Source organism: Ochotona princeps, chromosome 9, assembly GCF_030435755.1.
Source record: "Ochotona princeps isolate mOchPri1 chromosome 9, mOchPri1.hap1, whole genome shotgun sequence".
Lineage (NCBI taxonomy): Eukaryota > Metazoa > Chordata > Mammalia > Lagomorpha > Ochotonidae > Ochotona > Ochotona princeps.
The window spans coordinates 75,898,020-75,970,108 of record NC_080840.1 but is presented as its reverse complement, the minus strand read 5'-3'; the positions used below and the strand labels follow the sequence as shown (position 1 = coordinate 75,970,108).

Below are 72,089 nucleotides of genomic sequence, written 5' to 3'. Positions count from 1 at the left end.
TCAGGGCTGGGGCGGCCCTGGGGGAGCGGCCCAGCCAAGCCGGACCCGAGAACGAGGAGCCAGCATGCTAAGACCACCGCCACAAGGCAGTGGGGGGGTCCCTGGCTATCTCCCAGGCCCAAGTGCTACCGCTTCCCCCAGGGTAAGCCTGCTACAAGGGAACCTCCAGACCAGGCTGGAGGGCTAGCTCCGCCCCTCAGCCATAAGCTGCAGGTGGGGCGAGTGGGGGAGGGACTGGAACCTTGCTGGCCTAGAGGAGGCTGGCTGCCCCTCAGGGCTGGGGCGGCCCTGGGGGAGCGGCCCAGCCAAGCCGGACCCGAGAACGAGGAGCCAGCATGCTAAGACCACCGCCACAAGGCAGTGGGGGGGTCCCTGGCTATCTCCCAGGCCCAAGTGCTACCGCTTCCCCCAGGGTAAGCCTGCTACAAGGGAACCTCCAGACCAGGCTGGAGGGCTAGCTCCGCCCCTCAGCCATAAGCTGCAGGTGGGGCGAGTGGGGGAGGGACTGGAACCTTGCTGGCCTAGAGGAGGCTGGCTGCCCCTCAGGGCTGGGGCGGCCCTGGGGGAGCGGCCCAGCCAAGCCGGACCCGAGAACGAGGAGCCAGCATGCTAAGACCACCGCCACAAGGCAGTGGGGGGGTCCCTGGCTATCTCCCAGGCCCAAGTGCTACCGCTTCCCCCAGGGTAAGCCTGCTACAAGGGAACCTCCAGACCAGGCTGGAGGGCTAGCTCCGCCCCTCAGCCATAAGCTGCAGGTGGGGCGAGTGGGGGAGGGACTGGAACCTTGCTGGCCTAGAGGAGGCTGGCTGCCCCTCAGGGCTGGGGCGGCCCTGGGGGAGCGGCCCAGCCAAGCCGGACCCGAGAACGAGGAGCCAGCATGCTAAGACCACCGCCACAAGGCAGTGGGGGGGTCCCTGGCTATCTCCCAGGCCCAAGTGCTACCGCTTCCCCCAGGGTAAGCCTGCTACAAGGGAACCTCCAGACCAGGCTGGAGGGCTAGCTCCGCCCCTCAGCCATAAGCTGCAGGTGGGGCGAGTGGGGGAGGGACTGGAACCTTGCTGGCCTAGAGGAGGCTGGCTGCCCCTCAGGGCTGGGGCGGCCCTGGGGGAGCGGCCCAGCCAAGCCGGACCCGAGAACGAGGAGCCAGCATGCTAAGACCACCGCCACAAGGCAGTGGGGGGGTCCCTGGCTATCTCCCAGGCCCAAGTGCTACCGCTTCCCCCAGGGTAAGCCTGCTACAAGGGAACCTCCAGACCAGGCTGGAGGGCTAGCTCCGCCCCTCAGCCATAAGCTGCAGGTGGGGCGAGTGGGGGAGGGACTGGAACCTTGCTGGCCTAGAGGAGGCTGGCTGCCCCTCAGGGCTGGGGCGGCCCTGGGGGAGCGGCCCAGCCAAGCCGGACCCGAGAACGAGGAGCCAGCATGCTAAGACCACCGCCACAAGGCAGTGGGGGGGTCCCTGGCTATCTCCCAGGCCCAAGTGCTACCGCTTCCCCCAGGGTAAGCCTGCTACAAGGGAACCTCCAGACCAGGCTGGAGGGCTAGCTCCGCCCCTCAGCCATAAGCTGCAGGTGGGGCGAGTGGGGGAGGGACTGGAACCTTGCTGGCCTAGAGGAGGCTGGCTGCCCCTCAGGGCTGGGGCGGCCCTGGGGGAGCGGCCCAGCCAAGCCGGACCCGAGAACGAGGAGCCAGCATGCTAAGACCACCGCCACAAGGCAGTGGGGGGGTCCCTGGCTATCTCCCAGGCCCAAGTGCTACCGCTTCCCCCAGGGTAAGCCTGCTACAAGGGAACCTCCAGACCAGGCTGGAGGGCTAGCTCCGCCCCTCAGCCATAAGCTGCAGGTGGGGCGAGTGGGGGAGGGACTGGAACCTTGCTGGCCTAGAGGAGGCTGGCTGCCCCTCAGGGCTGGGGCGGCCCTGGGGGAGCGGCCCAGCCAAGCCGGACCCGAGAACGAGGAGCCAGCATGCTAAGACCACCGCCACAAGGCAGTGGGGGGGTCCCTGGCTATCTCCCAGGCCCAAGTGCTACCGCTTCCCCCAGGGTAAGCCTGCTACAAGGGAACCTCCAGACCAGGCTGGAGGGCTAGCTCCGCCCCTCAGCCATAAGCTGCAGGTGGGGCGAGTGGGGGAGGGACTGGAACCTTGCTGGCCTAGAGGAGGCTGGCTGCCCCTCAGGGCTGGGGCGGCCCTGGGGGAGCGGCCCAGCCAAGCCGGACCCGAGAACGAGGAGCCAGCATGCTAAGACCACCGCCACAAGGCAGTGGGGGGGTCCCTGGCTATCTCCCAGGCCCAAGTGCTACCGCTTCCCCCAGGGTAAGCCTGCTACAAGGGAACCTCCAGACCAGGCTGGAGGGCTAGCTCCGCCCCTCAGCCATAAGCTGCAGGTGGGGCGAGTGGGGGAGGGACTGGAACCTTGCTGGCCTAGAGGAGGCTGGCTGCCCCTCAGGGCTGGGGCGGCCCTGGGGGAGCGGCCCAGCCAAGCCGGACCCGAGAACGAGGAGCCAGCATGCTAAGACCACCGCCACAAGGCAGTGGGGGGGTCCCTGGCTATCTCCCAGGCCCAAGTGCTACCGCTTCCCCCAGGGTAAGCCTGCTACAAGGGAACCTCCAGACCAGGCTGGAGGGCTAGCTCCGCCCCTCAGCCATAAGCTGCAGGTGGGGCGAGTGGGGGAGGGACTGGAACCTTGCTGGCCTAGAGGAGGCTGGCTGCCCCTCAGGGCTGGGGCGGCCCTGGGGGAGCGGCCCAGCCAAGCCGGACCCGAGAACGAGGAGCCAGCATGCTAAGACCACCGCCACAAGGCAGTGGGGGGGTCCCTGGCTATCTCCCAGGCCCAAGTGCTACCGCTTCCCCCAGGGTAAGCCTGCTACAAGGGAACCTCCAGACCAGGCTGGAGGGCTAGCTCCGCCCCTCAGCCATAAGCTGCAGGTGGGGCGAGTGGGGGAGGGACTGGAACCTTGCTGGCCTAGAGGAGGCTGGCTGCCCCTCAGGGCTGGGGCGGCCCTGGGGGAGCGGCCCAGCCAAGCCGGACCCGAGAACGAGGAGCCAGCATGCTAAGACCACCGCCACAAGGCAGTGGGGGGGTCCCTGGCTATCTCCCAGGCCCAAGTGCTACCGCTTCCCCCAGGGTAAGCCTGCTACAAGGGAACCTCCAGACCAGGCTGGAGGGCTAGCTCCGCCCCTCAGCCATAAGCTGCAGGTGGGGCGAGTGGGGGAGGGACTGGAACCTTGCTGGCCTAGAGGAGGCTGGCTGCCCCTCAGGGCTGGGGCGGCCCTGGGGGAGCGGCCCAGCCAAGCCGGACCCGAGAACGAGGAGCCAGCATGCTAAGACCACCGCCACAAGGCAGTGGGGGGGTCCCTGGCTATCTCCCAGGCCCAAGTGCTACCGCTTCCCCCAGGGTAAGCCTGCTACAAGGGAACCTCCAGACCAGGCTGGAGGGCTAGCTCCGCCCCTCAGCCATAAGCTGCAGGTGGGGCGAGTGGGGGAGGGACTGGAACCTTGCTGGCCTAGAGGAGGCTGGCTGCCCCTCAGGGCTGGGGCGGCCCTGGGGGAGCGGCCCAGCCAAGCCGGACCCGAGAACGAGGAGCCAGCATGCTAAGACCACCGCCACAAGGCAGTGGGGGGGTCCCTGGCTATCTCCCAGGCCCAAGTGCTACCGCTTCCCCCAGGGTAAGCCTGCTACAAGGGAACCTCCAGACCAGGCTGGAGGGCTAGCTCCGCCCCTCAGCCATAAGCTGCAGGTGGGGCGAGTGGGGGAGGGACTGGAACCTTGCTGGCCTAGAGGAGGCTGGCTGCCCCTCAGGGCTGGGGCGGCCCTGGGGGAGCGGCCCAGCCAAGCCGGACCCGAGAACGAGGAGCCAGCATGCTAAGACCACCGCCACAAGGCAGTGGGGGGGTCCCTGGCTATCTCCCAGGCCCAAGTGCTACCGCTTCCCCCAGGGTAAGCCTGCTACAAGGGAACCTCCAGACCAGGCTGGAGGGCTAGCTCCGCCCCTCAGCCATAAGCTGCAGGTGGGGCGAGTGGGGGAGGGACTGGAACCTTGCTGGCCTAGAGGAGGCTGGCTGCCCCTCAGGGCTGGGGCGGCCCTGGGGGAGCGGCCCAGCCAAGCCGGACCCGAGAACGAGGAGCCAGCATGCTAAGACCACCGCCACAAGGCAGTGGGGGGGTCCCTGGCTATCTCCCAGGCCCAAGTGCTACCGCTTCCCCCAGGGTAAGCCTGCTACAAGGGAACCTCCAGACCAGGCTGGAGGGCTAGCTCCGCCCCTCAGCCATAAGCTGCAGGTGGGGCGAGTGGGGGAGGGACTGGAACCTTGCTGGCCTAGAGGAGGCTGGCTGCCCCTCAGGGCTGGGGCGGCCCTGGGGGAGCGGCCCAGCCAAGCCGGACCCGAGAACGAGGAGCCAGCATGCTAAGACCACCGCCACAAGGCAGTGGGGGGGTCCCTGGCTATCTCCCAGGCCCAAGTGCTACCGCTTCCCCCAGGGTAAGCCTGCTACAAGGGAACCTCCAGACCAGGCTGGAGGGCTAGCTCCGCCCCTCAGCCATAAGCTGCAGGTGGGGCGAGTGGGGGAGGGACTGGAACCTTGCTGGCCTAGAGGAGGCTGGCTGCCCCTCAGGGCTGGGGCGGCCCTGGGGGAGCGGCCCAGCCAAGCCGGACCCGAGAACGAGGAGCCAGCATGCTAAGACCACCGCCACAAGGCAGTGGGGGGGTCCCTGGCTATCTCCCAGGCCCAAGTGCTACCGCTTCCCCCAGGGTAAGCCTGCTACAAGGGAACCTCCAGACCAGGCTGGAGGGCTAGCTCCGCCCCTCAGCCATAAGCTGCAGGTGGGGCGAGTGGGGGAGGGACTGGAACCTTGCTGGCCTAGAGGAGGCTGGCTGCCCCTCAGGGCTGGGGCGGCCCTGGGGGAGCGGCCCAGCCAAGCCGGACCCGAGAACGAGGAGCCAGCATGCTAAGACCACCGCCACAAGGCAGTGGGGGGGTCCCTGGCTATCTCCCAGGCCCAAGTGCTACCGCTTCCCCCAGGGTAAGCCTGCTACAAGGGAACCTCCAGACCAGGCTGGAGGGCTAGCTCCGCCCCTCAGCCATAAGCTGCAGGTGGGGCGAGTGGGGGAGGGACTGGAACCTTGCTGGCCTAGAGGAGGCTGGCTGCCCCTCAGGGCTGGGGCGGCCCTGGGGGAGCGGCCCAGCCAAGCCGGACCCGAGAACGAGGAGCCAGCATGCTAAGACCACCGCCACAAGGCAGTGGGGGGGTCCCTGGCTATCTCCCAGGCCCAAGTGCTACCGCTTCCCCCAGGGTAAGCCTGCTACAAGGGAACCTCCAGACCAGGCTGGAGGGCTAGCTCCGCCCCTCAGCCATAAGCTGCAGGTGGGGCGAGTGGGGGAGGGACTGGAACCTTGCTGGCCTAGAGGAGGCTGGCTGCCCCTCAGGGCTGGGGCGGCCCTGGGGGAGCGGCCCAGCCAAGCCGGACCCGAGAACGAGGAGCCAGCATGCTAAGACCACCGCCACAAGGCAGTGGGGGGGTCCCTGGCTATCTCCCAGGCCCAAGTGCTACCGCTTCCCCCAGGGTAAGCCTGCTACAAGGGAACCTCCAGACCAGGCTGGAGGGCTAGCTCCGCCCCTCAGCCATAAGCTGCAGGTGGGGCGAGTGGGGGAGGGACTGGAACCTTGCTGGCCTAGAGGAGGCTGGCTGCCCCTCAGGGCTGGGGCGGCCCTGGGGGAGCGGCCCAGCCAAGCCGGACCCGAGAACGAGGAGCCAGCATGCTAAGACCACCGCCACAAGGCAGTGGGGGGGTCCCTGGCTATCTCCCAGGCCCAAGTGCTACCGCTTCCCCCAGGGTAAGCCTGCTACAAGGGAACCTCCAGACCAGGCTGGAGGGCTAGCTCCGCCCCTCAGCCATAGCTGCAGGTGGGGCGAGTGGGGGAGGGACTGGAACCTTGCTGGCCTAGAGGAGGCTGGCTGCCCCTCAGGGCTGGGGCGGCCCTGGGGGAGCGGCCCAGCCAAGCCGGACCCGAGAACGAGGAGCCAGCATGCTAAGACCACCGCCACAAGGCAGTGGGGGGGTCCCTGGCTTGGGGCGGCCAGTGCACCAAATGGTGCCAGGCTCTGCCTGCTGGCCGCCCCGCGGCCAGCTACAGAGTTTTTACGATCAGAAAAAGCTTCCCAGTAACACTCTTGAATAGCGCCAGCCTTTGTATGGGATAGAAATGAATTTCTGGTTTTTCCCAGCAATGGTAAACATAAACACTGTGGGAGTATTAGAATTTTGACATGAAGGCTTGAATGAGAGTACCCATAAGAACTATTATAACCAGATTGGGTTGCCAACCAAGCCGGGACCCAGAAACTTGAGTGTCCTAGTTGGGAGGTGGTGGGCATCTTCCTCCTGGGTAACTACCCCTCTGATGGACACGGAACCAAGATAGGGTTGGGATTGCCTAATAGAGATGCTTATGCCAGTTTTTATCTGGGCTGTGTGGAGGGCTGGTCGGGTCGAGTCTGGCATCAAAATGCATCAATAATTTCCAGAGTTTGATGGGGGGCGGGACAGACTGGACAAGACAGCAGTAAAGTTTTTTATGTATGTCTGATTGCTCCCAAATAATCTCTTTCCACTACTAGAATTCATCACATGCTCATGAAGCAGACGATGGCATCATTTTTCCCAAAAGAATTCTGTGTTTCCTTTTAATTAAGCATGTGTTGGTTACTCAGCTGCCCATTATTTTACCAGGGTGCTATACTCTGGTGTTGATGATGTTGTTGTGGTTGTGATGATGTGGCTGTTATGAAATGATGTCAATGCAGAAAACAGTAACATTATTCCAACCCCAAACAGCCTGTATCTCAAGCAATAAGACATTGTGAAGTAACCAATGAACCAACAATCGATATGAGTCAGATTGCTTATGATCTACATCAAGAATTGTAAAACCTAACAAACTTGTAAAGCCCTATGACACGTGGAAATGGGGAGGGAGGGCAGAGAAATCTTACATCACCCCAGTAGGTGTGAGGAAGACGGGGGAAATATAACCCATCAGGATCATAACTGGTAACTCATAGAAAGCAGTCTCGAGTCAGCATTAGACAATAGCAAAACTACAAAGACATGTGGAGGGAATCAGGAGCAATCCTAACAACCTCTTAACAGGAGGTCATACGCATAGAGTCGGTGGCGGACCCTAGAGCGGAGCAGGGGGACAGGAGGAGGCTTGTGTCCCAACCCTGAAGACTCCCGGAGCCTCACCAAGGACTATCAGTACGACCACCGAGGACTACATCCCTACTGCCAAGGAGACCACGGGAGAAAAGGAGTGCCTTCGGAGGCCAGGAACTCTGAGGTCGCCCACCCCCATTTGGATCTACAATATGGGATGGAAGAAGCCCAATTCCTGCCTTGCAGGATTCAGGGACATCGGTGCGACAGCCAGGATCCCTGGACGGTCCGCGGAAACACAAGAACAGTAAGCTTCCTTCGGAACTAGTGAGGGGAGCTTCCTCTGGCCCTTGCCTGCTTCCAACTTTGGGTCCCCACTCTCTTTTATAAGGACCATCAGGATTGCTCCAGAAACCTCTCATAACAAACACGAACAAACAAGTTAGAATAGACAGACAGAGAACAGATGGGAAGGCTTGGAAGCAGACAGGAAGTGGCCAGCCGGGATGCACTTGTGACTCACTGGGTGGGACACAAAGATCAGATACTCCTCTCTGGGGTGTTGAGGATTTCTCTGCACACCCCTCCCAAAAATATTCACCTGAACTGTTGACATTTGTCCTGTTAAAGTTATAGAGTTGGACTACCCGAAAAACAGCCAGGTTAGGCAAAATCACGCTTCAATGCTATAAAATGCTAAATACTAACATTGAAAAAGACAAGAGACAGCTGAATAGCAATCTATAGCCATTTTAAGGTATATAGACCATGGTTGAATGTAAACCAAAGTTGAAATGTCTATGGGGAAGTCACAGGTTGTGGTCGAGAACATGCATTTTCCTAGTAACATATTGGTTAATCAATACCATGTCAATTAATGCCATAATGCTGTAAATGGTTGTAAATATTGGGTTGAGTTTTTTACTTGATTGGGATGATACACTGCTGGTTCTGCCTTTGGACCAGAGATGGTCTCACCAGGAAGCCGTTGAATTTGCCAGGACAATTAGATGCTGGACTTTACGATTGGTCAAAACCTCCAATGAAAGAATCTCAACTGAGTTTGAACTATGGAAATACAGCGGGGTGGAGCAATCCACTGTGGGAGGGGGAGGGTTTGGGGAGGGGCGGGGGGAATTCCAGTGCAAAAAAAAAAAAAATGTGTGTCACATAATGCAATGAAATTAATAATAATAAAAAAAAAAATCAAAAAAAAAAAAAAAAAAAAAAAGTAAGCCTTTTTAAAAAAAGATTTAGATAAAAAAGAACACAAAGAAAACAAAACAAATACATGTGGAAAGCAAGAACCAACAGAGGCAGCACAAGAAGTGAGATCCAGATTTCTCAGTGCTTGGGCTGCGTTAGGCGCCTCTGTCACTCCCCTACTATGTGCATGTATGTGAGTGTGTGTGAATTAAAAGATACTGTTTGTCATTTTCTTGATGTCTTCTGTAATTAGTATTTTTTAGCCCATCTAAATAAAAGAACATTTTGCCTCATTATTTTGTTCTAGTTTGTTCCAGCAAATTGAATAGAATTTTGAGCTAATTTTGTCAATGTGAAAAGTGATCGAATATTAAAATGTTCAGGCAATTTCCTTATAATTCTAGGAACAGTATAGACAGAACAGTCTGCCAAGGTTAACTGGTGTTTGAAAATGTGCTTATAATTTCCCTAAAAGAGGTGCTTGTAAATGTGACTAACTGTTCCAAAAATAACATTGTAATTCCTAATGGTATTAATAATTATGTATTACTTACATGGTGCTTTTTACCTGAGGTTATTAAAACACATGAACTATACCAACTCATTTTTTAATCTGAATATGCAGTTACTGGAAAGGAAGAGTTATGATAGGAATAACCCAGCGTAAAATGTAATAGTGACTGAGCTGCACATTGATCAAGTCAATGAGTCATATACAAGGTTCTGTATATGTGGAAGTTTTTACTTTCCTATGTGAACACTTAGTAACAGAAAGAACACATTTTTTGGTAAAAATATGCTGAAAATCTCCATGTAAAAGTTGAAGATTTCTTAATAGAACCTGGAAAGGAACACTGGATGTGTTTACATATACTCATGTTTTCTTTGAATAAAGTATTGTATCGTTCTGAGTTATTCCACATGAAAATCATTCTATTTATTCAGCAAACAGATGTGTTTGCGATGATGACAATCTGCTAATTCGTTTGCATGGGATGCAGCACTAAAGGATCTGATTTACAAGCTGGGTAAAGAAACAGATGAGTCAAGTGACAAGAAAAATACAGTAATTATTACGTGAACTTTGGGAGGCAATACCTGATTCTGTCTGAAAGTACTGCAAAGATTTTTCTGAAAGAGACGACTCAGTTGGATCCCGAAGAACGCATGGAACATGAATTAACTGCAGTCACAAAGGGAAGAATACTTTCCACTGCAAGTCCCTGTGGTTAAAAGGACCAGAGGACTTCTTCCCACTTTCCTGTGTGCTTTATTTTCCTTGGTCCAAAGATGTGGAAAGAAGTGTTTGTCAACAAATCAATAAAGAGAGAGAGAACATAAACCGAACACAGAGAGACAGAGAGAGAGAAAGAACGCTGTGTAGGAGAAATGCCCATTGCCACTTATGGGAGGCTTTGGAAAGGGTTTAGGAACTGGAAATAACTCATCCTATCTAATCCTTTCCTGAGAAGATAAAACTCACTGAATAAATGAGGTGTTGACGGAATTATCTAAATGTATGTAAACCATATCCCTGTCTTCACTGAATCTTACAGAGAAAGAAGCCAAGTATTCCAGGAACTGTTATAAGAAAAAGAATCTTCATAAAGTCTCCGTTTGCCCCATTTTTCGCTGCTAACATATAGCTGAGATGAATGATTGATCTGCTCTGTCTTCTGTCTTTTCTTGATTAGAGTTCTGAGTCCAGCAGTTCGATTGGGGAGATCTCCAAAGAAACTTTGAGGTATTCCCAGACTAGTTTCTTGTATGTTCTAGCAAGCACAGGGCCCGGCACAGTCCATCACCCCGATCAGCTGGTGGTTTCAATTACTGGGTTGGTTCTGTTTTCAGTCCCGAGTTGCACTGGAACCAATGGGTGTTGCAGTCCAGTCTGGTTCTGCCCAGCACGTACTCGGCCCTCACACTAACCAGTGGGAGCTGCAGCCTAGTTGGGGCGACCCACGATAACCCTCATATCAATCAGTGGACGACCTCATCGAGTGAAACTGGCAGCGATTCATAACTGGAGAACTATTAACACCACTCGAGCACATATCTCAGAGCATGCCCCACATCCGGGACTCGGGGTGGGCGGGCAACCGGGTGGGGCTTCTCCCTCAATATCCTCCTTTACCTCAGATACAAGATGGAAACAATATGGACATAATAGTATTGCCCACTTCCCTATCCCCCTGAACCTTTTTTTTCTTTTTCTTTCTTTAACTGTAATTAACTATGAAAAGATTGTCAACAACAACACAATAAAATAGATTATAAAAAAAAAAAAAGAAAGAAAAAGAATCTTGAGCCCAGGACAGTGGCCTAGTAGCTAAAGTCCTCACCTTGCATGCACCAGGATCCCATATGGATGCTGGTTCTAATCCTGACAGCCCCGCTTCCCATCCAGTTCCTTGCTTGTGGCCTGGGAAAGCAGTGGAGGACAGCCCAAAGCTTTGGGGCCCTGCACCGGCATGGGAGACCTGGAAGAGGCTCCTGGCTTTGGATTGGCTCAGTTCCTGCAGTTGTGGCCACTTGGGGAGTGAATCAGTAGATGGAAGATCTTCTTCTCTGTCTCTCCTCCTCTCTGTATGTCTGACTTCTCAGTAAAAATAAATAAAACATTTTTTTTAAAAGAAAGAAAATGAAACTGAGTCCCAATCCCTATTGCTTAAGATGTAGACTTAATCAGGCTCCAATCTCCAGTCTTCCTCTGTTTTAGCTTACACCTCTAGTTTTATTCTGATGATTTCAAGTCATTCTCTGAAGAAGAGTAACTCATTAAATTAAGGAGCTGGTACCAGGGGATCAGAGTCAGACTGGTCCCAGAAGACCTCAACTCACAGGACTCAGAATTCAGTTGTCACCTCTAGAGTTAACATCCCAATATGTTCAAATTCAAGGTCGTGATCAAACAAAGTAATAATCAGTCTACCCACAGACTCCAGGCCAACTCTAGCCCATTTGGAGGTCATAGTCATAGCTTTTTCAGAACAACAGGCAGGTTCCCACCACCGACTAACCAAAGGAAGACCCTGAGCGCTGTGGGCCAATCAAGACCTGTGCTCATGTTGATCCTGCACTGTTCACCTCCAATTTGAAACCGCAAGTTTCAACAACCACCCTCAATTCTTAGGTGAGTCCGGAAATGGAGCAATAATTTTAGGTCCATGCTCTCGCTCTGAGCACTGCAAAATAACTACCTACTTTCTTCCACCATGCCAATGTCAGTGATTAGGTGAGCAGACCCAGATTCGAAGATTCAATAAGAGAATGAAAAGTGTAATGATGAAATTAAATATGAAGTGTTATGAAGGTCAGAACAGGGGTATCATTCCATGTAAGAATGTTATTATTTTTTTTTTATTTGCTAGATAATGAAGCTAATTCCACATGGGTAAAAATTAGGACCTGAGCTAAAAATGAGGGGAGTAAATACAAATTAGATAAGTGAATACAAATTACTCATCATAGTAAAAATTAAAGTTGGGCCACTAGTATTAAATCTACAACACAAAGATCATTGCATCTCAATTACTTATAATAAATTGTTTGCTGTAATCTTGCTCTCCCTTCTCCCTCTTGTTCTCTCATGACGTGTGCTTTAATCCTGCCCCCTTCTCCTGTCCTTCTTTGCCTCCTTGTTTCATCTCTATGGAAAAATTTAAAAGTCTTTGGCAGCTCAAACAACTAATCTTGCTCTGATGAGAAGCACCATAATTCTCATTAAAAGAAGCTGAGCAATAACTGATAAAATAAACTGAAAAATAAGAGATGATAACATCAAGAGAACAATCCCGAATCTGAATCAAAAAGGAGAAAGAGAAAGAACCAAATAAAGCCTTGATATATATATATATATATGTCAAGTTTTATATATATATATACACATATAAAGATATATGTCAGTTATATATAATTGTTTTATAGATAATTCATAACATATATATGTACATGTGATTATTATGGCACATGAGAATCAGACCACAATCTTTTTACTAATTCAAAAGAAAAAGTCATTACAGCAGTCTGTTTTTTCCCCCATGGATGATGGAGAAATTAGACGCGGGTCAGAAGAATCATTGAATGAGCATCTGCTGAGTGACAGAATGTTCGGGCACTATGAATCAGTTACAGGAGACAGAGTATTTCCTTGGTCCTTCTCACACGAAAGGAGCATTTCAACACAGACTCACCCGTGAGCAGAGCAAGATTTATTAAAGATGGAAACTTCTTGCTGCAATTGTCAAGAATGGAGCTCCAAGAGAGGAAAGCCTGAAAATCTGGTCAAAAGGGAGACTTTTTAAAAAAAGAATTTATGCAAAAGGCAGATTTACAGAGAGAAGGCGGGACAGAGAGACAAAGATGTCCTCCATCAGCTGGTACACTTCTCTAATGGCTGCAACAGCCGAAGTTGAGCTGATTTGAAGCCCGGAGCCAGGAGCCGGCTTCTTCTGGGTCTCCCATGTGGGGGCAGGGACACAAGGACTTGAGCCATTCTCTGCTGATTTCCCAGTCCATAAGCATGGAATTGGATTGCAAGTGGAGCAGCCAGGACATGAACTATCTCCCAATAGGAATATTGGCTCTGCAGGGGAGGATTAGCCTGCATGTCACCATGCCAGCCCCAAAGGGGAGATTTTCAAGCCCAATATTTTGGGGAAAAAATAAAACAGCAACTGTCATTATCAATTAGAGGGTGGGGGCAAAACTCACAGGGCCTGAACCCTAGTCCTATCTAACTTGCTAAAACAAACAAAAATCAGAAGAATGTGATTGGTAACTTTCTATTTTCCCGATAAGCTGAAAGTTCAGAAATGTGCAATCACTAGTCCTTGTCATTCTCGTGATGAGATCAGAAAACAGAGGAACAGGATTCACATTCTAACAGGGAACCAACTTCCTATCACTTGCTATTCTCACTAAAAACTCAAAGGAAAAGAATTAACATCTTGCCTCTCCAAAAGCTGCTTACGCGGAGAAGCATTATCTGTACACTTTCAAACGGACACCCTTACTCTAATTTCAACAAGGACCCAGCCCTAACCACTTCCTAGCCTGTCCATCACACTACATACTGGAGATCATCCACCAACTATTGAGTAAGTGACAGAATTAAACCAAGAATCATATGCATTTCGGACCATCCCATTTAGAGCTGCAACTCAACAGTTGTTACCACACGTAATTCCCACCCCCTAGGAAGCATTTGGTACTGTCCAGAGACATGTTTGACTTTCACAACAAAGGCAAGGGAATGCTGTGGACCTTTTTAGTAATGTACCAGAGATGTTGTTGAACACCCTATAATGCACAGCACAGCCTTCACACACAATAATCATCCCGGTCAAAATGTCAACAGTGCCAAGGTTCAGAAACTGAGAACGCTGTTTTATATTCAAATACAGTCTTTTTTGGTATTTAATTTTTATGATCAGAAACAGGGACAGAGAGACCCAAAATAGTTCTCCCATCTGCTAGTTCACTCCTATAAATATTCAAAAGAGCGAAGGGAAGGTGATGGGCAAAGGTTGGAACCAGGAACTCAATTCTCGTCTCCCACATGGGTTGCTGGAACACAGCTGACAGCTATCACCACTGCCTCACAGGATTTTTATTAGGAAAAAGCCTGATACCAGAATTTGGAGTCTGAGACTCTGATGTGGGATATAGCGACATCCTGATGTAGGATAGATTGAGTCTAATACTCCTTTTCTTGATTCTTACCTCTTTTTTTAAGACTTACTTATTTTTATCAAAAAGACAGAATAGATTTACAGAGAGAAGCAAATACAGAGGAAGATCTTCCAGGCTGGTTCACTCCCCAAATGGCCACCATGGCTGGAGCTGAGCCCATTTGCAGCCAGGAGCCAGGAGCTTCCTCCAGATCTTCCACATGGGAGCAGGAGCCCAAGGCTTTGGACCATCCTCTACTGCTTTGCCAGGCCATAACATGGAGCTTCTTACCTATTTCTTAAAAAAATATTCTAAGTACAGGCACAAATATGGCTTATAAATAATAAAGTTTATTAAAAAGTTAAGGAAATCATAAACATACATGGGTCATGTTCAGGATAGAGTGGCCTTGGAGGGGAAAGATGGGAGAAAGAGACCAGTTTCTATCTTACCTCCTCTATAGCTGCAGGAACTCTGAATTGCCAGGCTTCCTATGAGCTTGAAAGCAGAGTGGCTGCATGATATTGCCCTCAGATCCCAGGCAAAGGGAGGTACCTCGTGAGAAGTGATCACTGGACTCACATAGTGGGTAGATCACATTAAAAAGTAGAGGTGGTTTCCAGCTCACGATCCTAACTTGACTATATATCCCAACAGGTATCTTAACAGCTGGGTCAAATGCCTGCTTCTAAGTATCTTCTACATGAGGGCCAACTTGGCTGCCGTATGTTTCAGATAATTACCTCCTCCCAGCACACTCCTAGCACCTTTTCTGATTGGGTCTTGTTGCAGTACTTCTCACCTTTTGCCTTGCTCAATATTTCATGGAATAAGGGAATGGATTCTGAATTAAGAATACACCTTGGGAATGGGGCTTAGGGTTATATAAAATAGTAATTTGGCTTAGAGTTTGCAGAAGAGTTTCTATGAAGCAAGGGACAACTTTAGGAAAGAGATTTCAAACGTTGGAGTAGGAAAATTCACTGGGGACCCTTGAGAAGACTGATTTCTCAAGACCAGGCATGATTACATCTTCCATAATTGATTTACACTTACCTAATGGGTATGAGTCTCCTTTCTTTCTGAAACCCAGAAGGCTTTTCTCCTTTTCTCTAGTTTTTATTAGAATGCCAATAGAGATGCAATAAGTGACTGACTTAAACTCAAGACAAAAATTCTTTTCTTGAAGACAAGTGTTTAAAACAACTTTCCAGAAATTAAATAAGTGGGCCTGGCTCAGTAACCTAGTAGCTAAAGTCCGCATCTTATGCCTGCCAGGATCCCAAATGAGTGCCAGTTTGTGTCCCAGCTACTCTACTTCCCTTCCAGCTCCCTGTAGAGGAGGGCCCAAGGCTCCTGGCTCCTGGCTTCAGATTGGCTCAGTTCTGGCTGTTACAGCCACTTAGAGAGTGAATCAGTGGACTGAAGATCTTCCTCTCTGTTTCTCTCTCTCTCTCTCCCTCTCCTCTTCTCTATATATCTTCCTTTCCAATAAAAGTAAATAAATCTTTAAAAATGATCTTAGATTAGATTAGATTAGGTTAAAGGGAAGAAAAGAGGGGTCGGGGTTGTGGAGTAGTGGGTGGAAAGTCAGCACCTGAGCCACCGGCATCCCACATGGCACCAGCTCAAACCCCAAGGTGCTCCACTTCTGATCCAGCTCCCTACTAATACACCTGGGAAAGCAACGGAAGATGGTCAAAGGTTCTGGGACTTATGTAAGACATGCAGATGAGACTGATAGTTTCTATTCTCTGAGATTTAAGTTTTCAAAAAAAAAATACTCTCCCTTAATGTCCTGCTCAAGGACTTGGGAAGCATCTCTTTGAAACTGAATCTAATGAAAGATAGAGTTCTCATTTGGTTCCTGGACAGATAAGAGGCTAACTTTAGCAGACACCTTGCTTAAAGTTGCAGGGTCTTCTCTGGTCTTGAAGACAAAAAGTTTTCCATTCAGTGAGGAAGATGAACATTAATCAAACTCATGGCAATCAGTGTATAAGGCTCCATTTCTCTAAAGGAAAGGTAGACTGAACACAACAAATGTTTTATCTTTAAAGAATTTAGATATCTTACTTTTAATGATAAGAACTTTCAGGAAAATTTGGAAATACTGTATTAATAAAACTAAATCTGTCTCCTAACAATTATTTGAATTTCATATCGCCATTTATTTTAAAGCACAATTTCTATGCTTTTGAAATTTCAACATTTAACATGTATTAATAAATCTATACTACCCAACAAAAAAATAATTATTACAGGAAAATGCAATAATGGAGTAAAGCAGAACTTTAAATGCATGTACTCAAGGAATCTAACCTAAACTTATGGTGGGCAATCATAAAAAGACTGAGCTGAAATGTGAAAGTTGTTAGAGTAAAACTAAACTAAAAGGGAATGTGGAGAGAACTGTTGAAGAAGTATTCATCAATGTCCCAGAAAGAAAAATGAGTATAGAGCAAGATCTTGCAGTCAACCAAGGCAGGAAGACTGTGCAAGCAGAACCCAAGAGGGAGAGGAAACTGGTACAAGACAAAACTTGAGAGACACTGGCCATGTCAGAAGCCTTATGTTAATCATGATGCCAAAAGGTAGACACTAAAAGACAGGAGATTTTGCATCACCACGTAATGGTTGACCATGACTTAGAAGCAAAGCAGATAGATGCAAACTGCTGAGGAGAGAGTGCAAGAGGTTTTGCTGGAAAATTGTAAAGAGAGTCAGGATGAAGCAGGTCTAACAAACAAAGGGATATTGCAACCTGAAGACAAAACGTGGAGCACCCTGGGAAAGATGCTTGTTGCAAACCACTCTTTATATGAGTTTTGCCTGGCCTGACATTTGACTATTTCCATTTTTGTTCCTACTCTTTTACATTAATCAAAACATCAATCATCTTATTAGAAACTTTCTCTCTTCTCAAAATATAAACAAGGCAAATACAATGTCTAACAAATATTTGAATATGTGTTCAATCTAAATTGCAATGAGATAAGTTCATATTCATGCACCAAAGTGACACCTTCCTTTTTTGCTATTTATTATCTATATAATTTTTTTCATTTTTTACTATTAATATTTTACGATACAATTCCATAAGCTCTGGGATTTACCTTACCTGCCTTCTGAATCCCATCCCCACCAACTGATTTCCCTTATTTTATTACAATAGAATAGTTCTTCATAAACAGTCCTAAGCCCATCATTGCAGGCATGGACAATGGCAGAAAATCCAGCATCCTACTGTCAAGATACATTTAACAGCTTCACTGGGAGTCCATTTTTGATCTGGTTGTTAGAGATAAATACTGAATTATATTGTCACATCTAGTATTGACAGTCTCCATTACTCAGTTACTATATATCAACTTCAATGAAAGGCCACAAAACAAAATCAACAACAGGTAGAACAGAAGAAATAAAAACACCATGAAGTTAAATAACATGCTACTGAATGACTACTGTGTCACTGAAAAAAATATAAAATAAAATCAAGAACCTTTTTTGAAGAAAATGTTGCTGCTTTATGACCTATGAGTCAGTGAAGAACTTGAGAAAAAAAAATGTCTTGAGGAAATGAAACTAAAAACAAAAAACATCAAAATCCATGAGATACAGTTTCCGTTGACCTTTATTAGCAAGATGTGTCTCCTGTAGGCAACAGATAGATGTGTTTGATTTTTCTTGTCCAGTCTACTAGTCTATGACATTTGATTGATGGGTTTAATCCATTTCCATTCAGGGTTAATATGAATGGGTAGTAATTTGGTCCTGTCATTTTAGCAATGGGTTATTCACTGTTTGATTTAGCCTTCTTTCGTTATTTTACTGGGATGTGCTTCACATTTGCCTTTGGCTTTGGTGGGTGCTATTCCTTTTCTCTGGCAAGAGAACATCTTTAAGTATCTTTTGTAGGGCAGGTTTGGAAGAGGCATAGTCTTTTAAATTTCTTTACTGTGGATGAATTTTATTTCATTTTCAAAGACAAAGGAAAGCTTTGCTGGGTATGTTATTCTAGGTCAACAATTTTTTTCTTTTAGAATCTGGAGTATGCTGGAGTTTAATGCAAGAGATCAGCTGTGAGTCTGATTGCCATTCCTCTATAGATCAAAATTGATTCTTTCAAGAGAACATTTAAGAATCTTTTTCTTATGTTTGATTGAAGCGAGCTTTATTATCTTTTTTGTGTGTGTGACATTTGCTTTTATTAGTTATCTTTTTTATTTTATTTTATTACATTTCATTTTATGACACCATTTCATAGGCTCTGGGGTTCCCCCAACCCCTCCCCGTAACCCTCCATGGTGGATTACTCCACCTTATTGCAGTATTACAGTTCACATTCAGTCATGATTCTTTCATTGCAAACGTATACCATGCATAGAGTCCAGCCTCTTATTGTCCAGATGAATTCAACTGTTTCTTGGGGAGACCATCTCGGGTCTGAAAGCAGAGGTGGCAGAATATCCTCCCGACCAATTAAAAGCCACAGCATAACATTAACAACAGTTTACAACATTATGGAGTTGATTGACATGGTATTGAATGACCGATAAGTTAGAAAATGCAAGTTCTTAACCACGTCCTGTGACAACCTAATTGACATTTCTGTTTTGGTTTATACACAACCAGCTGCTATACATCTTAAAATGGTAATAGGGTACTATTCAGCTGTAGAAGAGAGCTTGATTATCATGTGTCATGGTGAAGGCCTCTTTTGGTCAACAATGCTGGGAGCTCTGTGCCTCTCCTGGATGCTGTTTCTGAATTCTTTCTCTAGATTATGGAAATTTCCCTTTATTTTTTCCATTACATACATTTTTTAACATTTATTTCATTTTTGTAGGAAAAGCAGATTCACTCCCCAAAAGGCCGCAATGATTGGAGCTGCGCAGATCAAAAGCCAGCTGCCCGGAGTCTCTTCGAAGTCTCTCATGCGAGTGCAGGGTCCTGAGGCTTTGAACCATCCTTGACTGCTTTCCCAGGCCACAAGCAGGGAACTGGTTGGGAAGCAACACTGCCAGGATTAGAACTGGCTTCCATATGGGTTTCCAGCATGTGCAAAGTGAGTACTTTAGCTGCCAGGCTACCACATCAGACACCTCACATTAATTTTTCAACAAATTTTATTTTTGATAGTTGTCATTTATTTGATTAGAGCGAAAAGGGTTGAGGACTAGAAGAAAGTGGGTGTGACCATTGTTTTGACATTCTCTTTTTTCCTTCCTGTGTCTGGGTGGAGGCGAGAAATAAGGGGAGAAGCCACACCCAGCCTCACCAAATATTCCAGGGTCCCTGATGTGGGGCATTCTCTGAGGGTCCTGTTCAAGTGGTTTTGATAGTTCAACAGTTCCGAATTGCTGCCAATCTTGCCACTCCAGTCACGATGACATAGTCCACCTTAGAGTCTCCATTTGCCCAGATACTCACTGCCAACACTTGACTGGAATAGTTGATCAATTTGTTTTGTACCCTGTTATGCTACCAGGTGTCCTCTACAGATTCCAGTGTATCACCGTATCCTCCATTTGCATCCGAATATGCTGTCCACTGCTCCAGCTAAGCCACTAAGGGGCTCAGCTCTGACACTTATACTCCACAGTCAGACCATGGAACCTGTAATTTCCGACATGGTTGGAATTCTGATTCCAGTGGTTCAGTTGGGGAGATTCCCAAAGAAACTTCATCTGAGGTCATCTCTGACCTGAGTCTTGTGTGTACATGCCAATGCAGAGTCTGACACAGTCCATCTCCCAAATCAGCCTATGTGCACATAGTTAGTTGCAATTGCTGGGTCAATTCTGTCTCCAGCCCTGTCTTCGATGCAAACCAATGGATGTTACAGTCCAACCTGATCCTGCCCATGGCACACTCGACCCCCACGCAAACCAGTGGGAGTTATAGCCTAGTCTGAGTGACCCACAATATATCCCACCAAGCCCACCCCATGCCCTGTTCCCACGCTTGCCAGTATGTACAGCAGACTGCTACTGTCTGTCCCACATCCCATTCAGCTCTCATACATGTCAATGGGCATTCAAGCCTAGTTCAACACAACCAGCCCCATTATCCAGCCCACACATGTGCCAGTGGGTGCCACTCTGTCTAGTCATGCCTGCCCAAGTCCTGGTTCTCATGCTTCCAGTTGAAGTGGAAACCCAGGACGGAGATACCCACTGTTTCCTTACTGGGCCCAATCCTACTCCTGAATCTTGCACTCTCCGGTGATTCTGCAGTTTAACTTGAGAGGATTTGCCCCCAGTGCCTGCATCTGTCAGCTGAAGCTGTGGCAAAGCCCAACTAACCCATGCTCACTCTGGCTTATGCATGTACCAGTAGGTACAGTCAGATGAGCCTGGCTTTTCCCCAATTCAGCTTACATACAGGCCCACAGGTGTTGTAGCCCTGCCCAAGCTGGTCTCCTCCCAATCCCAGCTCTTTTGCTCACCAGTGGGAATAGTACCCCAGCAGGAGATTTCATTGCAGGCCAACTACCGAGTTTGCACACTCTCCCCTGCATCTCATGTGTGCTGGTTGGGTGCTGTGGCCCAGGCTGGTATGTATGGCCCACCTCACCTCGGCATTTGCCAATGAGTGCGGTAACCTGGCCCAGCCAGGCCTGCCCCCAGTCCCAGCTCACGCTTGTGGGAACTGCAGCCTAGCCTAACACAGCCTGCACCCAGTCCCGTTCCTAGTGTGAACTTGCTGGTATTGTGACCCAACCCAGCATGACCCACCCAATATTCTGGTTCTTGGATTTGCCAGTGTGTGATATGAACAGGTCCAGTCTGGCTTGCTCCAGACCTGAACCAAAGGTAAGCCCATGGGTACGTTAACCTGGCATGGTCTGGGCTGCTCCCTCTCTTGATTCTTGTGCTCACCCGCAGGGGCTGTGTCCCAACAAAAGAGTTGCTGAACTCCATCAGAAACTCTCCCAATACCAGATCTCTGACTCACCAGTGGGTCCGTGGGCTAAATACATTTTTTAACCCAGCTTCTCTTTCTGCACTCTCTGGGACTTCCCTAACTCTTATCTTTGACCTTTGCCTGGGTCCACCTGCTGAGTTCCCAGTGGACGGCACTGGTGGCCCTCAGATTGCCACTCATTGACTGCAATGGGAGGATTTGGTCACTGCAACACCACCCCTGTTTCTCAGCTGCTTTCTCATGCCTGTCAGTCTCCAGGTGTCCCTCTGCCATCAGCCGGTCCTCTCCTATTTCCTGGAATATGCCTCTCTGCTTCACCCTAACTAATGATTCTCTGTTTAAATGTATCCTTAACCTACTCCACGATCTTGATTCTCCCCAAAGTGATTACTTTCTTTTATAATTAAAGCAAGATAAAAATGTTGTTGGTAAAGATGAACAAATTAAGTCTTTCAGGAACCACTTGCTGCTACAAAAATTACTATATGGTTTGGAGGATAACAGTAAATATTGGCTTTAAAATATCCTTTAAAATATGTCTGATGATTCTACTTTGGAAAACTAGTCAACTGGATAGTTTCAGGAAGCAAAGGATCCAGCAGGTTACCCTGTCAAAGGCATGAACTCTTGGTCATACCAGTCCACTCATAAGGTGCCTATTGTGGGGTCCACAAATCAAAAATTGTCCTGCTGATGTAGCCATGCTATGATTTCTTAGAATTAATTCCCAAATATACCATATTTTGTTCTGCTGAGCAGCTCTACATAAAGTAAATTTAAAGGCTTTAAAAGTAAGATCAGAATTTAACTGTTTTTACTCCTCTCCCTGGAAGGCAAGGAGAAAGCTCTCTGGGATTCCTATCATTTGTTTTAAGAGCAAACTGTAAAAGTGAACACAAGTCCTCAAAATTGTCAGCATTTTCCATTCTCTGTCTTTGCTATACAAAGGGGGAGTGTAGTAAGTTTCTGAGTAATGTTAAATCAGTGAGAAATCATACTCAAACTTTCACTCGCATAAAATCATGATTGATTTCTCACCTCTGTTACGTGATCATCATGGGCTTCTAACTGAACCCTATTCTGCGATTTCTCCTTTAGCACATTAATAAATGTGGGTGCCTGTCTCCCTATTTAATCTTTGTCAGTGTAGTACGTTTAATCCTCAGAGAGTGGAGGGAGATTTTCTCTCCTTCATAAGTTCCCAGGGATACTGATGCTTCTGCTGTAAGAACCACAGACAAGAGCCACTGCACTCCATCGATTGTTCTATTTCCAGTGGGAACTGACTTAAAACAGAAAGTAGTTTGTTTTCATCCAGATCATTCCTTCCAGTAGTTTATTTCTTGGAGTTGAAAAGAGTTGAGTGCTTCTTGTTTCTTCCAACAGATGTTTTTGGTAATAGACAATGATGACATCAGCACCCCTTCAGAGGCAGGGCCATGGGGTAGGCAGTAATGCTACCTCTAATTCTTGTTACCATGACTGCAATATGTCCAGGAAGTAGTGGTACATTTCACCCAGGCACTGGGAATATGTGTTCCTTTCTCAGAGACATACATTAATGAATGAACACGAGGCTTTTGAAAGAAAACTCTCAGGAAGCAATTCAAGAGTATTATCTGTGAAATGTAAAGGTTACCATCAAAGAAAAGGCTACTTTGTGTATTATAGTCTGAAACCTTTCAGGACAGAACAACACATATGAGCCTCTGTACAAGCTACCTGCTTTTTGAAGCTGATTCGCTGTGCTTCATGCAATGATGATGTTAACTTTTTATACTGTCCAGCTTGTTTTTGAGATGAGTACTGTAATAGAATATGTGGTCCCTGACCCATTGTCCTCCAGGAAAAGAGATTAAAAGTTTATTTTGGATAATTCTTTCTAATATTCAATTTAGCTGCTTTATATTTTATTTAATTTACAGAGATAGAAAATCTATTGCATTCCTGTAGTGCTACTTACTAAATTTCATTATGTTCCTTTCAATCAAGTTAGTGAAGAAACTCTGAGAAAGAGTTCACTATAATGGTAGGTATTATTTTTCCCATTATGAAAAATGGGAGAACAGAATACAGAGAATTTAACTAACAACCCACGTAAGGTTCAAGATGATGAAAGTTAGTCATTTCCTGAATGTCAGGATACACTAAGAAAGCATGGACTTTGGGAACAAACGGACTTAGGCTCAAATACATCTTTCCCACATATGAGCCTCTGTACAAGCCACCTGCTTTTTGAAGCTGATTCGCTGTGCTTCATGCAATGATGATGTGAGCTGTAGCATTGTGGAAGCTGAGAGGATTAATAAAATTACGTTTGCAGAAAATTCACAGCAAGTTACATGATCTTGTGAATATCCTGGAAGCCACTAGATTTTATAGGAAAGGACTGGAATTTGTTGTATGGGATTTTATCTCAAAAATATGATGCATCACCGTCACTTAACTCTCTCCTTCTCTGTTCTTCTTGCTCTATAATCCAGAAATCACAACTATGCATTTGTTAAAGATGTCTAGTTAGCAATGTAAGTTTAAACATGTCTCTTAATTTCTTCCTCAAATAATACTAAAGCAACAATAAAGGAATAAAAATGGTATAAATCTACTAGGAAAAAAGAGATCAAATGAGGAAATAATAACATACAAGAAACATTAATGACTTTTTGAAGGATAGATGAGTTCATGCCACAAAACAGACAACCTCAAATTTTCAGTGGTATAAAATCATGATTGATTTTTCACTTCTGCTTTATGATCACCCTGGATTTCCAAGAGAACTCTACACATCATAATTACTTAGGGAACTAGACTGATGAGATAACCGCTGCTTTACCAGACAAATCATCAAGCCAGCGCAGAGGAAAAAACTCTGGAGAGGAAGTGATGGGTGGTTTAATTCTGTAACTTAACAATTGCCACAAGTAACTGTTTCCTTCCGTTGGCCTAAGACTGGCAACATGGCACTAGACAACAAAAGAGAACTGAAAGCACATTACCATGTACTCAGTAAAAATTATGCATTACTGAAGAGCACCTACAAAAAGGAAAGATAATTCATAACACAGCAACAAAATTTTAGGAAAAGCTACATTTATATGTAACTAAAAATACTGGGTTTAGAAACCAGAGAGTGAATGCTCTTTGAAAGAAAGGGGTAATTTGAGAAAAAAGAATTGCCATTGAAAATTAAATGCATGTAGTATGTTTGGCCTAGCAGTTAAGATGGCACTAATGATGCCTATATTTATATTCAAGTGAGTGTCTCAAATCTGTGCTCCCAATTCAATGGACATGTTAGTAGACACTCATAGGAGGCAGCATGTAACGGACTCAGGTATTTGGATTGATTCTTTCCATCCATGTGACAATACAAATTGAGTTCTTGGCTCCTACTATGACCTTGTGGGCATTTGGGAAATCGATCAGCAAACGGAAGATATCTCTCTCTATCTGTCCCACTCTCTCTGTTTCTCTGAATCAAAGTGAAAATAACTAAATATTTTTATTAACTAGAACAAGGACCTAAATAAAAGACCTGAAACTTTGAAACTATGAGAAGAAAATGTAGTAGACACTTTAAGATATTGGAATAAATAAAGATTTTTTAGATTGCAACCTGAAACCTGGGGAGGGGTGTACAAAGAAAAAATAAGATTTAATGCTGTGCAGCAAAAGAAATGATTGAGTAAAGGAGAGAGCTGACAGAATGTGAAATATATTTACAATTATACATCTGACAAAGGGTTAATTGCTATAACATAAAGGATAGTAAACAACTTAATAGCAAAAAAAAAAAAAATCAAAGCAAACCCAAAACAAACCACCCATACAAAACAAAGGCAGTGATTTAAACAGGTATTTTTTCAAAGGAATACAAATGACCAACAGACACATAAAAAAAAAAAGCACAGCATCTCTAGTCCTAAAGCAAATGCAAATAAAACCATAGTAAAAGAAAAAAATATTGCATTGTTCAAATCAGAGTGGGTTTATTAAAAGAAAAAAGATAGGGGCCCGGCACAATACAGTAGTGGTTAAAGTCCTCGCACGTGACGGGATCCCATATGGACGCCGGTTCTAACCCCAGCGGCCCCAATTCCCATTCAGCTCCCTGCTTGTGGCCTGAGAAAGCAGTTGAGGACAGCCCAAAGCCTTGGGACCCTGCACTCGTGGGAGACCCAGAGGAGGCTCATGGCTTCTGGCTTCTGATTGGCTCAGTTCCAACTGTTGTGGCCACTTGGGGAGTGAACCATTAGATGCAAGACTTTCCTCTCTGTCTCTCCTTCTCTCTGTATATCTGACTTTCCAATAAAAATAAATAAAATCTTTGTAAAAACTAGCTGTTCAATCAAAATTAATTTAAAAAGGAACAAAAAAGTATTTTAAAAACAAGATAACAAATGCTTTGAGGGTGTGCTAAAAAAAAAACTTTCCTCAACTGTTGATGTGAATGTAAGTTAGTACATCAATGTAGGGAAGTTACTCTAAAGTCATAACTAGAGCTGCCATGTAATTCAACACTGTCACAATCTGATATATAGCCAAGGAGAAGGAAATCAGTCTCTCAAAACAACAGCTGCATTTCCAAGTTTATTATAGCACTATTCACAACAGCCAAGAAATGAAAACAATTGTAAGTGTCCATTCTCTAATGAATGAATAAAGAATATGCTAAATATTGTCCATAGATCACCACTCAGCCACACATAATAGGGGAAATGCTTTCATCTGCAACAACAAAAACATGAATGGAAGTGTATTATTATGTCAAGTGCAATAAGCCAAGCACAGAAAGAAAAATACCGTATGATCTCATCCATCTGTGGAATCTACACAAAGGTAATCTCGTAGAAACTAATGTGTGATAACTGGAGATTGGGAATGGAAGAGGACAGGGAGGGGCAGGGAAAGAACGATTAATGAGTGCTAAGTTACAATTGGATAGGAGTTAAGAAGTTCTGCAATGGGCTGGGCATGGTAGCCTAATGGCTAAATCCTCTCCTTGCATGCACTGGGATCACATATGGGCACCGGTTCATATCCCAGCTGCTCCATTTCCCTTCCAGCTCCATGCATGTATCCTGGCAAAGCAGTAGAGGACAGCCCAAAGCCTGGAGACCCTGCACATGCATGGCAGTCCCAGAGGAAGCTCCTGGATCCTGACTTCAGATCAGCTCAGCCCTAGCTGGCTACTTGGGGAGTGAGCCAGCAGATGCAAGATCTGTCTCTCCCTGTAGATCTGACTTTCCAATAAAAAATAAATGAAACTCACAAAAAAGAAGTTTGGAATGTATTTTATGGTAGGGTAACTACATATAATGTTCAGGTATAATGCATTTTTTTGTTTAAAACATTGAAGTTTAAAATTTTGAATGTGTTCACCATAGAGAAATGTTCCACGTGTAAAGGAAATGTATATATTTACCCTGATTGGACCCTGCACAATGCACATTTATATGAAAATATTATATGTAAATTGAAAGTAGCAACCCAACTCCTTGGGTTCCTGCCACCCACTTAGGGTACGTGGAAGGAACTCCTAGCCCTGGATTCAGCCTAGCACTTGATGAACTGTTACAAATTTTAGAAGTGTGTCAGTAGATGGAAAATCTCCCATCCCACTGTCTCTAGCTCTGTGTTACTCTGCCTTTCAAATAAACTTAAAAGTCAAAAAAAATGCTTGCATCAACTGTTCTGTTTAAAACTTTCTGAAGATAGAAAGCAGAAGGTAGCAAAATAGTTTGCAGATTATTACAAAAACTGGAGAAATTGAGGGTGTCTGTGCCACAGAATGGAAACAGGCATGGTAGCATTTTAACAGGTTCATGAAAATGGAATCAAAATGTTTAATTCTTTTTGTTGTTTTATTTTGTTCTTGATGTTGTTCACATAGTTGACAAGAATGCAGACCCATGAGGATTATGAAATAGGGTGAGAAGGGTCACGGTATGACGGAAGGTAGGTAGGGTACATGCTTCCAATTTTCCTTTTCTTCCCTTTTCTTCTATATGGGGTGAGCTGGGGGTGGGGGAAGAGAGAAGGAGGGGAAGGCAGCTGTTTATACCTGCCAAACTAAAGATGTTTAATTTTTAGAAAAAAAAAGAAGAAAATGCATACTTTTAATATTATTACTATTATTATATTTTGATGATCTTTACATAGTTGATTAGGGCACAAGTGGTCAAAGACTACAGGAAAGTGAGTAAGACCATTGTTTCCACACCCAGCCTCCCAACCATCCTAGGTCTCCGATGTGGGGCATTCTCTGAGGGTCCTGTTCAAGTGGTTTTGATAGCCCAACAGTTCTGAATTGCTGCCAGCCTCGCCATTCCAAGCACGATGAAATCTCTCAGGAATCCATTGGCTGACATAGTCCACCTTAGAGTCTCCATTTGCCCAGATACTCACTGCCAACACTTGACTGGAATAGTTGATCAGTTTGTTTTGTACCCTGTTATGCTACCAGGTGTCCTCTACAGATTCCAGTGTATCACCGTATCCTCCATTTGCATCCGAATATGCTGTCCACTGCTCCAGCTAAGCCACTAAGGGGCTCAGCTCTGACACACATACTCCACAGTCAGACCATGGAACCTGTAATTTCTGACATGATTGGAATTCTGATTCCAGTGGTTCAGTTGGGGAGATTCCCAAAGAAACTTCATCTGAGGTCATCTCTGACCTGAGTCTTGTGTGTACATGCCAATACAAAGTCTGGCATAGTCCATCTCCCAAATCAGCCTATGTGCACATAGTTAGTTGCAATTGCTGGGTCAGTTCTGTCTCCAACCCTGTCTTCCATGCAAATCAATGGATGTTACAGTCCAACCTGATCCTGCCCATGGCACACTCGACCCCCACGCAAACCAGTGGGAGTTATAGCCTAGTCTGAGTGACCCACAATATATCCCACCAAGCCCACCCCATGCCCTGTTCCCACGCTTGCCAGTATGTACAGCAGACTGCTACTGTCTGTCCCACATCCCATTCAGCTCTCATACATGTCAATGGGCATTCAAGCCTAGTTCAACACAACCAGCCCCATTATCCAGCCCACACATGTGCCAGTGGGTGCCACTCTGTCTAGTCATGCCTGCCCAAGTCCTGGTTCTCATGCTTCCAGTTGAAGTGGAAACCCAGGACGGAGATACCCACTGTTTCCTTACTGGGCCCAATCCTGCTCCTGAGTCTTGCACTCTCCAGTGATTCTGCAGTTTAACTTGAGAGGATTTGCCCCCAGTGCCTGCATCTGTCAGCTGAAGCTGTGGCAAAGCCCAACTAACCCATGCCCACTCTGGCTTATGCATGTACCAGTAGGTACAGTCAGATGAGCCTGGCTTTTCCCCAATTCAGCTTACATACAGGCCCGCTGGTGTTATACTCCTGCCCGTTCTGGTCTGCCCCATCCTAAATCACACTCTCCAGTGGGAATGGTGGTTCATCAGGGGAACCCCATGCAACTTCCCTAACAGCTTTGTCCCCTTTCCCCCTTTGTCTCAAGTGTGCTGGTTGGGTGCTTCAGCCCAGTCTGGTATTGCCCACCTCACCTCAGCATTCGCCACTGGATGCTGTAGCCTGACTGTGCCAGCTCACAACCAATTACAGTTCACGCTGGTGGAGGCTACAGTCTAACCCAGCCCAGATGGCCCCAGATCCTAGCCCTCATGTGTACTGGCATGTGTTGTAACCAAACCTGGCCCAACCCACACTTGGTCTGGTGCTCAGATTTGCTAATGGGTGATGTGAACCGGATCTGCCTGGTTTGCCCCCAACCTGTGCCAAATATATGCCACTAGGTACCATACCTCAGCCTGGTTGGGCTGCTCCCCATCATGGTTCTTGATCTCAGCTACAAGGACTGTGTCCTAACAGAGGAGTTTCCCAAGCTCCTCCATCAGAACTTCTCCCAATGCCAGACCTCATGCACATCAATGAGTCCATGCGCCAGCCCTACTTAGTCCACCTCTTGTTCTAGCAGGAACACTGGCCTTTCCTGACAGGCCTTCAACCATTCTGGTTTTTATTGTTGGGTTTTACAGCCCAGCCTAGCCCAGTCCACACCCATACACACCTGGCACACTATGGGCAAAAACTTAACCTAGCCTGTCCTACATGTACCCTGGTTTTCACAAGACCAAGTGAGTGCTGGAGTCAAGCCCAGTCTGGCACATCCAGCTCCAGTCCACACTTGTCCCAAGGTATGCTGCAGACATATCCACACCAAAACACAACTCCCACTCTGTACCCCACACTCACCAGTGGGAACCACAACCCTGCCAGGGTATCCCCTCAGCTACCCAACCAGGTCTTTTCCCAGCCATAGATCTTGTTCGTGCCAGTGGTTGCTCTGACCTAGCTTGGCATAGTCCCTTACCTGTCATGACCTTTGCCTTTGGATGCTATAGTCTGGCCTGACCTGGCATGGCCCCATCCTGACTCGCTGGTCGGTCCTAGAACCTGGCCCTGCTCAGTCTGCTCCCATTCCTGGTTCATGCAAACTGGTAGGTATGACAGTGCTCCAGCCTGATTTCTGCACTTGCTGGTGAGCTAAGGTTTGCTCAACCCTGCCTGGTCCAACCCCCTCCAAAACCAACCCACACATAAGCTAACGGTTGTAGCTACATTGCCCAGCTTGTCCGATCACCAGGCCTGGGCCATGTGCTCACCAGTGGGAGCTATGACCCACTAGGGGAGTTTTACAGGTTCTTCTACTTGGCCCACTCCCAAACTCAAATCTCATGCATGCCAGCGAGTGTTAGGCTCATATCTGGCATAACCTGCCCCTCCTTCTTGGCCTTGTATGAGCTGGTGAATGGTGCAGCCCAGCCCATCCCACACCCTGTTTTAGGGTGCACATGCAGGTACTGCAGCCTGGACCTTCCCAGACTGTTCTTGGTCCCTATATCCATGAGTGATGGCAGGTTCCATGGTCATACCTAGCTCAGCTCATCTCCACCCCAACTCTTGACCTAACCAGCGGGACTTGTATTTCCACAGGGTTTGACCCACATATCCGCCACAGAATCTACTCCTGACCTGGTTCTTTCATGTGCTAGTCAGTGTCATGGCAATGACTAGTGTGACCCATTCCTGTTCCAACATTCAGTCAGCTAATTGAATCTAGCTAGCCCTGGTAGATAGGCCCCCAGCCTTAGCTTTTGCATGGAGTGGCATGTAGTGATTCACAGTGTTCCATGATAGCAAGCCCTACTCAGGACTCCCATCACTTTGACCCATACAGATATTCCAGCCTCTCCCCTCCAAACTACCAGGTCTTAGTCTCCTTGCTTACCTGCAAATACAGTGACACTGTTGTTGGGAGTCCTTCAGGACTCATTCCTCACCAACATGTATGGTGGCCTTATTCATGCATGTCCCTAGGCAGCAATTTCACTCCCTCAAGACCCCAGAGCTTGCTGTCAGGTGGCCAGCAGGTGGAGCCTGGAATGCCCAGGACTCACTCTCCGCATGGCAGTGATGGCTGGGGCTAAGGCCCCAAACATTGCGTCTGACCTAGCTCAGGTACCCCCCAGCAGCCACCACACTGCTGGAAGCTCCCACCACCCAAGCCCTGAAATCAAACTCTCCTAGACCCCTCCCGCCACAAGATCCAAAAACTTTTCATCTTGCATGCTCTCCATGAGCTTTTAAAAATGAGTTAATTATTTATGTATTTTTATTGGAAATGGCAACTTTACAAGGAGGAAACAGAAAGAGAGAGAGGAAGAGATCTTCCATCTGCTGAATCACTCCCCAAATGGCTGCAATAGACAACTGAGTCTATCCAAAGCCAGGAGCTTCTTCTGGATCTCCCACGTGGGTGCAGAGTCCCAGGGACAAGCAGGGAGCTAGATGAGAAGTGGAGTATCCAAAACACAAACAGGCGCCCGTGTGGAATCATGATGCTTGTAAGGGAAGTATTAGCCAGTTGAGCCATTGCATCTAGCCATTCATGAGCTTTTTAACCTATCATAGATTTGTTGGTATTTTTAGAATGAATTTAGTACTACGGCTTAATATAACTTATAAAATAATGTAAATATTGAATGTTGCATTAAGCAAATAGTAATGCAAATGCATTCAGGAGATTAGGAAAATATATGTGTGGATTTGGAGAGTTATAACTAAATCTTCAACTGAAAAAAAGTGAAGTGGCAGTGTAAATCAAATGTATAAAAACACGGAGATAAAATTCAGAAGAAAGACACATTTAAAAAATAATGGTTTGGGACCTGGCGGTGTGGTCTAGAGGCTAAAGTCCTTGCCTTGAACGTGCCGGGATCCCATATGGGTGCCGGTTCTAATCCCAGCAGCTCCACTTCCCATCCAGCTCCCTGCTTGTGACCTGGGAAAGCAGTCGAGGACGGCCCAAAGCTTTGGGACCCTGCACCCACATGGGAGACCTGGAAGAGGTTCCTGGTTCCTGGCTTCGGATCAGCACAGCACCGGCCGTTGCGGTCACTTGGGGAGTGAATCATCGGACAGAAGATTTTCCTCTCTGTCTCTCCTCCTCTCTGTATCTGACTTTGCAATAAAAATAAATAAATCTTTAAAAAAAAATAATGGTTTGTTTTTAGGAAATGGAAAACAGCATTCAGAAAGAGTAGGCTGGTGAAAAGATGGGGCAGAGACCAGTTGTTTTCATGGAAATCCTTTTGGTATTATTTATAAGTAGCGATAAATAGAAATCAATGTGTCTGTATGACTAATGAAAAGAGAAAAAGTATTGCTAAATCACTATGTGAAATTATTAATTTTATTTGGAAAAGTGAGAAATATATGCATACACATAGTTCCAGTCGTATACACAGCATCCACTGGTCTATTCCCAAATGCCTGCAACAGTCAGGGCTAAATGAGGCTAAACTCCTGAACGTGGATCTCTGGGTCTCTCACCAGGATGGCAGAGACCAATGTAATTAAACAGTTACTTGCTTCTTCCCAGAGGATGCATTATCCTAAACTGGACCAGAAGCAGAAATGAGATGTAAGCGCAGACACTTTGATACGGGATTCAGGTTCCTCCAGTGGCAGCCTAACTGCTATACTGCAACACTAACCCCAGAAACACACACACACACACACACACACACGTTTAAAATCCAGTTCTTGGGTCTTACATGGTAGCTCAACAATCTAATCCTCCACCTGCAAGTCCTAGAATTCCATATGGATGCCAGTTCATGTCCTGGGTGCCCCAGTCCCAATACAGCTCCCTGCCTTTGGCCTGGAAAAACAGCAGAGGATGTCCCTAGTCCTTGGAACCCTGTACCCATGTGGAAAACCTGGAAGAAGCTTCTGGTTTATGGCTTCAGATCTGCTCAGCTCCAGTCATTATGACTATAGGGAGTTAACCAGCGGATGGAAGGTTTTTCTCTCTCTGTTTTTTTCCTTCTTAAAAAAGTGGAATCCAGTTGCTTTAAGAAAATGCACAATGCCCATATTTTAAAGAACAATATAAGACAACCATGGACTGTAATGGAAAGTTAGATAAGTTGGAAACAGTGCTGTCAATGTATTTTTGCTCTGTCTTCATGTTACTTAGAATCTATATTCAATAGTTCTTTTAGAGCTATTGAAAGCTATTTTCTCCCTGTATCATTCAAGAAACAAACAAGTCAAGGCTGATGTAAGAGTCAAGGCTTCGCAGTCTAAGATCTTCCCAGCCCATTCTGCCATCAATATAGGGATGAACATTTAAGTTATCCTTGACTTCAAATGTTTCCTTCACTTTGATTACTGGGCCCTTGTGAAATTCTTTCTGTATAAGAAACAGCGCCACTGAAGCATGCTTATGAGATTCAGACACAGACAGGCTGGGCCTGGATGACAGTTCAGTAAGTTGGGGGCAAGGGCAACTTGCTAATTAACCATTTGTAGTTCCATTGCCCCTTGTGTAGATAGATAAGTATTGTTTAGTAGAGAATTTAATAAAATAATAGGTAAACTTACACAGCAGCAGCCATGGAGTAATCTCTCAATAAATTGGAGTTATACTATTATCACCTAAAGTGAGACTCTAAATGGTTAAAATATAAATCAGATCATGTCACTTCCACGAACTTTTACACATTTGGAATTGTATTTAAATTTCTGTCCCAGCTTACACAGTCCCATATTGGCTATGGATAATCACATGCCACTCTACATGCAGAACTCCCATATGTTAGCCTGGGTTCTTTCTGTCTCCACTGTCTGGAATTCTCCTTCCTTCATATATATGACATGTTGATTTTATTCAGGGCTTTTTTGAAATGTTACCTAGCTGTGCACTTAATAACAACCTCTATAATGTCCTCTAGCGCTAGTTACTTTGTGTGTAGTATTCATCAATCTGTCCTATTTTACATTATTTCCCTTCTACTAAGAGAATATCGGCCCCTAGAGGGGAAGAATTTGGTAATGCTCTGCAGGTGTGTATTAGCATCTGCAACTATGCCTGGCGTATTCATACGACAGGCCATCAATCAACACATGTCCCAAATAAAATTGTCAACATCAGGAAAACACACATACATCCCATACTTCCTATCTGGATTTCCTTTGATTTCAACAGAATATAAGATTTTTTTTTTTTTTTGCAGTAGCTTTTCTGATGTAACTAGTACCCTGAGCCTGTTAACCTGCTACAGCTGCTGGATCAAAACGCAACTTGTCTTTTGTGCTCCTCATGGCGGTTGATTTCACATTTGCATTGCGTCTGCTGCTGTGGACATGGGCAGAAGGTGGATGCGTGGGTGTGAGAAGGGCGGGAGGGGCAATCGCAGTGAGGAGCCTAGGTGAGCACAGAGCTCAGGAATGTTGACCGGTCCAGGTGCTGGTCAGCCCTCGCAAGGAGGCCTGGCATGGGCTGGCGGATGCAAAGTTGCTTTTCCTGTGTCATGCATCAACCCCTCTAATCCTCCTCTACATCCTGGGGTCAGGTACCTCTGTTCCCCCAACCCCGAACCCCGTTACCATTCAGGCACAAAGAGAGTAAGCCAATGACCCAAGGTTGCACAGGCAGGCTCTGGAGAAACTCTGATCTGAATGTTGGCTGTCTGTGCTGCTGAATCCTGAGCTACAGGCTGGCTCCGATGAAATGATGGAAGAACAGCAGAAAGGGTGGCAGTGTTGAAGGGTCTGGCAGTGTGGGCTGGTGGTGCTGAGATAGTGTCATCATGATGGGAAACCCCGGGGGGACAGGAACATGTTGGGCTAAAAAATAGGCCAGTGGTTGAAGGGAGTCATAATGAGGGCACATGAACCCATTTGTTGAGCTTGGTCTACCAGGCATTAGGAAGATTCTGGAATAACCAAAATGAGGCAATGGGAAGTGAGGTTTGGGGAGCTCAAGAAGGAGAATGTGAAGATGATACGGTTCAGCTGTACCTGTGGGAGGCGGGGAGGCAAAGTCCTCACCAGCTTTGGAGAACACCGTTTCCCCACCCCCATCCCGCGGCAAGGCAGCCTGGGCTCCAGTGGGCCCTCAGGGCTGATTGGAGGTGGCAGAGGGCAGTCGAGGCTACCACGGGAAACTGGACCAAAGCAGCCAGCCCTTGTCACAGCCACTGGACTAGGGCTTAGCTGCTGATGGTAAACAATGTTTACGATAGCCAGGCTGAGCTCAAAGGAGCCCTTATGTGAGAAGACGCTGTTGGCATTGCCAGCAGCTATATGTCATCTCCACAGAAGCTCTAGCAAACCAACCCAAGCGGAAGGCAGAGGTGTGTGCTGACTCTAGAAGCTGGCTCTCCCAGCCTGGCTGCGGTTGGGCCAGGTGCACATCCAGCCCAGCTCACACATCCGCAGGACAAGTGCCGCAATGGGAGCATGTCACAAAACACCTCTAGATGGGTCCCACGCCATTCACAACCCAGCTGGCGGCGGTGGCAGCGGCAGCTGCAGGCCACTGCTCAGAGATGGCTCTGTGGGCCTAGGCCTTTAGAGAGGCAGCTGGCTTCCGCCCACAGCCAGGGCAACCTCCTCCTGGGAGCACAGTGCACACCTGCTTGCCCCGACAAGCAGCTCCCAGGCATTAGCAGAGGATGCCCCCCAGTTAGACTAACACCCGTGACTTGGCCTGCTTGACTGAGAGTCAGGAAGTGGCTGCATGGTCAGTGGAACACTCACCAATCCATGGTACTTTTTTTTTAATCCCCAATACTTGTGAAGGAAGATGTAAGGCCTGACTGACTCAGGGCAGGTGTGTCTGCAGAGACCCCCATCTCTGAGGTGACAGCCAGGGTGGGTGGGCCTGGAAGTGAGGAATGAAGAGAAAGAAAATAACTTGGATTTATAGTTGAGTACTTTGAAAACAAAACTAAGGAGGCTAACTAGCCTACAATAAGGCCAAGTAACTCTAAAGTGTTAAATTCTTCACCTGGTGTTAGAGTGCCTGGATATCTGTCTTGGTGGGGCTAGTTTCTACAGTCAAAAATTGAATTTTGCATACATGCTTGCACCAGTTAAAAATAACAGTTGAAATGGTTTGCCTTTTCACAGGCCAAACTGTCAGCTTTGTAATATGAATATGAATATCATATTTAACACAATCAAATGTGCTAGCTATGAACATCTGGGAAATAAATACTGATTAGCTCAAAGTATATTGAGCTTTATATTAGCAATTTTCAAGATGAAATAAGCACATAGGAATGGAAAATTTGAACGCCTTCCTACGTTGGCAAATTTAGCCAGTGTTATACCACAATCCATTTATGCTTATTGCTTCATATTATCCAATAGTTTCCACATTTAAAAAATTCGAGGTCAGTGTGGTAGCCTAGCAGCTAAAATCCTCCCCTTGCACACCCGGGATCCCATATGGGCACGGTTCTAATTCTGGCGGCCCAGATTCCAATCCAGCTCCCTGTCTGTGGCCTGGGAAAGCAGTCAAGGACAGCCCAAAATCTTGGCACCCTGCACCCATGAGGGAGAACCAAAAAAAGCTCCTGGCTCCTGGCTCCTGGCTTCAGATTGGTGCAACTCCAGCCATGTAGCTACTTGGGGATGAATCAATGGACAGAAGATATTCCTCTCTGTATATCTCCCTTTTCAATCTAAAGAAATAAATCTTAAAAAAAAATTAGGTGTCCTGTTTCTGAAGATTGTTCAGGGCTCCTGGTTGTTCTGATGACTTTAGATCCTATGAGGAAATATCTGGGCTTCTTCCATCCCGTGTTGGAGATCCGATAGGGAATGGTTGACCTTGGAGTTCTCGGCCTACAAAGGCACTCCAATTCCCTGTGATCTCCTTGATGGTTGGGATATAGTCCTTGTGCCCGTACTGATAGTCCTTGGTGAGGATCTGGGAGTCTCCAGGGTTGGGATACAAGCCTCCTCCTGTCCACCTGCTCCACTCTGCCTTCCACCCCCGCTCTGTGCATATGACCTCCTGTTAAGAGGCTGTCAGGATCGCTCTTGAATCTGACTGTATTTCTTTATAGTTTTTGCTAATGTCTAATGCAGATTCGAGTCAGCTGTCTGTAAGTTACCTGTTACAATCTTGATACATTATACTTAACATCTTCCTCACACCCTATAAAAGGTGGAAAATTTCTCTGCTCTCCCGACCCACGATGGAATAACAGGATATTAGAAGCATATCAGGCTTTTCAGTTCTTTGATGTAGATCATAAGTAGTCTGTCTCTCACTGATTATTGATTCATTGGTTACATCACAATATCTTATTTCATGTGATACAGGTTGTTTGGAGTTGTAATAATATTACAATTTACAGGTACTATTATCCAGATTGACATTTCATCCTAAATTAAGGCAAACATGTATTTAACCTTTTGGGATTGGCTCATTTCCCATAGCATAATGGTTTCCAATTGGGCCCATTTGGCCACAAAGAAATGTATTTCGTTGTTTTTTTGTTTTTTGTTTTTTTTAATAGCAGAGTAGTATTCCATGGAGTAGATGAACCATAGCTTCCTTATCCAATCTTCTGCTGATGGGCATTTTGGTTGCTTCCAAGTTTTTGCCATTATTGACTGTGCTGCTATGAACATAGGGGTGCATGTTGGCTTCTCGTGTAACAGGTGTTTTGCATATATTCCTAGGAGTGCTATTGCTGGATCATATGGTATGCAGATTTTCAGCTGTTTGAGTGTTCTCCATACGGATTTCCATAGAAGCTGTACCAGCTTGCAGCCCCACCAACAGTGGAGTAGAGTTTCCTTTCTCCTGAATCCTCATCAGCAAGTATTGTTGGTGGTGTTTTGTATGTGAGCCATTCTTACTGGCGTTAGGTGGTATCTCATTGATGTCTTAATTTGGATTTCCCTTATTGCCAGAGAGCTTGAGCATTTTTTCATATGTTTGTTTGCCATTTGGGTTTGTTCCTTTGTAAAGCCTCCACCCATTTCCCGTGCCCATTTCTTGAGTGGTTTGTTGGTTTTGTTGTTTTGGTTGTTCTGGAGATGTTTGTATATCCTGGAGATTAGCCCCCTATCACCTATGTAGTGTGCAAAGATCTTCTCCCATCCTGTGGGTTGCTTTCTTACTTTGTTGATTGTTTCTTTTGCTGTACAGAAGCTTCTTAGTTTGAAGTAGTCCCATTTGTTTATTTTGTCTTGATTGCTTAGCCTGTGCTGTTTTTTTAGGAAGTCAGGTCCTACACCTAAGTCTTGCCGGGTGTTTCCAACGTTTTCTTCCAAAAGTTTGAAGGTTTCTGGATGTAGGTTTAGGTCCTTTATCCATTCAGATTTGATCTTAGTGTATGATGAAAGAAATGGGTCTAAGCTTTCTCTGGTCCTTACTTAGTTCCAACTTTGGTTCCCCACCCTGTCTTGCAATGACTATCAGAGTCGCTCCAGAGCCACCAAAAAATTAGATCAGATAGGCAGAGACCATAAGGAAAGCCTAGAACAGACAGGAAACAGTCACCTTGGACTCCCATATACCTTACTAGGTAGAACACAAAGTTACTCCTCACTAAGGAACTGAAGATTTCTCTGCACATCCCTCCTAAACCTGTTCAGGAGGATGGAGGACTTGGCCACCAGCGCCGGTTTTTTGGCCTTCTTCTCGGCGTACTGCCGCAGCCGCTGCTCCTGCAGCCGCGCCGCCTCCTTGTCCTCCTCGTCGCTGCCAAACACGTCCATATTGTCCTCCTCGTCCTCTACCGGGGTGGCTGCCTTCTGTGCTGGCGGCTCCACTTGGCGCATGGGCGATACATGCTGGGTCTGCGGGGTCGAGCGGGGGGCAGGCGAGCCCCTCTCCAGGGCACTCAGCCGGGCTGCACCACGCGTCTCAGCTCGCTGTGGTCTCCGCTTGGCCCGCTGGAGGCCCCGGCCCGAGCTTCCGGCCAGCGACTTCTGGGTGTTCTTTCTGGCTCGCTGGATGTTGCGGGGGAGCCCGCTGGCCCCGTTCCCCTGGCGAGAGGCGCCGTCCGCGGGGCCGTTCATGCGCTCATAAAAGTTCCTCTCCGAGTCATCGTACTTGAATTTGTCAAACCAGATCTTCTCGTGGATCAAGAAGTTGGTGGTCATTTTTACGCCAAGGTAGGACATGGCAAGCAGCAGGCAGGGACTGCGCAAAGGGCAACTTTGCATATTCTAACATATTGGTCACTCAATATCATGTCAATTAACTTCATGATGTTGTAAATTGTTGTTGAAGCTGTGTAGTGGCTTTTCATGGGAGGGGATGATATTCTGCCACCTCTACTTTTGGACCGGGGATAGTTTCCCAATGAAAACTGTTGAATATATCTGGACAATGAGATGCTGGACTCCCTGCATGGTCCATGCCCACAATGAAGGAATCATGACTGGTTATAATCTGTACTAATGTAACAATATGGAGGAATTCAATTTGGGGGGAGGGTTGGGGGAAGGGTTGGGGAAATCCCAGAGTCTATGAAACTGTGTCATAAAATGAAATTTAAAAAAAACTAAAGATGTGAGGGATCTCTACATGAAAATTATAAAACGTTAATGACATAGAAGACAAGAATAAATGGAAATTAATTTTCTTCTAAGTTCATGGGTTGGTGGAATTAACGTACTCAAAATCTTCATACTACTGAAAGTAATTTAAAGATTTAATGTGATCCCAACCAAAATACCTATGACATTCTTCTCAGATCCTGCAAAAATTGATCCTAAAATTAGTATGAAAACAAAAACCTCAAATAGCTAAATATGTCTTAAAACAACAAAGCCAAAGCTGAAGGCATCACAATTCCAGACTTCAAAATTACTATAAGGTTACAAACAATAATCAAATTTCAAAATGTCAATTTAGCTTGTACACATTACCAGATGATATCTTATGCAATAAAATGGATAAATTGGAGGTCATTATGCTTGGTGAGATAAACCAGTTTCAAAGAGGAAAATATATGTTTTCCCTAATTTGTGGTAACTAACATATAGAGCAAAAAATGTAATATGTGAGCAAAATTAAGATTTTGTGATTTGATTGTTGTTTATAGCTTTGTCTACACTCCTAAAGAACAGTCGTTTTCCTACTTACCACTTGTTGAATTCTAAGCTTGACAGAGAGTTACACTTTTGGTTATCAAGTAAATTGAAAATGCGCCATTGCAAAAATTAAAAGAAAAATCAGAAAGAAAGACAAAGGAGGGTAAGAAGCTAGGCAGGGAGGGAGAGCAGTGTAGTATCATTATGTTCTTAACAGTATAAATATGAAAGCCATAAGATTTCTCTTTTATACAAATAAAATATCTTAAAGATGCCATATTTTTTTAATTCTCACAAGTGCAATCCATGATGCAAAACAGAATTTCTGAGGTATCAACTGTGCAGTGTGTGTGCATATATATATGCAAATATATATATGTACATATACACACACATATATAGATAGATATGCAAGCTTTAGAAATTAAATCTTATTTTGTATCTACAGGAAAGACTTCACTCAATCAATCCAGGCATACAAGTTTTGGTTCAATTACGACCATTCACTATTGTTAAGCCATCTAAGCAACTCATGTAATTTTCATCAGTATCCTTTTATCTGCATTGAAGACTATACAATGACAGGAGGAAAAACCAATTTCTACAGTGAACTAATTAGAGAGAAAAGTAATTCATTTTGAATTCATCAACTGGAATACTTTTTTAGAAAATTACTGATGATTTACCCATCAGGTGTGTATAATACTACAGTAATAATATTTGTCCTGAACAAATTCAGAACTGTTTTATTTACAGTAGCTCTACTTTAAGGATTGTATTACAAATAAGATTTCAGTATAGCATGTTTTCTTTTGAAGAAAAACGTCTTGTAACTGTACTCTGAATTACGGACCTTAAGTAGGCTTAGTGACATTGTGTGTCCCTATAATTTTCTTTCAAAATATTATACAGCAATTGCTTGATAGCTAAGCAAAGGAAAATGGGGAGTAAAATCAAAGTTCTTAGAAGAATCTGAGGATAAGGGAGCAGTGATCAGGTAAATTAACCCAGGGGGCTATTCGAACTCTTAATTTGGGGGATGAGTATAAATACAATCCTAATCAAGTGCCATCCTATGTCAGTTTACAGCAAGGTATATTCCACTATTTAATAAGTGCTATTTATCACTAATTTATATCCACTACAACATGAGAAATTCCTTCTTTTATTTATTGATGCCTTTCTTCTCTTTTAATTTTCCCATTTTGCTTCACTAATAAGTTTAGAAATCAGAAGCGTGTACCCAATCCTGCTACCAATTACACTTCGCATGGTAAACCCTAGCTCCCCTAAAGGACCGAATAAACAACAACCATGGAAAGAACTCATCTGTCCTTCACAGGTGAAAAGAGACAGCCCCAGGCATCTTTAAAAACTATGTTATACCTATGGGATGGCACAAAAAGCATAGGCATAAATGGAAACCTCTCAGGCTCCTGCATAAGAGGGAGTGATTCCAAGGAATGACCACAACATCCTTACTCTCGCAACTGAGTAAATTCAAATACATTTTTTGACAGAATGGAGAATCCAATGCTAGTCTTGACAAAGCCTTTTGCAAAAACAGAGCAAGTAAATCAGAATGTTCAGAAACGCAATGCTTCACGACATGTAGGGAAAGCAAAAATCTCTATTCGTTTGTAATACGCACTTTATGATTATAATCTAACCACTTAACATTTGCAGGGTTAGAAACTGAAGCATCCTCCATTACTGAGGTTTAGAATCTGTTCCAACAGAACAAGCATCGCAGCATGGACTGTAATGGGGAAAGGTCAATGTGACTCAGGGAAATGCATTTATGAAAAAGATGGTAGGAGACACGGGCATAGATCCAATGGCAAGAGCAATGCCACGGCCCCACCTGTATCTCTCCCTTGGGGAGGAGTTTGGGGAGTTTCTGACAGAATTCCATTAAACTCATTTTGCACCCCTTTATTCACTTGTGTTATTTCCTACAAAACAATTGCATATGATCCTCATCTCAGAGTGTGGTTTGATTATTCTTGGCTTCCATTTTTACTGTAATTGATATATTAGTCACATTAAAAATAAAATAGGTAAAAATTTTATCATAATTTGGGACCCAGTGTGACAGCTCAGTAGCTAAATCCTTGCTTTGCATGCACTGGGATCTTATATGTGTGCCAATTTGTGTCCCAGCTGTTCCACTTCCCATTCAGCTCCCTGCTTGTGGCCTGGGAAAGCTGCAGAGGACAGCCCAAAGCCTTGGGACCCTGGACCTACATGGACTCCTGGAAGAAGCTCCTGACCCCTGGCTTCAGCTTAGCTTCTGCCATCGTGGTCATTTGTGTAATGAACCAGAAGAGGAAAAATCTTTTTCTCTGTTCCTCCTTCTCTCTGTTAATCTGTCTTTCCAATAAAAAGTAATAATAGATCTAAAAAAAAAAAGCATCAGAATTCCAACACTCAGATAAACATGTCAAATGACATACTTTAACTAAGGAAATTGTCCTTACCAATATGGAGACTTTCCATGGATCACTTAAAGCCCAAACTCTCAGTTATTAGCAATGTGGATTGTGCCTACAACAATGGAGGATAGACTTAAGTTGTATTAACAGGTCGTGTGTAAGGAAACTTAATGACTCTCAAGATTTGTCTCAGTGGTCTTTGGCACTGAGGTCAAAGATAACACACTCTTTTGGGGTCCTTGACTGCAAAATTGAACTAAATTATGCTTAATATCAAGGTCAACATGTCTTAAAATATAGAAAAGTTGATAGCTATTCCCCAACCCAGATTAATGATTCAAAACATCTGGAGATAGGCAGAGCATTCTGTCATGACAACCTCTTCCGGTAATCTGTTACAATTGCAGTGAGTGACAGCCCCTGTTCTGTAAGACTGAAAAATCTGTGGCTTTCTGTAGCTTATGGGCTGGCATCTCAACTCAGAATCATGAGTAGCTTGGGAGATGGAAAGGCAGATTGATTTCAACTCTGGTAATACCAGTTACAGACAGGGATAACACCCGTTAGGACTTCTCTTTTGTAATTACACAATGATAGAGCAAGTAATGGATAAAACTTATACCAAAATAACACTTCTGAGGCAGGATCTATTAAATACACAGTTGCTTCCTAAAGATCCATCCCTGGGAATGTGTTGGGTATTTGCATCTCCCTAATAATATTTCATTGCCAAGTATCACAGTTTCGAAGGATCACCAATCCACTATTCTTCATTTCATCAATGTGATGATCTTCTTTTCTCAAGTTGGATGTGATAGAGCAGAAAATGATCTGGGCTAGGCAGATCCAGGATGTGGTCTTTCTTCTGTCTGTGAGTCACTGTGTCCACTTCATTCAATTAACCAACCTCATTTCTTTGTATGACTCAGTAAATACACAAACAATTTGGAGGAGGCAGACTTGAGTTATCTGACAGCCCTGAAACTTAACACATCATCCACCATCTAGTCATCCTTTGAAAGAACAGCATGAAAATCTGAGCTTTCCAGTCTAGAAAAGTAAGATTCAGGCATGAATTCCACAACATGTTCTTGGTTGCCTACTGGCTGATCAGATCAATCCTGATTACATTTCACTATGATTCACAGCTCTGCCTAAGTCCCAGGACTCAATGTTCTGATGCGCTTTAAAGAAGTCACTTGATTCAGAATAGCAGTTGTTCTAAGACAAACAGGCCCCAAAGACCCAAGTCCAAATTGTTGCCTTTTTCCCACTGCAGCCAATCAAGGTAAGATCAGAAGTCTCATGCCTGATGACTCAGAACGTATCTGAAGACACCTAGGCGTCTTGGAAATCACATACTGAATAATCTTTTGTCTCTAGTTTCACCAGTCACACTGAAACAGCTAGCTAACTGAAGTAACCTGAGGCCTTCCTTCCCTTATTCCCCTCTCATACAGAAGGAGAAGGTAGGTGGTGAGTGGAAGATGTCACTTTGCAGGTTTCCAGATCTCCTGCTTCTAAATTGAAAGGATAGGGTTGACACAATAGCAGCTTCCACCTGCGGCACCAGCATCCCATGTGGGAGCCAGTTATAGCTACTCCACTCTTTATCCAGCTTCCTGCTGACCGCCTAGGAAAGTAGTGGAGAATGGGCCCTTGCACAATGTGGGAGATCAGGAGGACGCTCCTGCTGTTAGGGTCTGGACTGGAGCCCCCAGACGTTAGGGTGCAAGCTAGTCAACCCCCAGAAAACGACCAAGAGTCTCGCTGGTAATGCAAAAAGCAAACAGAGTTTGTGTCAGCATGCTAGGGTAGACCATACTTGGAGCATGCAGGCCAGCCAAGCAGAAGTTGGACCTCGAACTAGCCCCAGACAGAAGATTATATAGGCCCTTTTGGGTTGAGACATACATCAAAAGTAACAATCTTACACGTGTTAATGTTTTATGGCCTCCAGGCACAGGCAGTCTGTTCGGTTCCCACACACACTATCTTTATGGCTTGTCCCATTCTCACACCCTTATTTTCCTCCTCTTCTTGGGACCAGAGAAGAATTGCGCCCCTGCCCTCTGCACCTGGGTTAGTTGATAGATCACAAGGTTGCACGGCAGCAAAGAACAGATTTATCGCTAAAGCGGAATGCTCCCGGAGCCCAGGTACCTTCTGGCCTAGCAAAGTAGCAGTTTTCTCAGCACACTGCCCAACAAAAACATTCTGTTCTGGCATTCTGGCATTCTGGCATTTTACCCACACTCTAACACTGCCTCCTAGATCCTGCCTTTGGATCAGCTCTGCTCTAGCCATTGCAGCTGCTGGGGAAATGGACCAGGGAATAGAAGATATCTATGTGTGCATACGTGTGTGGATGTGTGGGTTTCTGTAACTCTGCCTTTCAAATAACAATAAATCTTAACATAAATAATAAATAAAAATAAGTAAATAAACTGACAGTATAGTAGTAAACAGTGTTTATGACCATTTTGAGTAATCTATGAATCATTTGAAATAAAGAAATTATCATAATACTTTTGGAAGTTTAAATATGTATACTTATACCAAATGTCAAAATAACTCCATTTTTTCCCATCTGCTATTGTTCAGAATTACATTATATAGCCAGAAAAGGTCTCAATAAGTAGGCTGTGAAGAGCTCAGCCCACGTGGCAAAGGAGATGTTCTGCTGCTTCCGGCCCTGGGGACTTTGAAGAGCACTTGAGCTTCTTCAAGGGCAAAGCAAGAGAATTGATTAAATGACCCCTGAGATCTTTCTGGAACTAGACTTCCATGAACAATAACATCCAGTAGTCTGCAAAGGAGAAAAACTGAAGCTCAGCAGGTTAGTTACATTGCTTAAGAGCAAGAAAAAACTAGACTTCAAGTCCCTTGAATTTTGGGCCAGCATTTTCTTCAGCTAAACAGCTCTGACTGTTTAAGGGTCCAGGATAAAAGAGAACTGGAATCGTTGAGAACAATTTATTTCTCCAGAGTTATATAACGAATTGGTGGCAAAGAGAACTTACTGCGTTTGCTTTCATGTCCACATATATGCCTGTAATAAGCAGAAGTCAGCATATCTGTGTAATAAGCAGAGAGAGAAAATTAATAAATGGAATAGATGTAGAAGCCCAACTACCAGAGGAATGATCACAGAATAGTTAGGAAAACAAGCACTGATGATTTTACTGTAATTGACTGATGGTTATTCAGGGAGCAAATAGAGAATATGGATTAGATGAAAACAATCTCCTTGAACAGCATACATACTAAACTAACTTGTAACTTATTGTAAACTCATTTTAATCAATGCCCACATGTCTGTGGACTTAAGTAGCAGAAATATTAGTGCTAGAGGTAAAGCTAAAAAATATGATTCCTAAATTATTTTAATACCTGATAAAATCTTCAGATATGAGTGTACAGCATTGTATTCATTGTATAAATGAATAAATGTGTTTTATGTGATTCATGTAGAATTCCATCATCATATCCTCAAAGCACTCAAATACTGAAATGAAGGTTTTGTTTTCTTTGTGTAATCATTGTGAGTTTGGTTAATCACTAACTTAGGTAGTCCTGCAAAAAGCTCAGTGTCTCCTCAGGCATCTTCCTTCTGTCTTCCTACCCATTTCCTGGCATTTATGGTGGTTGCAAGAAAAGGCAGTTACGGTTTAGAAAGGGTTAGAGAGCTAACAAGTGAAAAGAGAACTAACAATTATTGAATACCAAAGTGTCATGCAACATGAGTAGTGGTCACAAACATTTCCCATTTAGTCCCCAGTGATCCAACTGAGACTGATGTTGTTATTGCTACTTCATAGATCAAGAAAAAAGGAGCGGGCCCAGCAGCGTGGCCTACTGGCTAAAGTCCTTGCCTTGAAAGCCCTGGGATCCCATATGGGAGCCGGTTCTAATCCCGGCAGCTCCACTGCCCATCCAGCTCCCTGCTTGTGGCCTGGGAAAGCAGTCGAGGACGGCCCAAAGCTTTGGGACACTGCACCCGCGTGGGAGACCCAGAAGAGGTTCCTGGTCACACAGCGGGTGAGTTGGAACGAGATACAACATCAAGGCTTGTATCTTTCTTAAGTTCTATTACTCTCAGATTCTTACATGTGGAAGATCTAAAAATGCATTGGACTAAAAAGCATATCTAAGAAGCAGCTCTAATAAATAAAAAACTCAACTTAATATTGAGATCTATAAGCATACAAATGATGAAAGTTTATTTCAAGCTGTGCCTGATCCAAGCACTATATGGCCTTCCATTGAACAAGCTGAAGTTGCAGGTGTTGAAATGCAGACAGTAGTGCAGATGTTGCCTTAGAAATGATTATTTACTTGCTTATAAATAACACAGCAATTTGCATGATACAGTCAGAATAAGCAACTAAAAATCATACCCATATAAAAAGTTTAGCAAAGAAGCTCAGGAACCTCCGGCTGTGCCAGCTCAACACCAACAGATGTCATTCACCTTGTAGCATCAACAAGCAGTCGTAACAACACCTTACCGAGAGAAGAACGTGAGAAAACAGTACCTCAAGAATCATTCTGCATCATTTTTTCACACTGAATAACAGAAATGTTCTGGGAAATTATTAATTGGCCTTTGTTAAAATCAATACTGGATGCTTTGAAGCAGAAGTAGAAAGAAGGCATAGAAACCTTCTATATTTGTATTGTACAGGAAAGTTTACCTCAGAAGAAGAAAAAAATACATTGAAGTGCATTTTTAAGAGAAATTCAATTTTGTTACTTCCTATTTCCTCCCTGGTCATCCATATTTATAGTCCATTTTAAAAGGATGTCTGGAATATGTTTAAAAGGTAATTTAGAAGATTCATCATCATTTGAAAATTTGTATGATGCTCCCAGCACCCAGCATACACCAGCATTTTTCTTTAATACATTCAGTAGTTTCAGGATTGCTGAAGTGACAAACAATACAGGACATATTCTAGATCATCTGACAAAGGAAAATTTCAGTATAATGCATGAGGGGAGACCAAAAACTTCATAAAAATGCAATTAGAGGATAAGCTTATTCAGTTCAAGAAACTTTTGAAAAAATTAGGAATAAATTTGAAAAATCTGTTGCATCATAAACTCCATGAAGTCTTCTGATACTATTATTCCTAACTACCAATTTAGACCTAACCCAACAGAATTATGTTAATACTTAATTGGATTTTAGGCAATCATATCACTGATCATGATAGCGAGTAGAACAGAAATCCACAACATCTTTCTGGAAAGGTGAAATGTAAATGGTTTTAGGCTTGTGTGGTAGGCAACATACAAACTGAAGAGCACACCACCTTCTGATCAAACAGGCTGTGACTTAGCTCTAGAAGGAAAAAGTTATGCAAAGGTTTTTCCTCCTCTTATGACTGAACCCAACAGCAGGAAAGTGTGAGATTAGGCCCTGATTAAATCACTAGAGAAATAATATTGCCCTCATCAGGCCAACAGTGAGTCAGATCTGAAAATTAGACAGAAGCGGGCACTATTGGCACCTTTTGCAAATATGATTTTCTTCAAAAAATGAGCAAATATCTCATAATTCAATAGACTTTTCATATGCTTTCTTCAAGCAGATGTTAAGATTACTGGTGCCATCGCTGGAATATAAAGTGATGAATGGTCAGAAAAATTACATTTAGAGTCGACTTCGGTGGAATCAAGCTATGTATTCAAGTTTATCTTCTCCAATGATGGGCACAATTTCCATGCCATTCAATCCTTCTCCTATCATGGAAACAAAACAAAATATCCTATCCTCCATGCTGAGCAAATGAATGCCATTCATCTTTCGCCCAGAATCATACATACATTCCTATTGCACCAGACTGTGAACTTTTGGAGGAGAGATTTTATATACTCTGATACAGTGCATTGAAGATAAATACATATTTGTTAATACTTAATATAATCATTTATTTATATAAAACAGATATCATGTGTTTCATATGTGCATTTTAAAAACATAATGATAATGCCCACCCTCTCTTCCTCCATTCACATACTTCTTTCCTTTCTCAATTTTCTTTTAATTTTTACAATGGACATACTTTCAATTAACTTTATAATCACAAACTTAATCCTCTGCTAAGTAAAAAATTCAAAAATTCAAAAATACAAAGGCCACTATTCCTCAGGAGTATAAACAAGGGACATAAATAATAATCAAATCTCAATATGGCAATTTAACTCAAATACATTTGTACTCTATATTCCTACAACATATAAGAGAAAACATATACGGCTGAGATCATTTATACTAAATATAATTGTCTCTAATTTCACTCATTTTGTTTAAGAAAACAGGATGTTATTTTTTATGACTGAGCAGTATAACGTCATGCAAACAGGTGTGTGTGTGTGTGTGTGTGTGTGTGCACATATACGTATGATATTGCTTTTATCCAGTCATTGATATATGGATATCTGGGTTGATTTAATATCTTAGCTATTGTGAATTAAGCTGCTATAAACATGGTGATACCTGTAGCTCCTTCATATGAAAAATTTATTTTCTTTGGATACATTTCCAAGAGTTGGGAAAGCTGGGTCAGTAGAGTTGGTCAACTTTCGAACCTTTTTTTAAAGGTAGTTACAGAGAACGAGAGGGTAAGAGAGAAAGAGCTTCCACCCACTGATTCACTCTCCAAGTAGTTGCAACAGCCCTGGCTGGGCCAGGTTGAAGTCAGGAGACTCAAGCTTCATTCAGATCTCCCGGGTAAGTGAGGGCTTAGGCACTTCCTCTGGTGCATTAACAGGGAGTTGGCAAAGCAGGCAGTACTCAAACCAGTGCAATTTACCATACTACACCAAATTGCCAGCCCCAGCTTTCACCTCCAGTGGTCATCTGTAATTGTGCTGGTGTACACTCTTACCAGCAGCGTCTGGAATACTTCTTCCACCACATCTTTGCCAGTATTTATTTTTGGATTTTCAGATGACAGATTTTCTAAGCAGCATGACGTAAAATTACATTGTGGTTTTTATTTCTAGTTTCCTGGTGGCTGGTTAGCGTGTTTCTTAACTAGATTGTTTATTTTCTTGTTGTTGAATTTCTTGTTAATTCTTAAACACATGCAGAGTTGGTAAATAGTTCTTCCCATTCTGTCAGTAATATAAAAACTGGTAGTTTTCAACACAGGACAAGGAAAGTACAGCTGAATCCAAGGGCTCTCGTCTGGAGGTCCTGTGTCCTATGTCGTCTGTCAGGGCAGTTGGCTAGCTTGTAGCGCTTAACTGCAAAGCAGAACAGAATCTTACACTCAAGCGTAACTTAATTATATGCTTATAAATCATCTACCGTGTGTCAGTCAAAGGGCAAATGCTATGAATACAAGGAAAGGTGAGTTTTTTGCTCCCTCCCAAAGCATGCAAGCCAGCACTCATAGGCAAGACCTTATGCATTTTGATTAACACATTCTAATGGCACATTTCTTAACATTTTGGTAAAAATTATTTAGCTTCAATTGGATATATCAGAAGTATAAGCAAATGTAACAACTCATTATTTAAAAAGGAAGAAATAGAGTTAAATCTCACAGATATTAAGGGTGCATGTGATTAAGGCATCTTTCAAAGGGTTACACACATTTATCAGTGATATTTATGGAATTGATTCTTGAATTCTATTTCTAGTGTTGGTATATACTTTTGAACATTAAAATTTTCACTGCTCTAGTGTTTCTTGTGGAGATTTTCTCTAACAGTATATCAGATGGCAATGCCTCTTGAAAGAAAAACTCCCCAAATCTTTCAGTGGCTACCTGCAGTGAATACGAAGAACATGAATATTTACTAAGCAGTAGGTGGATCAAAATAAAAAAAAATAAAAATAGATACTTAAATGTTTCACAAATACTTCATATATAGTAAGTGATCAAATTCTAGAATAATCAATATGAGGACTCCAGTGAAAGATAAATGAATGGGGACATAAGCAGCGAAGCTGAGGAGCTCATCTGTTCCTGCAGGAGAAATTTTAATCCCTATAGGATGCAGTCTGAGCTTATCACCAGAGGGAGTCAACACAGTATTTTAAAAATGCTTCTGCTCCAATGGGCAATATTAAGGGTAAACATTTTCAGTGTTAGATTTGAGTTTATTTTTTAAAAGAAGCTATGTTGACGCTAGCAAGAAATGTAGCTAGTATGCTTACTGACTGGCAATTTCCAGAGAAAAATGAAATATAAGATCGTGACTGCGAAAAAAAAGAATACCTTTCCTTCGAAAATTTTCTTTTTGCAATGGGAGATCTTCAAAAAGTTCATGAAAACGTGGATTATGAAAAATTATACATGGATTTCAAGAAATCTGCAGCAAAATAAAAATTTCAATTGTACTTCTCATGAACTTTATGAAGTTCCCTTATACTTTATTTTACATTTTATTTGTTTTTAATTGATGAATACAATTATACTTATCGCATACACTGTGATGTCTTGAAATACATAACATGAATTCATCTTACATATTCACATTTTTGCCGTTAGAATATTTAAAATCGACTCACAAATTTTCTAAATGCATTGTTGCTAATTATAGTCTTCATGCTGCAGAGAACAGTCTTTGTAGTTTGTTTCTGAATAAATTTGGATAGCAATAAGCAAAACTGAAATAAACAAAAGGCACTGTTTCCCAGAGTTAACAGGAAATACAGAATTCATTATCCTGATGTGATGATGGTTATGCTTTCAGAAAAAGAGACTTTTCTGAAATTAATCTAGGAATATTTATTTTTTTCTGAAGTGCACCCCAGTTTGCTGAGAGTTCCTAAATTATAAATTACAAACACCCAGTGCAAAATAATGAGCAAAATCAGAGTTGGAGAAAAAAATCATCCTACAAATCTCCAGTCAGAATTATACTGCAGAAACCATGCAAGAAATTGAAAAACATCCCAAAGCCAAACCATATGAGAAATATCCATCACCTTCCTTCTTGGATTAGGATTCTTCTACTTTCTAGTTTAGGCATCTATCAAGCCCTGTTTACTGATTGGCTGAACACTTGCTGCTTGTTTATTAGGTACATACTCTGGGTACGTATGGAAGATGCAGAGAGAAACCTGAGTTTTGAAAACATTATAGCTAGGTCAAAAGCAAACAAAGAATTGTGCTACACTCTGATAAGTGTGATAGGATGTTCTCTTGATTATCCTATCAAAGATCTAACAAAAAGATTTTTAGAGAGGGAAATGTGCTTGGGAGATAATGGAAACACCAGCTGGGAAGACACGTGAGGAAGGAAGGGAAGGAGACACTAAAGGAAGCAGTAAAGCACTATGAGCCCCCGATTTTGCACCTGCTGGGGCCCTTAGACTGACAGTGTGGAACACATCTCACAGTCAGGGGATGAGTTCTTACATTCCTAGTGATGTCCACCTGCATGTCAGCAATCACTCAGTGAACTTGAGAAAGCCTTCAGGAAGAGAGGTGAGACTTGAACCCCACGCCAAAGATTCAAATGTAGCAAAGGGCAATTGAGAAACTTATAAATAAGACGCGCCATAAGGGATTAGTGCATGATTTAGACACCATAAAGTTAATAGTCTACTGGGACCTTTCTCAATTTCCAGATCATCTTCTTTGTAACTGATTGGATTGGTGAATTCGGGAAGCTCCCTCCTGGTGTTGGGGATAAATCAATGCACCATAAACAAATCTAATGAAGTGCCTGCTTTCATTAGATTCTGCTGTGGACAGAATAAATGCACTGATAGTAGAAATAATTTCAGGTGGAGCAACGTGTATTGATGAAAAAACAATGGAATAAAGAATGGATAGGTTTTGGGGCTAGATTGCGAAGACAGGTTGACCTGAGAACATAAGCTAAGGACTGAATGATAAGGCAAAAGGGCTGAGGATAAAGCATTTTGATTAAGGGATATAGAAAATCACTCTAGTGTAGGATAGAACTCTGAAGCTTGGCTTCAGAGGCTGTCAGGACTCAGGCCATATGATAATGGAGAGTTGGAAGAGAGGGTGGGATTAAGGATGTTGCCAAAGAAACATAGCAAAATAGACTAACCAGGTAAAGAAAATTTTTTCATAGCTATAGCAATGGAAGTCAAGACTACTGCAATAGAGTAGTGATGTTGAAAGTTAACTTCGGGCTCGGCAGTGTGGCCTAGTGGCTAAGGTCCTTGCCTTGATCCCATATGACCGCTGGTTCTAATCCCGGCAGCTCCACTTCCTCTCTATCTCTCCTCCTTTCAGTATATCTGACTTTGTAATAAAAATAAAATAAATCTTTAAAAAAAAAAAAAAGAAAGTTAACTTGGAACCAAAAAGTAGGAGAGAGAATGCTTAAGTGTTAATAAAGGTAAGTAAAAAAGTGCTTGCAGACAATTTTACAGAAGAGGTTGGTAAGAGTATTGGCGTGTCTGATGATCAGATCCCCTGGTCCTTGAAAAGACATTTATAAACAAGAAAGAGGCAGGGAGAAGGTTTAAATTACAAAAAGACATAGAATTTGCAATTTCATTTTTCTAAAATGAAAGGCTCTCAGGAAGAGGAGAGAGCGAGGGGTCCTTAGTGAAGAAGTAACCTGTCAAAACTTTAGTCAAGCTGAAGGGAACAATAAGGCCATCTCAGTCAACACAGAAGTTATGTTTGAGACGCTGGGATTCTGGCTCTAGTCCCAGCCACTCTTCTCTGAGGACTTGTTAGGGAACAGCATTAAATATCCTACCCCAGTCAGATTCCCCTTCATTCCATTCTAACCAGGGAATCTTCTTTGGCTTTTACGTGATTGAGTTTGGAAGGAGTGCTCCTGTCCTCTTTCCTCTTTATGTCGGTCACTCTGTATACCATTAATCTTTCTATGCCTTCCATTATGAAACTTAAAGGCTCATAACAAGCAAAACCAATGAACAAAGGACCAACTCATTTTCAGTGAGGATTAGAAGAATATAATCTTCAAGCTCCCAGGAAGTTGAAGGTGAATAAAATATGAAATATTGCATTCAATCTTTCCAATGTAGCAAAGAAAACGGGCAATCAAACCACTGAGAAAGAGGGCTTTGGGATATGTTGGGGTAAGCTACTGCTCAGGACACCGGCATCCCACTCTGCTTGCCATCCAATCTCTGGCTAACGCACCAGACAGGCAGCAGATGCTGGCCCTGGTCCTTAGATTCCTGCCCCTAGTATGGGAGGCCCAAGAATGGAGCTGATGGCACTTGATTTTGGCCTGGCCTAGCCCTAGCTGTTGCGGAGAGGAGTTGGTGAGTGCACCAATAAGTAAAAGGCCTCTCTCTCTCTCTCTCTCTCTCTCTCTCTCTCTTTCTCTCTCTCTCTCCCTCCGTGTGTGTGTGTGTGTGTGTGTGTGTGTGTATGTGTGTAATTCTCTCTCTGTGCACTCTACTTTTAAAATAAAAGTATCTTTTTAAAAAAGCACTGTTTCTACACTTAAACAATTATACTCACATTATTCCACAGATAATGTACTGCATAGAATGGATGTGAATTTAATGAGACATGCATATTCCTAGCATAAATTGTAACTATTAGATACTTATTAAATCCTCTCCTTTCTGCCTCCTACATTTTCACTTTTAAAAAATGAAGCATTATTGCATTACCCACATGTTGGTAAAACAGAGTGCCTTTTATTTTAACAGCTTTCTGAAGGCCTTTCTCTTCCAAATTTTTTAATTCCATCTCATCAATGTAAGCTATTTTCTACAAAATTCAATAAAATATTGTCCATTAAATCTCAATGTTTTGGTGTAAAAAGAGTATTGCTTTTTCATTTTTTATTGGAAGGGGCTTGTGGATCAGCCTTCTCAGTAGTAGATTTGTTTCTGTCTGCCAAACAAGGCAGTTGAACTTGCTGTGCTAACTTTTGGAGCAGATATGTACCACTGCTGTCCAGGAGTTAAGCCAGGTGTGGTCACTTGCTTGGGCTCCATTATTGCTAACCTTTATGTTCATGGCCTCATGACACATAGAAACCACTTTTTGCCCAAAGTAGGATTAAACAGACAGCAATTAATAAGGATTTGGGAATTGTGTGTGCGTGTGTATGAAAACTTTGCTTTAGGATTGTTTTCTCAGATTTAAAATAAGAGTTAGGGTACAGAAGAAAATATGCATGCTTCAAGATTCTACTGGGGCTGTAGTAGACTTCCTCTTACGTCATTTCTCTGCTGTTCCATCAATACAAGGCAGCATTCTAAGCATTCCAACATTGCTCATTTGCATCCGCTTCCTTTTATCATTCATTTGCATAATTGTCACACACTTGCTGCACTAATGCATAGGTTATGAGAACGGTGATTCTTCTCATCAGGGATTGCTGTTGCTTAGTAGGATTCTAAGGCAGCAGTGGTAATGCTTGCAGGTGCGTCTTCACTGTGTAACCTCCTTCTGGTCTCTGAACCGAGTCCTCTCCAGGACTGCTCGTTTTGACTCTCACATCCACTCCCTGCCCTGAGGATTGTGAATAATTGAAAACTGAACAGGAGCCTAATTTGGTATGCCTGTAAGAAGCTTTGCATGTCAATTGGGGTTTGTATTCGCTAAAACATCAAGGTCCAAGCTTCAACGTTGTTGGGAATAATTGCCATTCCCCGGATGTGACACATCCCTCACAAATGAACAAGGGACACAGATGACTTCCCACAGCAAGCAGGGAGTAATCTGAAGAGTTCTTAATAAATGTCAAGGATGATGAAGAGGATTTTATGGCCCTCTATTTCAAAAAACATCTTTTCTGGATATTTTGAAAATGTTTTCACTTTACAAGAGTTATAAAGCACTCAATCTAATACTCTCTGTTCTTTGTCTTCGATGGCTATCCTTCCTAGCTAATCAATCAGGGCAGAGCCTTCAACAACAAGAACCCCAAAGATACATGTTCCCACATTGTTATGAACTGAATGTCTCTCCACACTCTGTACCATCTCCACAGGAAACTTACGTATGGAAGTCCTAGTCAGCCAGTGTTGCAGAATGCAACCACATTTATGAATAGACTGTCAGAGGGAATTCGGTTAAAACTGGGTTATGAGGATAAACCCTAATGCATCATGGTAAGTGTCCTTATAAAATAAAGAAACTGGGATACAGACACCTACAAGAAGATCATGGTGGAAAGACAAGAAGAAGATTGACATAGATGTCAGCTATTTCTAAGTTAAGGAAAGAGGTCTGGAAGGACTTTTTCCCTCTGGACCCTCAAAAGGCACCAAACCTATTCAGAAATAGGGGGAAATTGTGTTTTTAGGCCATCTGGCCCTTAGCATCTTATAGTAGCTTTAGCATATTAACACAGTACTGTCCCATTATCCCAAAGCTGATACACAAGCTTGGATGACTGTCCTTCCTGTTCACTGTTTACTGAGCCAGGTGACTACACCTAACTCTATATGCCAAACTATGGGGTGCCTCATGGCCACTGGAAATCTTTCTCTGGTCCCGAATCTAAGGGCTGTTTTGAGGACTTGCTAGTTCTAATCTTCCTTAGATTCTATGTAGAATGTGGCCTTAACAAGAACTGGATTGGAAAGTTTCACTTAATTCTTAGCTCAGAAATTAGAACTAAATCGAAAAGGAACCAGAAGCTGGTTGTTGAAAGAAGACAGGAAAAAATAGTGTTGTGTCTCCTAAGTTCAGGGATGACTCCAGAAAAATAATTCCAGAAACCAAGAAAGCATATTGTTTTAGTACTTCTCTTCTTTCATAATTCTTGCTCATTCCCTCTACCCAGGTTCTAGAGTTGTTCAAGACAAACTGCTAGATGTGATCCTTGATCTGTGAAGTATTCAATGCTCCAAAATTATTTATTTATTCCTTGTACCATGTTTTCCCTTCTTCAAAGAACCTCCATTAAATTCAGCACAAAGTGATCTCACCTGGTACCGGGAAAAATGAAATTCAACTGAACTTGAATGCATGAATATCTTTTCTATCACTCTACTCTTCCTGAAGGTATTTCTATTTCTTCCAAGCAGTTTTTATTAATTAATTTTTGAATCTTACTGTCTAACTGATAGAATTTCAGACAACATAGAAAAAATTAAGCAAAATTCTAGCTATATATACACAGTAGACCACGTCAAGAAAAATTCCCTCTGAACTGTATTCCTAGTGTCATTATTCCTAACTGCCTCTTTATGTAGTCTCTTTTTCTCTGCCTCTGAATCAGAGACTCCAAAATATGCATGATTTTGTGACATTTGTTTTCTCTGAATGAAGGTAAATGAAGTCCCAAGGGAAAAAAAATAGGAACGGGGGCATCTGTTTTGTATACTTGTCCACATTTTTAGGAATTCATTAATTCAAGAAGCATATATCAAAAGTCTACATTCTTCCATTTCCATACTGGCTACTAGGGACACAGGAATTAAACCATAGCCTCTATGATACTCATTTTTAAGGGTATCCAACGTTTATAAAACAATCTGAGTTGGGCCTCTGTTGGCGATTGCGAGACTATGAGCAGATGGTTGGGGAGGGTGGTCCATGGCAGATGAGACAATGCTACAAAGAGTGATGAATACCAACACTCACAGAGTGCTTGCTTACAGTAATATTCCAGTGGGGATACTCTTGACAATGAACAGGGCACTATCTCCCTCCCCCATCTCTCTTCCTCTATCTGACACCCTTCCTCTACTGCTCTGCCTTTCAAAATACATTTCTTTTTAAAAAAGGGAAAAAAATATGTATTCCTTGATATCATTTACATGTAGAAGTTTAAGAAAAGAGAGATCAAGGGGCCCTGCTTGGTAGTCTAATGGCTAAAGTCCTCACATTGCATGTGCCAGGATCCCACATGCATGCCAGTTTGTGTCCCCTTCTCCCCGATTCCCATCCATCTCCCTGCTTGTGACCTGGGAGAGCAGTCAAGGTCGGCCCAAAGCCTTGGGACCCTGCACCCATGTGGGAGACCCAGAAGAAGCTCCTGGCTCCTGGCTCCTGGCTTCACATCGGCTCAGCTGCGGCCACTTGGGAGCAAATCAGTGGGTGGAAGACCTTCTCCTGTCTCTCCTCCTCTCTGTACATTTCCCTTTCCAATAGAAATAAATAAATCTTTTTTAAAAAAGAGGACAAATATGTAAAAATAGAGAATAAAACAATAGTTACCAGTAGGTGGAGCTAGCAAATGGAAGTTTTAGTGAAAAGGATACAATGAAGCAGATATGTAAAATGAATGGATCTGGAGATCGGATGTACAACATAAGGATGGTTACCAAACTGTACTATATTAGAGGGTTTTGCTGTGTCAGCATATTTCCGATGATTTTCAATTTTAAAAAATTTACTATGTGAAGTGGAAGATATGAAAATGTACCTCATTATAGTGACAATTTTCTTATCTGCATTTATGCTACAACATCAAGTTGTAAATCACAAGTATATACACATATCTCAAACAAATGAGTACCATAAAAAATAAGAAAAACATAATTGCGCTGGAACAACATTCCCGGGCAATTTTACCTGTCTATCAAAATGAGGCTGCAGTAGTTGCTTCTGCCTTCATTGTGGTGAATCTTATTTTTCTTTTCCATGGCTAGCTGGCTTTTCATCCAAATCCGTTGGTTTCATTCCATGAGAGTCAGAAGAAGAACATGGAAGGCTCACCTGTTAACTAACTCTGTGTCTAGACCTCGGGAAGCTTTGTTCTAGTAAATGAAGTGGGTAAAATAAAAATTTGTAAATGAAACACTGTATAATAAGAACACAGATTAATCAAAACTGGGCTTAATACACAAGCAATTGAGTGCTGTATGAAATACCAAAAATGCTCCAACGCTCCAGAAAGATTGCCCATTTGACCTCTCTTTCATTTCTCCAGTGACACATCGGTCATTCACGAGCATGTTATTTAACTTCACATTGCAAATTTTCTGTTTTTCTCTCTGTTGCTGGTTTTTTAATGGCTTTTAATTTAAAGGTATGTATATTAACAGTGTAGTCCAGATGATCACATACATTTATTATCACGATTTCTTCCTGCTGAATGGATCCCTTGGTCATTGCATGGTGGCCTTCATTTCTTGTAATACTTTTCACATCAAAGTCTATATTATCTGATATAAGAAAGGCTACACGAGCTCATTTTTCCTTTCCATTAGCCTGGAATATCCTCTTCCATCATTTCACTTTCAGTTTCCACACATCTTTCTTGGAGAGATGTGTCTCTTGTAAGCTTTAGATGAATAGATTTTGTTTTTTGATCCAGTCAGCTAAACCACGTTTGATTGGTGAGTTTAAGCCATTTACATTAAGGGTTAATATTAACAGATAGAGTTTTGGTCCTGTCATGTTAACAATGTTTGTTCATTGTTTCATGTAGTCTTTTTCTGTTGTTATATATTGGGATGTCCTCCACATTTGCCTTTGGTTCTGGTAGGTGCCATTCCTTTTCTCTGTCAGTAAGACACCTTTGAGCAACATTTTTACGACAGTACTAATAGAGGTGAAGTCTAAGTTTTTGCTTCTGGTTGAAGATTTTTTTTTTTTTTTCATTTTCAAGGGAAACAAAAAGCTTTGCGAGGTAAGTTATTCTGGGCTAACAATTTTTTCCATTTATGTTCTGGAATATGCCACTCCATTTTCTTCTGGCCTGTAGAGTTTCCTCTGAGAGGTCAGCTGTCTGATTAGGGTTCCTGTACAAGTTAATTGACCTATTTTTCATTTGCATATTTAAGTATTTTTTCTTATGTTCAACTGAAGAGAGCTTGATTATGATAGATCACGGTCAAGATCATTTTTGGTCAATTCTATTGCAAGTTCCTGTGCCCCTCCTGTAATTTGATTCCCAATTATTTCTTCATATTGGGGAGGTTTCATTTATTATTTCATTGAATACATCATTAAACCCACTTCTTTTTTTACTTCCATAACTCTTATGTTCGCCCATAATTATTCTGTTCAACTCTTCCGTGTCCCTTAACTGTTGGATGCTTTTCTTAGCTTGACTCAGTTCCTTGCCCAGCTTTTCTGCTCTTTCAGAGTTATTGCAAAAGGTGTCTTCCAATTCTGAGATTCTGTCTTCTGCCTTGCTTGTTTTATTATTGCTGCTTTCCACTGAATTTTTAATTTGTTGTATTGTGTACTTCACTCGTGGTAATTCAGCTTCATTTTGTTTCACTGTTGCCATTTCCTGTGTAACATATTCATTGAACTCCTCTATGTGCTTCTCATCCTTTATAACAATTTTTAAAAAAAAATTTATCCAGCAGTTTCTCCATGTCTTCTGTAGTGAATTTTTTGGGATACGGTTCCATAGCCTCTGTGATTTTCACTCCTCCAACTGATTCCCCTATATTATTACAGTGGTATAGTCCTTCAAAAACAGCCGTAAGTCCATCATTTAGTTCTTGAGGTTTATCCCGACATTGTAGGTATGGACAATGGTAAAGAGTCCAGCACCCTATTGTCAAGATATATTTAATAGTTTCATTGGGAGTCCATCTTTGACTTGGAAGTAGTGATGCATACTGCATTATGGCTTCACATCTGGATAGATATGTCCCTATTACACAGTCACTATACATCCCCTTAAATGAAAAGTCATGAAACAAAATCAGCAACAGGAAGAAAAACAGAAAATTTACAATTCCATGAAGTTATGTAACATGCTCCTGAATGACCAATGTGTCACTGAAGAAATAAAAAAGAAAATCAGAAATTTTCTTAAAGCAAATGATGCTACTGTATAACCTATGAGTCAGTAAAGAAATAAGAAAAAAAAACTTTCGAAGAGATGGAAATAAAAAAGAAAGATATCAAAACCCATGAGATGAAGCAAAAACAGCATTGGAAAGGTTCTGATATTATATTTTGCATGAATGTTGCCTTCTATCAGAGAGGACATGGTATTTGTCCTTTCAGGATTGACTTTTCACTGAGCATGATGGTCTCTTGGATTGACAGGGTTTTGCTCCTTTGTCAGGGAGGTGTGAGTAATCTTGTTCATTATGTCTTTGTCTCTTCTTTGGTCTTTGGTCATTGTAACTCTTATTGGTGAATTCTTCTCTTTGGGGCCGGTTTTTAAGATGTGTTTTCGGTACCCAGTTCTTCGTTTGCTGTCATTTGTGCCTCTCCCTCCAGCAAGTTTCGGTGCTGGGCTCCCTGGCTAGACTTCCGCCATGGTCTCGGAAACCCAAGCTCCTGACTCACCACTCTCCACCCCCTGTAATCCTGTGCTCTGACCGCATTGTTGCCTGCTCAGTCTTTCTCCCACTCCCCATTCTGGCTAGAACCACGATGAGTGAGATACCAGCTGTGACTTTAACCTAAATCAGAGTTCTCAGTAGTGCCTACTGCATGAATGTTTTCTTTTTTCTTATTGGAACCTAGGTGCAACCTGAACCCATTTTAAATGAAAAACCCATGGGATGCCAAGTCAGCATTATTTTCTTGTTTGGACAAATGAAATGTATTGCGCCAGAAGTGAATTCTCCCCTGGCCTAGCGCATGTACAGCTTACTGTTGTCACTCCTTCAGATTTTTTGCCCCAGTTCACAAAATGGACCCTGTTGTGGCACAGGTTGGGGTCTGGGCCATGAAATCCACCCTGTTCCCACACCTGACGGCTTGTGTTCTGTCACTCTACTTCTGCCCGTGGTGAGATTAACCAAATCAGTGGGATCCGCAGTTCTATATGATTGGACTCAATTCACGATCCTCTTAGGCCTGTTCTCTCCTATTTCCCTCTCTGCTTCTCCTTGGCTAATCCTTATCTATTTAAACCTGTCCTCCTCTCTGTTCCACCATCTTGAAACTCCTGAAATTTACATTTCTTTTTTTTTCTAAAGATTTTATTTATTTTTATTGGAAAGTGAGATATACAGAGAAGAGGAGTGTCTGCTGATTCCCTCCCTAACAGCCGGTGCTGAGCCAATCCAAAGCCTGGACCCAAACTGGCGTCCATATGGGATCCTAGCACGTGCAAGGCGAGGACTTTAGCTGCTAGTCTACTACGCCATGCCCTGGAATGTGCATTTCCAACAAGTTCCTAAAGGATGCTGGCAATGCCAGTCCAGAAGCCACATAATGAGAACGATTTTTCTGTGTTGGTGATCTCCACTCTGGTTGCCAATGGGAATCACAGGAGGATTTCAAAAATGTATTGGTTCTGACCCAGCTGATCTCAGGTGTAACCTGAACATTGTTTAAGGCTCCTCAGGGGACTCTGGTGCAGCTAAGGTTAACATCTTCTGCAACAGATCTATGAAACTAATTAAGAACCATGACTCTGGGCTGTCAATATCCTGTGATATTTTTCTTCTCCTTAGATCTTCATTGCTACCACTGTAATTCAAGATGCCTTTGGATCCTTTTTTGGATTATTGCAGTATTCACATGACTAGCTTCTCCACCTCTGAGTTTTCCATACCATCTTTACTTCAGCCTTTATATAGTTGCTAATCCTGCTAACAAAAATGTTCGTATCACTCCCTTGATGAAGGGTAGATAAACTGTCTTGCATCAGTCAATATAATTCACGTTACACATTCTCAAAAGTAATTATCAAATTCTTGCAGCTCACCACAACTATATTCATTCCATAGCCCTATGGCTGTTTTCGTGGACAGGTCTTCAAGTGGTGACTATCATTCCCCATCGTCCCACCATATGATCCATGAGGATTCTCTGTGCTCCTATACCAGATCACCTACATCTATGCAACTGGCATGTGAACAGAAGGTTGTGGAAGAAGATGCAGGATATTTTAGTGCATGGACCTGAAGTGATATACAACACTACGGCATAAGTTCATATTCTATCAGCCAGAGTAAGACTTATGGTCCCAGGTAAACATCAGAAATACAGACAGTATCATCTCATGTGTCTTTAGACAAAACTAAATGCCAGGTTGAATACATAACATCGCCTGTAACATCTCGTAACATCTCTTAGTGGGATAACACACACACACACACACACACACACACACACACACTGTAAGATTTTGAGTTTTGTAGACAGTCACTAAGTACTCTCTTCATCGCATTCACTATAAAGCCTAAAGTCCTATTCTTGGCCTTCCAAGGTTTTAAGAATCTGTTCTTGCCTCTTCAGTATCAGCTGGTGATCTTTCCTATTGGTGTTCCGTATCCCCATTTTATTTTCCCCAAAGCGTCCCCCTCTGCCATTATATTTTTGGACATGTGGAAAAGTTTTGCTATTCTTCACTTAAGTCTTTCCTACTAGCTTCTCAAAGCTCAGATTGAGTCAATATTTTCATAGTCTTCTGTCCTTCCATCACTCTGATTTCCAATTTGACATTCCACATTCATAACTGTTTTACATGGTCCAGAGTATTTTCATCATGAGACATTGCAGGTGACAAGAGTATTTTTTTTAGTATGTCTAATACTAACTTGCTGTTTGGCACATATTGTCAGTGCTTGAATAAATGTTCAGTGAGATAAAGGAATCTTTATTTGATTAAAAGTTAAAATCAATACATAGCCCAGCTCTTGGACCACTGAGCAATCAAAATGGTTACCACTGCTATTTAACATGTATGAGCCTAGAGCCTCCTACGTCACACATTTTGTGTATTGAACTATTAAACACTCCTTTCATACTACAAATGGGACACAGTATTAAAAATTCATTTTTGAATTGGCTTCTCGGTTTGCATATCTAATTGCTATGCAGGCTTTACCAGAATGAGACTCCAGAGAAATGAGTTTCAGTTTAGGCTGAGATTTAAAAAAATTTAAAATATATTCGTATTACGGACTATTTAATGAGTGAAGACTTGGATTTCACATCACCCTGAAGGCCTCGGATATCTCTGATATCCTATCAGGGATGGGATGAGAACATTTGACTGAAGTCCAAGCACGCCAAATAAATGCTGAGAACAGTGAGTGGAGACAAGCCTCAACGTTGTTATGTTGATATTGGGAAATCCTTGAGAACACATAATTTTCAGTACAGTGGTCTGAATCCTTAATCAGGATTTTAGCTCAATCAACTATTCTACTGTCTACTAGGATCATCAGACAGTTATTCTCCAGTTGTAACTAACTTCATTTTCCTTGGCATCATTCTGCTTTACATCATCATGGAAATACATACTGTCCTTGAGTTTTCAGTATGCAGTATGGTCAGAGCTTCTATAAAGAATTCCAAGGTTTTTACCATTTTTCCACAGTCTGAGAGAGCATATTGGAAAAAGAAAGATGGATATATGTATAAATCCATTCCCTACCCCTCATCATACTCTGTGGAAACTGGTCTTTATTGACAATGTAGAGAAGTTTGCTTGCCTTCTTTTGGTTGGGCTTGGTAGTGGAATCTATATTCCACTGCATGGTTGCAGTAAGTCAGAAGGGAATTATTTGCACTTATCCACGCAGCTCCTTGCATTTGTGTCCAAACAGTTACCCTATCTCTGCATAAGCCACTGGGCATGTAGGTTGACCTCCCAAGCAGCAGTTACTCTACAGGGTCTCCTTCTGCCATGGTTTATGTGTTCCCTGCTATTACTGGCTTGATAAATTCCCCTAACCTAGTCATAGCCCCTTCACTATATCCCTTTACTAAGAAAATAATCCTTCATTGAGCTCTCCTGTTAGAGGGAGCTGTTTTCTTACTTCAGGACTCCGGCTGATAGAGTTCCTATCTGACTAATAACAAATAGTTGATATTCAGCAGCCAGCTGTGAGGCTGTAAATTGATTACATGTTTAATCCCTTTTCATAAGCTTCAAATGCTTGAACAATCATTTATGACCAATCTAAAAAGTGGCATTGCTTCAACACTCTTTTGAAGCATTAGCACAATGCTAATCCATATACAACCCCTTTTTGCAAACAATGTTATAATAAGAAATGTACACTTTAAATTGGTGCTCTGCAGATTCAGATTGGGGTCAGATTACCACACTGAATTAAAATCCCGAGTCCCATAAGAAGTTTCCAGAGTTTTGGGAGCAATGTTGATTAAATGCCTGACCCTTTGAGGTATTGGAAGTTGAATACCTTAGTTCTGTTCAACTATACCTCAAAATTAATGTACTTCCTGCATTATTTATATTGCATAGATATAAACATGTTTAAAAATAGTTGTGCCTGTTAATTTAAATTAATGTATGTTGGTTAAACCTTCACATTGCAAAGCAAACAAAGAAATAGCTGCTCCCTCATTTAGTAGCTGTCTCAAGATGCTAAAATCTGTACATCTCAACTTTGTGAAACTGAAGAGCAGCAGAAGCTACCTGACGAGTTGTTGTGAGATACAAATGAATTAAAATAGCTAAGGGTTTAGCACAGTGACTCATAAAAAACACCAAATGAATAGTAGCTCTGTCAATCAGTTTCCCATAATAAACAGTGCTCCCAAATTTCATATTTTCATATTTTCTTTTGTGGCTATTCACCACTGGGCTGCCATGTTTGTTCCCACAGAGTTATCATTGTTTTTCTTAATGGTTTTCCAACTTGGAGTCTGAGAAGCTTAAAATAGGAAGGGACTTTGGACATGATGTAATCAAACATGGTCATCTTACTGATAAAAAAAAAAAAAAAAAAAATCCCAGGACCCAGAGGAGTGATGTGAACTCTCCATTTGCTGCTGAACAAGGACAAACAGGTTTTGCATTTCCTGAATGGTTGCCCTGTCCCCTACACTGCTGAGACATTGCTGGTGGATTTTTCAGTCTGACTTCTGCCCCTACTCCCTTCAATCATTGCTTGATCTTTTAGGCTCATGCCATGTCCTGGGAAAGCCTGCAATCATGTCCTTGCCTCCACCACCTCCAGCAACTCCTGGTACACCTCTTCACAAGCTGAGACAAGCACTGAGAGCTCTGCTTCCAAGTTTCAACGTGTGATCTCAAGTTGGAGCTCTTGCACTGGCTTAAATTAAGGGGTAAAATTTTAAGATAAACCCCCTGCCCTCAGGACTCACCACATACACAGAGGGAAGGTGTCAGACACGATTGGTCATGTATTTTGGGGTCACATTTATACAAACTACCCAAAATAAGTAAATCCTTGGAGGCATAAGGTAATCAGGGGTCTTTAGGGACTGAAGGAAGGACAAGCATGGACTGGAGACATAGTGGCATCTTCTGGAGCTTTTCTCTAGAGATTGTGAAAAAGTCATTAAACTAGGTATAAAAGTAAGTGTTATACATGTATGGGGTGTCACTGATTTGTACACTTGAAAACTTTTGAGGGTGTGTGTTTGTTACTGCAGTTTAGACAGTGCTTGACACACCCACATGCGTTATCAGAAGAATGCCCATTCCTGCAAGTGGACACCCCAAAAGGCAGCAGTTGATGGCTCAAGTACCTAGCTCATTATCACCCACGTGGGAGAGCCATATTGAGTCCCTGGATCCTTGTCTTATGTGGCCCAGCTCCAGCTATTACAGGCATTTGGGGAGTGAACCAGCAGGTAAAAGATCTATATGTTTCTTTCTTTCTGCTTCTCAATTGAAATAAATAAATGAAAATGTTCAAAAATTTATTCATAACTTCAATTTTTAAGTCACATTAAGCTATTTTATTATTTTTTTATTATTGCTTGCAAATATATAGCTACTGTCCCAGAAATGTCACCTAATTTGAGAATTCTTAGCGTTTGATTACTCCAGTCATGACTCATAACTTCATTTTTACCAAGTTGTGCTCAAAGATCCATATACCTATTCAGAAGGTACCTTCAAAGGCTCAACTGCTTGGCTGTAAATGATTTCTGCAAGGTACCAAGTACATTATGCAACGGGTACATGCAGGAGAGATATTGATCCATAATTCTCTTTTCTTGTAATGTTTCTCTCTGGTTTAATCTTCAGGACTGTGATGGCTTAGGAAAAGTAACTTACAGTTCCCTCTTTCTTTCATTTCATGAGTTGGTATATGATCTATAATAATTTGTTCCTATAATATTTTGTAGAATTCATAACTGTCACTTTGAACCTGGAATTCACTTTGTGGCAAGATTTCAGTTAGTAATTCAGTTATTTTGACAAATACAAATACCTTATTAAATGTGCTGACTTTTTTTCACCCCTAACCCAGTTTTACTCATTTATGACATTTTGTTCATTAAAATTTTGGTAATTTCCCTATGATTTCTTTGTGTCCCACGGGCATTTGAAAAGCATGTTATTTACTTTCTAAATATTTGGGGGGTTTAATGGATTTTTTTGTTATTGGCTTCTGTGTTAACTTTGTTATGGTCAGGGAATATTTTTGCATTGTTTCAGTATTATGTAAACAGTTGCTCCTGAATCTTCTGGCCCGGTTTCCAAGTATCTCAATAATGACTTTATAAAATGAGGGTCTAATTCAGAAACAGTCAGTTCATGTTGAAGGGTCATGTTTGTTGAGTATTCTCCAGTCTAGAAATGTCCATGACTTTTATAACCTTGACATTTTTTATGCATCACAGGTCAGTTATTCCATAGAATAGGCCTTGATCTTGGATGTCTAATTTTTTTTTTTTTTTGGTTGAATTGCATGATGTGTCTGCGGCAGGAACATCAAAGAGGTAGCACTGTGTTCTTTGTGTGGCTTGCTGTTAGATGGGGAACAAGACCAAGTTCTTTCTGTTGATTCACACTTTGATCAATTGATTAGAATCCCTGTCAGATTTTTTGCTATCGAATTACTTGTTTCCCATTTGTAACTAATAAACATTTGCGAGATTTTATTTCAAAGCTTTGTAAATATGCTCTTCTTCAAGTTGTTATTTTATTCATTCATGTAGATTTTTATAGCTTATTTCATCCAATGACACTGTTAGAATCTACCACTGTTTGTTTTCATATCCAAATTATCTTTGCTTTAACCAGTTTTTGCATTTTTTGTTGCTGTATTTATTGTTTTTGCTGTATTTATTTTATTTATTTTGTTGCTGTATTTATTTATTGTTTTTGCATTTTGTGATTGAGTTTTTGCATTGCTTGACAAATCTCGCCATTCCTGGAACACTTTAACTACTTTTGCAATTTCTCTGACTGCCCCTCCACCCTGAAATTGACTGTTTCTGACACTGCTTACACAGACTGTGATGATGACCTAGATAATCTACGAAACACTGGTACTTTGTATAAGAAAGAAGGGATTTAGATACAGCAAGACCCATGTCAACTTCACTTTTGTGTGTGTGTGTGTGTGTGTGTGTGGTCTTAGGCGTCATCCACAACCTATCTTGGCCTCAGTTTCTTTCACTGGAAGGGAGGGAGTTAGGTAAAGACTAAAAGATATAGTGTACATGAATCTCCATTGGAGAGTATTAGAATTCTATCACAAGCAAAGTTGATTTTTCAGGCACTTTAAATCTATTTTGACTTGTTCTGAAAGAACAAAGTTTAATCAATATATTGAAATTCTTACACGCTTCCTGCATGATTCTTATAACTTCACATTTCCATTTATTTAAGAAAAGAAAATTATTTCATCAATTAAACATCAGCATTTATCATGTCAACCACTTCAGACTCTCTGAGATGGAATATGTCAGCTTTGAAAAAATATGCAGATACAATCTGACTCAACTTTAAATAGAAAGTTAAAATATACTTAAATAACCTAAATGTACAAGATACATTCAAAAGCCAGTTGAAAATGTCAACTATCAAGTGAACGCTAGATACTGCTTTATAAAAATTTGTTTATTTTTATTGAAAAGTCAGATATACAGAGAAGGAGGGACAGAGAGAAAGGTCTTCCATCCACTGATTTACTCCCCTAGTGGCCACAACGGCCAGAACTGAGTTGATCTGAAACCAGTAGCTTCTTCAGATTTCCCACACAGGTACAGGGTCCCAAGGTTTTGGGCCATCCTCCATTGCTTTCCCAGGCCAAAAGCAGAAAGCTGGATGGGTAGAGGGGTGGCCAGGACACTAACTGGCGCTTTTATGGGATCCCGGCTTGTACAAAGTGAGGATTTAGCCACTAGGCTAACGCACCGGGCCCTCTTCATCAATATTTAAGCAACAGACACAGAGAGTGAGCATGACAGACAGAGAGCTCCCAGCTGCTGGTTCCCTCCTCAAGCGCCTAGAAAAAAACTGGAGTGTAATTGAGGATGGACCTGCAACTAGAAGCAAAGACTGTGATGGAGGTGCCCCACGTGGGTGGTGGGAACCCGATTGCTTGAGTCATCACCACTGCCTACCAGGGTCTGCCGTGGTACGAAGCTGCATTCAGAAGCCCAAAGCCTGGAACTGAAGCTAGATACTCTAATACGGAACACAGATTTCTCTCTGTTTACTTGTTAATTCTCATATTTGCCTTTGTTTCAAATGCTTACCTCATAACTATCCAACATGAAAAGGAAGGTGTTGAATACACGGGAGTACCTCAGTTTTTTGTTTTGGTTTGGATTGTTTATTTTTACTCGTACACTGAAAAGACAGCTTTTAAAGAGTTCATGGAGGGCCTGGTGGCATGGCCTAGTGGCTAAGGTCCTAGCCTTGAACGTCCCAGGATCCCATAATGGCACCGGTTCTAATCCCAGCAACTCCACTTCCCATCCAGCTCCCTGCTTGTGGCCTGGGAAAGCAGTCGAGGACAGCCCATAGCCTTGGGACACTGCACCCACGTGGGAGACCTGGAAGAAGCTCCAGGTTCCCAGCTTCTGATCAGCGCAGAACCAGCCGTTGCGGCTCACTTGGGGAGTGAATCATCGGACGGAAGATCTTCCTCTCTGTCTCTCCTCCTCTCTGTATATCTGACTTTGTAATAAAAAATATTAAATGAATCTTTAAAAAAAGAGTTCATGGAAAACACAAATTATGAAAAAAAAAATAATGAAGGGATCTCAATATTTTTGCACTAAAATAAATGTAGGTTTGATTCTATTTTTCCTTGAACTTTTTGAAGTGCCTTCATATAGCGCTTCCAACTTCAGTTTTTCCACCTGTTTGGAAGTGTGGGTAGACTGGCCCACAGCACGAAGACCAACCGGACTTCAGCTTCCACTTGTCACAACAGCTTTGAGTTTCTCTTTGCATCAGAGTCCTAAAAAGTTTCTATTATTGCATTTATCTTTATGTAGTGTATATTATTTTAATGCATACTTTACCAGGTGTTTCCTTACATAGAGACCTGGGAATGGCACAGTAATAAAGTGATAATATCTACATATTCCTAGTCTACCATGCTCTTCCATAATTATCAGACAGAATCTTAAAGCCTGCGTAGAAGTCAAGCTAACGATCTTTGCCTGAAATGTAAGCATTCTACCTTCTGTCTGAATTTCCACGCGCCGGGTCAGTTTTGTTCCCTTCTCCATAGACTCCACTGAGCGCACGTACTTTCATTTTCCCTACCCTACACTAAGGAGAGAAGCTGTAAAGCCATGAGGACTCTGGATTTTGGTCAAAGGGTCATGCGTGTGGCTCACAATTCGTGACTCAGTGACTGACAACCCGGAAGGAATCCGCTGTGTTGACCGGGTAACAGAAGGTTCTCACGGTGTCAGCCAGGAGTTGCATGGCTTACGAGAGCATTCTTGGCCATTGTACCCTACCACCTTTGTCACTCTGTCTCTCCTCATGCATTTAGTGTTGACTCACTATGCATGCCATATTGCTGGGCACCGCATATGCTAATGCGTATCGCTTTTTTCCTACACCATGCTAGGGAGGGAGGTGTGTAAGAGCATTAGACGTGTGGGATACAGAAAATGCCCTGCAAGATGATGACACAACCGTCACATTGCCCAAGTAAAACTCTGTAGCTTACAGTGTTTGTCAAGAGCCTGTTGGAAGATGCCCCTTATGCATTAACTCAACATTATCCAGAATATAGCCCAGATTCAGTTCATGATATACTTTGAATAAAGATATGGAGATTTTTCCAGACAACCGAGTAAGGCTTACCACAATCCCATTGTGTAAGGATCACTATACCTGTTTTGGGAGTCTTTCGTTCATTCTACCTCTAGCTGCATTCCTTCCAAATGATGGGCACTGTGTTGGGCAGAGCTGTCACCATTAAACAAACAGATGAGAGTAAATTGCCCATAGGCCACATGGTCCTAAGGTGCAGAGTCCGACACGAAATCCAGATGTCTCTGCCAAATTGCTACTCACTGCTCATTGCTTCCTCCCAAATGCTGCATGGGAACCTAAAAAAAAGTGATATTATGATTCTCTTTCTGTTTCTGTTGCCTTTGGTCTCCATCTGCCTCCCTCCTGGCCATCTCTGCTAGATTTGGTTTGTCTATATGAAGAGTTGCTTAATTACTGGCTCAACTTGAAAACAAATCTGGTCAAACCTCAATTATGATTTCATTACTTAGAAAGTAAATTCTAGATGAAATTAAAATTCAAAAGATGTATAGCTGATTATCTCCAGGCCTTCTTTTTCTCTAAAAACTTTGCTCAGTGTCTCCTCATGCTTTACCCGCTTCAGAATTTCCACACTGTCTGTCCAGGTGTGTCTTTTATTGTAGCTTTAAAAAGAGTATGTCTTAATGTTCAATTTCTTTGTATCTTGTCCAGTGGCTCACATCTGTTGTTTCTTTGTTTTCCAAGTCAAATCTTCACATTTCTTCCACTGCTAGCCTCTTTCCAAACATGATCCCTGTATAGTTTGTTTGTTTTAAAAATTCTTTCTTCACAGCAACTTGCCTTTTTTGTAAAATGTTTTAAAGAATTTTTCTGTTGTACAGAAATCAAAACATAAGGCAAACCTTTAAAATGGATGTTCCAGTAGTTTACAAAAGCTTCCTGCTGTACATAAAAGAAAAGGGAAAGGGAATTTTTTTTTAAGTCCAGATATGCTGTTTTTTACTCTAGCTTATGTTGACATACAGTTCTAAGATGAAAGCACAGTGCTTTTACTCATTAGCCTTTTATAGCTACAATGTGTGGTTCTCAGCAAGGACTTTTAGAAGGGCTGGTTTTACTGTTTAAATTTATTTTCTTGAGTGTTATTTATTCATTTGAGACACAGGCAGACAAAAAGCTCCCATTCTGTGGATCACTCTGTCCTTCCAGAGCCAGAGAGAGGCTAACGCTGGATGCCAAGAATTCAATTCAGGTCTCCCATGTTGGTAGCAGAAACCATACGACACGCGTCATATTCTGCTTCCCAAGACATGCCTTAGCAGGAACCAGGAATCAGGAGTCAAGTCAGGATTCGAACCCAGGCACTGAGCTCACCTATGACATGCATGTATCTTAAGATGCATCTTAACCATTATGCAAATGTTCAATCCCAGAAGGATTCCTTTTTCACATTAATGTTGGCTATGTCCACCTGTCATATAGCTCTGTTTCTATTGCTTGATGTTGTATAAGGCATTAGCTAACTCTCGGTTTATTGGTTAGAATGGAAAGATACTACCTTTAGTTACTAAGCCATAGGAGTAATATGTGAATCTGGTGCCTGTTTTTGGCAGCCAATCAAAAAGGAACCTTGCAAAGAGAGGGAAGAGATTGGAAATGTAGGGGAAAGTGTAGGGGAAATGAGTGAGAATACAAGGAAAATCCATCCACAGAGATAAGCTGGGCAGTCCAGAAGGACCTTGGTGCCTAGGGGTGGAGTTCACAAGAAGCCAATAAACAATCTAGAAAGGAGAGTGGGGCTCTGAATAGAGATGGCCAGACCCAAGTACAAAAATTTGGAGAAAGTTTAAAGTTGGAATCTTTAGCAACTGAACCTCCTGAACAGGAGAATCGGCCTTTGTGCTGGTGGTGGACGTCCTGGCCCGGACTGCTCATGAATGCACCGTAACTCCCAGGATCTCTGTGTGCTGACAGGAAAAACACATTCATTTCCTCAGTGGCACACACAGAAACCCCTCTCAGTTCACAGCATAGTTCTGTGGGGTTTCCAACTCAAGGCAAAGCAAGTGCTTTGCATCTCTGCTGAGGATGTAATGGGGAACAACGGAGCAGCAAGGCCTCTGAGGGAAAAAGTAAATGGACCACAGCTGGTTATTTAAAAACATAACTCTATGAACTGCACCTCAAGTTCAATCATGCCAAAGCTCCACAGGCTGCCTCCAGTGGCCATGGGCAAACCCATTACCTCCTGCTCCCCTCTGTGCAGACAGACCTGGCAGAGCATCAGGACCACTTCTCACAGAGCTGCAATCTTTCTTGCATTGATATCTTCAGCTTTGTGCTCCCAGAGGCCATGAAGGACTGATTGGGATTAGCCCATAGGTGGAGCTGCACGAACCTGATCGCTAACCCCTGCCCTGCACCAGTAACATCCAGACAGGAAGACCAAACAGTTGTATGATTTGGGTTTTTCTCTCATAATCACGGACAGTTTTACCTCCCTCCTCATGTTGCTAGGACACTTCC

General features: G+C 43.2%; 1 pseudogene; it reads right to left on the bottom strand.

Annotated features, from left to right (window-relative positions):
* Positions 1-33,582: 33,582 nt before the first annotated feature.
* LOC101528272 (elongation factor 1-delta-like) lies at positions 33,583-38,491 on the bottom strand (annotated as a pseudogene).
* Between the last annotated feature and the right edge of the window lie 33,598 nt (positions 38,492-72,089).